We start from the raw sequence: 72,089 nt of genomic DNA, 5'->3' as shown, positions 1-72,089 counted from the left end.
TCCACCGCACAGAGAAACAAAGCAGACGGAGGTATGGCATTTCCAGATTTCTACCACTACTTTAAGGCGACCACTAACAACATGGTTTGATCTCCAAGCATTAGTATCCAAGGAGAAATTTAGAAGAAAATATAGTAGCTCCACATAGGCTGAAGGGCATAGTATACACCAAATTACCAATTAAGCAATGCGATCCTAAATTATTATTATTATTATTATATAAATGGCATAATCACATAACGGGTATTAGGGGTATATCCTGTATAAGACATGACTAAATGGTAATTTCATTGGATATGCACTGTGAATTAATGCTTGTATATCTTCTTTTTTTTTTTATCCACTTTTTCTCCCATTTTTCTATATTTTCTCCCATCCCAATTTCGTATCATCCAATCCAACCCTCCCCTGTCACGAACGCTGTTTCTTGCCTCCCACAAGCCGGCTGCAATGTGGACTAAGTCATACATAGCACGAGTCCCCTCCGGTACTTGAGGTAACAGCAGTCGCATCTTTTCACCTGCGCAGCTCGATCTCTCAGTGGCGAGGAGTAACGCGTGGGAGGCTCACGCTGCCCCCGACACTTCCTGATTCTACTGCGCAGGCGCACCAACCAACTTGTAGGAGTCGCTTGTTCACAACGTTCGATCCCCACCCTTCAGTTTTCCCTCCCCGTAATACGGCCAATGTGTATTACTGCGGACGACCAGCTAAACTGAAAACAATGTGGAGAGCTGGATTCGAACACGCGAATCCTAGCGTCTCCACACTGGTGGCGAGTGCCTTGCCCACTACACCACCTAGCCGCCTTAATGCTTGTATATCTTATCGTGTGTTGTCATGTTTGTTTATATGTCTGTTTAAAAAAATAATAAAAAAAAAATACAAAAAAAAATCTAGAAAAAAAAAAAATACTGTTCTGCCTCTGTTCTGTTCAACAGAGCAATGAGGTTGGTGGCAGTTACCATATGGAAAAAGAAGGATTGCAGCGAAGCCTAGCTCTTCTGAAGGACAGTGGTGTGACATTGGATTGCATTGTCACAGACCGTCACCCCCAGATTCAGAAGTTCCTGAGAGATCAGGGCATCAATCACTTCTATGATGTCTGGCATCTAGCAAAGGGTATGACACATTCAATCTCGTATGCTGTTGTTATCCTGTTCTGTTTAAATATGCATGATATCAAAGGTCTAAAATTAAGCTGTGTAAACAATGTATAGCTTGGTAAGTAAATCAATTATGTAATAGACTGGATGATGACTTATGTTCTGCAAAATCCTATTACAAGGGTTGTCTAAGAAGGTGGACCAAGTGGCCAAGGACAAGGACTGTCTGGTGGTGAAGAAGTGGAGGCAAGCCATAACAAACCACCTCTACTGGACTGCATCTTCATCGCAGACAGGCCCTGAGAAAGTGGCAAAGTGGACGTCACTGTTCAACCACATGCATGATGTCCATACACATAAAGACCCACTGTTTAAAAAGTGTCTTCATGCGGACCATCTCTCAAGAGATAAGAGCAAGTGGTTGAAGCCTCGTATGTACACACTATGGTTATGTGTCAGAAGTTGATATTGTCAAAAGACCTATGTATGTCTGTCCATCTTTCATGATGAGTATATATTTAACATGTTTTTTTCTGAATGCAATTTCTTTTTACCTTTAGAATCAAAGGCTGCCTTCAGACTTGAAAAAGTGCTTCTAAACAAGAGAATCCTGAAGGATGTCGCTAAACTCAGTCCACACCACCAAACGTCTCCATTGGAGTCTTATCACAGTGTCATCTTACGGTTCGCACCAAAGAACGTTGTGTTTCCATTTCTAGGAATGCTTTGCAGGTAATTTAGATTGTGTAGATGACTAATTATGAACACCTGATGTGTAATCACTCATTATGTAGAAAATAGATTACCTACTAGATCTATTAAAAATATATTGCTTATATATATTTTTGTTCTTTCAGACTCTACCTATCTGCAATGCATTTCAATGAAAATGCCAAACGCCCACAAGCTACAAGTTCCACCGGAGAGCCTGCCTTCAAGTTAAATTTTCCCAAGGCAAAGAAGGGGGGCTACACTCTGAAACCCATAAGGGCTGCGGCAACATTCAGTGAGTAAAACATGCAATTTCTTGGAATGTTAACTTATTCTTGGGCACTTGGGTTTAGATTTTTCCATTTCTATTTCGAGGTCGATTCCATGCCGTATGAGTAAAATTAAAACATTTGGTTATTACTCTGGATATAAAATTAACAGACAAAACAGAGGCACTGGCTATTGGGGGTAACATTTCTCAACAGGCCATATCCCTCTTCCCTTTTAAATGGCCATGTACTGGTATTTATACACATTTGACTAATTGTATAAAGCCAAGTACACAAGGCTTATCAATATGATATTTATATATGATAAAGTGGGCTTGTATAGAGCGTATAGGGTTATAAAGGCACTGCATATTTATTTTCATCTTATTAGTTTATCTTATTTCCCATTTGATTGTCATTTTCTGCATAAACTATATTATTGAAAGACTAAAACAGCAACGATAACAATAAAGTTATAAGAATACAAATACATTTAAATAACATTTATAACATGACATGGCATTTTTTATTTACAGACTATGTGAACGAGCTCATGGAGTTCTTGTTTGACAGCGTCATCCTTGAACCGGAGCGTTACATGGAGCAGGTGCTTGAGATTCCCATCCCTGAACATCTGTCTGCGCATTTTGACAGGCCTTCGATGGAGGATGCCATTGCGGGATATGAGTCACGCTTTAATGAAGGGGCGGTCTGAAGCCAGACCAGGCTACTGGTCCAATGAACCGGCTCCCTCATAGTCAGTAATGTTCTTTATTTATCTCGAACATTTCAACCATAAAACAATGAGTACTGTATACACTATTACCAACCCATACTTATATTCATTATACACACTCATACCAACCAAGACTCATTATACAGTAGTAACACAAAGGTTTTAGAGTTTTTTTTAATGTTTTTATTTTCTTTAGTCAAGGGGCGGCGGTCTGAAGCCAGTGTATACCCCCTCCTCGTCTGGGTATTCTGCATGGATGCGAAGGACCACACAAGAGGGAATGACGACCCTCACGTGGCGGCCCAGAAAACCCCAGCACCAGCTGACAAAGCTTCGATAAGCTACATATCTGAAACGACTAAAGAAGAAAAAGAAGTATTTTATTTATGAAAAGGTCCATGAAAAGGAGCGCTGCAGTAGGGATACAAGGACAGTGTCATCTGAAAACTTAACCAGATGCCTTTGGTCATCAAGCGATCTGCAGCTGTCCGTGTACATAATGAATAGAGATTTAATCTTTCACTAGATTACAAAAAATGTGAATCCCTACCCACCTTCAAAACCGCTCTCAAAGAGCACCTACGGGAGGCTGCAATTCTAAACTGGCCACCGTAAATGTCCAAATCCTTGTATGAAAGGTGCTATACAACTAAAGTGTATTATTATTATTATTATTATTATTATTATTATTATTATCAGCGTTGGGATATTTTGCATTCCACTGATATAGGTCTGTTTGAATTCCCTGTGGAATTAAGGTGATACCCGGCCGTGCCAGCTAAGTCTATAAAATAAATTGAGACGCATGCTTTGGGCTCCAATCACTATTGCCCAATGATGTGTCTGTCTAACCCCAAGATTTTTATATATACGGTATATATTCAATAAATTTGAATATCGTGGAAAAGTTATTTTATTTCAGTAATTCGAGCAAAACTCGGTTATAGATTCATTACATACAAAGTGAAATATTTCAAGCCTTTATTTGTTTTAATTTGGATGATTATGGCTTAAAGCCCAAAATTCAATATCTTGAGAGTTTGAAGAGAAATGTAATATAGAAATGTCGGCCTTCTGAAAAGTATGTTCACTCAGTACTTGGGTGGGGCTCCTTTTGCACAAATTACTGCAAAATATATAGACTTTTACACTGTTCTAATTTATTGAGCTGTGTGTGTATATAAACACATGGTGGCGCTGCACCCCACATCATTGTTTAGGGAAAGCCCCGGCTCATTTACTCCCTACATTGAAACAACTGCATTTTGTTATACGAGCAAATGATGTGGACTTCAATTCACCCTGTCCTGTAAACTGTACATCCTATGTGCATTACACAACGGCTACCTCCATCACCTTATCATAAGCTCTCAGTTAACCGATGTAAAGCTTTCTAAATAGTCATAGGCTGATTTTCAATGACCTAACCTTAGTAAATAGCATTTGTACTATTTTGTGGTAAATATTTTGCTAACTAGATATTTTTACTTGTTGTAACATTAGCATGTAGAGTAATGTATATAGCTAGCTAAGCTAGTGGTGTATGGAAGATGCTGTTGGAATTTGTGAGCTTGTCTCAGAGTTCAGAGGCAACTGGGCAATGCGTCTTGAAGCCACAACACTGGGTCCTTCATGTGGACTATTCTCGTGAACACTGTAAACACTACCCCATTTAATAATTAAAAGTGTTTGGCAAGTCAGTGCTATTTACTCCTCTTATAGTAGTGGATTTATTCCTCCCAGTATTAGTATGTGTTTATGGAAGCCAACGTATATACTTGAATTGTCACTATTTGCACAACTGCCTTTGTTCATTTACAATTACACAATTGTATGATGTACAAGTAATATTCGCTGGTATTATAATGTAAAATAAATTGTGTTTTGTGCTGTACAACACAGTGACATTCCTTCATGCACAACACAGTATTCAAATACATTATACAGCTGTACTGTTATTACATTATACATACTTGTTTACGCCCCGGATTGGCAGACACCCATAATCTGCCCTGTAAATGTTGTTTGCCATTTGCAGCGAATATCGGTTTAGGCAGACCGGTTCCAAACCTGGGTGGTCTACCATGCACAACGGGGGTTCCGGTGCTTGGTCACATCTTCTCCTGACCTATATAAAACAACACAGTTAGTCCATTTATTCACCCTAAACCCTGTCCTCATCCTTCAAGGTCAATCTAAAGAATGTGACATTAGCCAGATGCATGTTTTCTGTAACTGTTAGCCAGTTTATGTTACTCATAAACAGTACTGTATATTTTGTAGATCTGGTATGTCATGAATGTCTAGATGCAACAGTACTGTCTACCTGTATGTCATTTATGTTATGATGAATTGAAAATGGGGGACCCTGATGTAAACAAGACGAAAGTCTTTCTCTGGTCTGCATCCCCTTATGTAATTGAGCTGTACTGTACTGTACCCATTCTGCAATCTAAAGTTTTCAATCAATCAATACCTGAGGTATTTCCAGGCAACAAAGATTCTCCACCGCGGTAGGCATTCGAGCACAGTTGCCACAGACACACCTGCAGTGCATAAACGAAAGTGCATATACTGTAAAGTGAACAGATTCAACACAATTCCTACTGTACTTGTAAGACGTGGATGCAATATATAACATTATGCTTCTCTTTTCGTTGGGCATGCTACCTAATTTACCCAAAGAAAACTAACGTTATACCTCGCTATAACGTCATAAATAACTACTAACTAACGTTACTGTTACTGACTGTTGTTAGACAGTATACATTACCCACCACTCAGAAACAACTTGAAGCCCTCGTCGTTCAATCTCGTCCTCCTCCTCCTCGGAGTCGCAGTCGGGGTCACTCTCCGGATCAAAAATATATGCGTGCGCCATGTTTGTTTACGAGTTCACTTTCGCACGCGTATGGGCGGAGCTACAGGTGGGGGTCTCTCTCTCTCTCCCTGTCACTCAAATCGCATTCAGAGTATGGGCGTGGCCAAGCCTCAAAACGGCTTAAAATTTTTAGGTAGACAAATGCTGCTTTTGAGTACTCGATTAGAAAGGAAAAAAAAATATTTTTTTTAAATAAACCTTACACATGTGTTCCATAAACTCACAGGAATTGTGTAAAAGTGCCCAAATAGTGAAAGAAATAGTAAAATAGTTCCCCTTTAACATATCTAATACACATGTCATCATTGTAAATACATCACATATAAAGACATAACACAATCTGCCACAATCTTGATGTAACTAAGAGATTCTCTGAAAATATAAAAATATTTTCATGCATGCATTACTAGAGTAGGACACCATGACTCAACGAGGCCTTCTGGTAGCAGGTGGTCATAAGAATATTTGAAAATGTGTTTAAATAGAGGCCTTGCACTGGATGTTTGTGTAGTTCTTTAACATGGCTGCCTGTAACACAGCGGCCATTGTTTTGAACATGGCAATGGAAGGGATGGTTGCTATGTGCAAATTAAAACAATGGCTGCTATGTGTAGATATTTTATAATAATAATAATAATAATAATAACTTTATTTGTATAGCACTTTTCATACAAGGGATTGCAGTTCAAAGTGCTTTACATTTGAGAAATATATCAACAGGAAAGCCAGCGGAACAATAATATGCTTTTCCAATGTTTCACATCTCAACCAAAAATAAAGGGCACATAAAAGGCTCTATAAATACATATTCATATTAACGTCATCATGGCCGGTGAAAAGATAGCCAAGTGTACAGCGAATCAAGTTCCTCTCGTTTCTCTGCAAAACACACTGAAGCCCTGTTCACACCTGCACCGGACTCCTGACAATCTGCACATTAATCGGAGGGGCTGTGTGTGCGAACGCAGAGTTTACCCTCCCAGCACCCAAGTAATAAAATTCACACTGTATTGAATACCATTGATCCTAATTAATTTTCACCTTTATTTTAACTAGGATAAAGTTCAGATTGCCCTCATCCGCAGCAATGTCAGGTATAACAAGAAATATTTAAATTAAATATTTAAATGATAATCTTCATACACAGGAGGAGATATTGTCTCTTTCTGCGTCCTGCCCTGCTCACCTAGGAGCCACCCCTCCTAAGCCACATGCAGTATTTCCTAGTGAGTCCTGTTGCAAAGCTTGAATAGTTTCAAAACTTAAAAATGCATTGTTGCATCTATATATAGCACATATTTGATAGAATTTCAATAAAAAATAAACCAAAAATAAAATACAATTACCACCAGCCAGATAAGGGCCCTTGGGCCGCCCTATGCATGTCTGTTTACAGGCAGCCATGTTAGAGACAACTATTGTTGGAAGAGAGGACTAGAGAGCAAGGCTCTATTTAAACCATGAAACTGGTGTTTGAAGATGAGTGTCAGAAGTTCTTCTGATGCAGATCAAATTACTTGTATAAAGTATAGTATTTTGGTTTGCAGAAAAAGTATGCAGTCTTCAAAAGTTTTAACAAAAATTGCCACTTTTTGGGGCGCCTGTTAAGAGGTTAACCTGCCACTAAGCTCGTTCAGCACCTTCTTGAGATCACATGTACAAAAAATAGAAGGAAATGAATAAAGGGAAGATGATTAAACAGAAGGTTTTGTAGATACAGTACTGAATTCTGCCATCCGGACACATGCAATTTGAAATATCTATGGATCGGGCCAAATCTACTCTAATGCCAGAGTTCAATTTTAATTTAGTATCACCAGGCGTGCATGAAGAACCGAGAATGAAATCTACTGTATGTACAGTTCCATTCTTATAATGGATATGGCTCCGCCATTTTGGATTGGATTGCAGCAGGGATTGTTGCTAAATGTTCACAGAAGGTACACAAACTAACTGCGCTCTAATCTATGCCAATAACGTTCAGTTTTGTGGCAGATAATCCAGAGAAATAAAAAAATATAATCAGGAAGTCATTTGCTTGCAGGAAGCTGGAATCAGCTGGGAAAGGTAGTTTTTCAAAATTTCAACACTCATTGAGCTCTGGATGCCCTCTCCTCATATGACTACAACAGGCAACGAGCCGCTAATTAAAAATGTCTGCAATTCCATAGACATTCCATAAACTAAAATCTCACTAATAACACTTTAACCTATTGGTGTCATGCATGAGTGTAGCTGCAGCCATGTTATCCAAAACTTCTGTGTGTTTTTCTTTTCTTTTTAAAGGTATGGTGAAATTGATGTTTTAGTAACATTGATGAGCATTCTGAAAGCAATTCTTAAAAAGATTCACTTTTAACAAACAATCTTAAATTGTATTTAACACTGTAAAGTATTTAGTTTCGTTTTTTAGTTTTCTGTTTATTTGCTTGCATGTCATTTTAGCCATCTTAATTGTTAGTTTAATTGTGTATTGTGTGTTGAGTACTGACTTTTAATAATTCTGTTTTGCAATAATTGTTTTTGTATGTTTTTTTGTGTGGACCCGAAGACTAGCTGGTTGCCAATGGTAAACAAATGTATTGAATACGCTGGTGTTTCTTTAAGCCTCCAGAAGTACTGAAGCTCTTCTCACATTGGTCACAGTAGTAAGGCTTCTCTCCTGTATGAATACGCTGGTGTCTCTTTAAGTGTCCAGAGGTACTGAAGCTCTTCTCACACTGGTCACAGTTATAGGGCTTCTCTCCTGTATGAATGCGCTGGTGTTTCTTTAAGCCTCCAGCGGTACTGAAGCTCTTCTTACACTGGTCACAGTTATAGGGCTTCTCTCCTGTATGAATACGCTTGTGTCTCTTTAAGTTTCCAGAGGTACTGAAGCTCTTCTCACATTGGTCACAGTGGTAAGGCTTCTCTCCTGTATGAATGCGCTGGTGTGTCTTTAAGCTTCCAGCGGTATTGAAGCTCTTCTCACACTGGTCACAGTTATAGGGCTTCTCTCCTGTATGAATACGCTGGTGTCTCTTTACATCTGCAGAGGTACTGAAGCTCTTCTCACACTGGTCACAGTTATAGGGCTTCTCTCCTGTATGACTGCGCTGGTGTATTAGAAAAGTGGACTTCTTGCTGAAGCTCTTTCCACACTGGTCACACGAGGGAGGCCTTGACTCGTTCATATCTCTGCTTGTTGTTGGGGAGCAATGCCGAAATTGTACCTGAAGAGAAAATGACACCAATGAAGAGTTCAGATTGTGTGTGTTTATTTGTATTCATTAAGTTTGTATTTCTCTGGGGCGCTCTAGTAGCACACCATGTATCGCGCTACGTCGCGAAGCGGCCGACCCGGGTTCGCCTCCCGGACCCGGCGTCCCTTGCCGAATGTCTTCCCCCCGCTCTGTCTCCCGTTCTTCCTCTCTCTCTCTTTCTCTCTACAGGACTGCCCGGTAGTACAAACAAATAAAAGATCTACCAAAAACATATTTAAAAATATATATATATACATTGTATTTCTCTAGTTCTAAAAAAGTTGTATGCTCCAAATTTAGTTGTTGATGTGATTTAAAAGTGAATCTGCTCCAAGGGCGGTTATTGAAAACTGGCCAACATGAATAAAATACTGAGATAAATGCAAACAGGCAGTTGCCTGCAATATGACATTGTGGTTGTATCTGTCCTTGTAACAATATCAATGTTGTTCCTAGTTTGTGTTGTTCTGGGGAGCAATTAAGAGTACACAGACCACTAGTAAAGACAATCCAGTCTGAAATTATATTTTCAATGGAATGGATATTATATTAGCAATCTCAATTACATGTCAATTAATCCATGTATTGTTCAGCCAAAGAGTAGCCTATTGATCATTCGTTTGTAATATGTTTATCAGATCAAGAATTAAGATCACGTTTTGCTTGTTTCTTTCAACAGTCTTATAGTATCCAGCATATTGCCACCCTATACACTTTCAGTCTGCCCAGTGTTGCACCCCTGCATATAGTCAGAGAATATTATCAGATATTTGGCCAATCTTGGAATAAATTCCTTACCAAGAAATGTCTTCACCAATTTGTTTGTAAAGGTGTCTAATAACACACACAAATATTTAAATTCAACTCCCGTAGGAAAACCTGTGACAGCTGCTGAATGTTGGAGCACCCGGAACCTTATCTGTGAAAAATTTAAAATGTTTATTTTTGCCTTAACACAATGGCCGCCAAGAACAAGTTAACTCGTTATAGCCCGCCAATCGTTGGCCGCCAACAACGAGTATACTCGTTATTATGATCGTTATTTCTTTTATTCGCTATTTCCATTCATAATTCATCATGCTATGGTGTAGGACTGTGTTGCACTCTGTCTGCGACCGCAACGGTGCGATACCGCGCCTAACGCCTTGCGGCTGGGCCGCTAATGCACTCCATTTGAAATGTGGTTCGTTTTCTTGGCCGAGCTGCAGCGTGCAGGCGGGGTATAAACACTGGAGTGTTTAGACCCCGCCTGCACGCTCCACCGCCCGCCCGTTCATTTTCTTTAGTGGCAAACGTGGGACAGACTACCACAACCAGTATTTGGAATGGCTATCAGATAATTGGATTATTCTTTTTGCAGTACATCATAGACAAGGTAAGGACTATAATTATCAATCTTGCGTTGATCCGATAATTTCTTTCCTGCGATCGCAGCCTGTGTGTGTGTGTGTGCGTGCCGTTGGCTGCGATAAACGCACAGAGGGCCGGTTTTCCCCATACCCCTTTCGTGCATGCATGATGAAACATAATACCGATAATCTAGCGTTGATTTCAGGATGATTCAATAATCAGGCGAGAAATGGCAACGTGTTTAGTGGATTTCACTAAAGGGCTGTTTGACGGAGTTCCCTGGGATTACACAGGATCACTCTACAACTATACTCATATTCACCACGGTATAAAACGGAAATGTATGGATGAAAAAATAATCAGTTTTTTACATGTTGACCGGAAGAAACCCACTGACAATCGACGGCGTTAATAGATCCATAGCTATAATATAAGATATAGGTTTAGCTCTACAAACAAGGTGAGCGATTACATGGGGTTAATGGGTGGCATGGAAGCACCTTGTGAGGTGTCAAACTAGGGGTTTGCCATTTGCAACCCTCTCCTGTGTGGATCATGGACAGACACAATAGAAGGAAGCTGGCTGCTATCCTGGAGAATCCCTCCCACCCCCTCTACGACGAGCTAGTCAAGATGAGAAGCACATTCAGTCACAGACTCATACGCCCCCGACACTCAACTAACCGCCTCAGGCAGTCCTTCATACCAGCGGCCAGGGGGCAGGGACTGCTGCCAGACATCCAACTACTAGTAGGGATGGGAATCGAGAACCGGTTCCTAATTGTCAGATTCTTGGAATCGCATCGTGACTATCGATTCCTCTTATCGATGCCATGTTTTTCCGACAGTTGCGCATTTTAAAACAATGACGTAATGCGGTGGAGAACTCATGCTGTATGTTTCAGTTTGTTTCATTTGTCAACACAGCATGCCTGTTGTGAAGGGCCAGATTAAAAGCTGAGAATCTACATTTATTGTTTTATATACCTTGTATATTATTTATATATACACGTTATATCCCTTTAAGCCTGCGTTTGAATCCCAGTAATATTCACTTTCCTCATTGGATAACGTTCTCGGCGCCAGACGGCGAGCCCCTAAAGTCAGGTTCAAAGGCGAGTCCAGGCATGTTGGAACATGCCTGGAGACGGCGCATTGATTCGAGACGAGAACTGAGGTTCGGCACTAGAAAGCCACTTAAGTATATATATCGCGGCAGGTGCGAACAGTAGCTGTTCATCAAGTTTAGTGTGATTCTAATGTAGTGAGAAGCAGTTAGTCTAACAGAGCGTTGAGAACCACGTGCGAAGTGAATAGTAAAAGTGTCAGATTTAATGCAGTAACGTCAAGTTCGACTTAGCTTAATGTGAAGTAAAGAGTCGTTAATTATTGTGTATCGTGCCAACAGCAGTTCGTTCGTGTTATATTCTTCGCCATACAAGCGCGACCTTAATTCTCACATCTGTACAATTTGCTGCATAATAATAAATACCCTCAATGATATTTCTTTGTCACCGTGCCGTGTTATTATGAGTGTCTGCCATAATTAGTTGTACTGTCTGGCAAGTAATACTAAGTACATAATTAGCAGTGGTTTAATCTATCACAATCTTTAATACAGTCAGGGTTTTGTAACCCCTCAGTTACAATTGGTCCTTCGAGCCGGAGGGTATCAGTAATCTTAATATCATATTAATATTGATATGGCCAGCGGCGGACACTCTCCAGACGGCTCTCCCAAACTAGAGCGCCCTAGGCGCAAACGTCAGCCCCCTCCACAACTGGAGGACTACGCTTTCGTTTTACCTCCTAGCTTATCTAAAAAGACGCTAAGCACGGATAAAACTGATAGCTTAAGCATGCCCAATCCTATCGACTTGTCGGCCCCACCAGTAGAGACCCCAGTGGGTTCAAACGAAACTGACTTAGCTCACGGGGGGGAACAAGCGGGACATGACGTGACTATACCCCAAGACAGCGCCACCGGGATAGACCCCGGAGCGCCCAAGGATAAAGAAAGCGCCACCGGGATAGACCCCGGAACGCAAGAGACCCAAGAGCGCGCACCCGAGATAGACCTCGGCGCGCACCCAAGAGAAGAGTACCGCGCTCAAGAGATGGACCTCGGGGCGCGGGAGAAATCAAGAAGCAGCGCTCAAGAGATGGACCTCGGAGCGCGCCAAGAGAACAGGTCCCCACCAAGTCCTGTCAGCGCCCGATCACCTCCATCAGTGTCATCCCCCAGCGAGGCTGACCAGCGACTAGCACAAGCCTTGATCGCCACACTAACTGCATCAACCGAAAGAGACCGTCTCCAAGCACAGACACTTAGTGAGCACGAACACTCTGCAGTGGAACGAGAGCGCCTCCAAGCGCAACAACAGAGTGCACGCGAACAGTCTGCAGTGGAGCGCGAACATCTCCAAGCGCAACAACAGAGTGAGCACGAACGCATCAGACTGGAAGAAAGGCGCCTCCAGGTTGAAGAGAACATTCAGCGAGACCGCACCAACGCGCAACGCGATGCACAGCGCGCCGCCGCCAATGCACAGCGCGAAGCGGAGCGAGACCGTCTGCAGGCGCAGATGATAGAACAATTGATCCAGAGGGCGACCCCCCCCTCCTCCACACGGAGCTCCCGGAGATCATCACGACACGAGTCGAGGGCACCTTCCCCTACCCGACAAATCTATACGGGACCCAGCCAACGGGAAGAACCTGCCTACGTCGCCGAGAAACTAACTAGAAGACTCCAGGACCTAGCGGAGGACGAGGGAGGACAGCAAGCCCACCAGCACGAACCTACTTTGAACCAGGAGGCCCAGCACAGCCCCGACCTCAGCCCACGAGTCACTGCGTTACAAACCCCCGACCCAACCCATGGGTGAGTTTAATACACAGTCAGCACCGAGGAGCAGCACCTGGGGGCCCGGCCTCTGGTACCCACCCAGCACTAACCCACGACCACCCGTACGGGGAGACTCGCCCAGGAGGCCTCTCCCCCTACGCGCATCGGTGTCCCAGCCATCCATGGCATCTTACCTTGGAACACCCACGTTCCCAGACTTTACGCGTGAGGACAGAGCACAGTATACGGAACTACGCATGTGTTTAGAGACTATAATGTCCGATGTACACGACGAGTCTTATAAATATGCCATCCTCCTCAAGCATCTTAAAGTGCCCAGAGCGCATAACATAGCGCTGGCATATTCGAACTCAAGAACCCCCTACTCAGATGCTCTGGTGGCCCTCGACGCGCGCTATGGACGCATATGGGATTACGTGATCCAAGAAATACGAGATATCGACCGCCTCCCCCCAGCCAAAGACAATAGAGCACTAGATGACCTCTCTATCAAGGTACAATCCCTTGTGGGGATGCTGGGGTCACAAAAGGAGAAGGGGAGATATGAACTATATGCAAATTCCAACATGGAGCGGATACTGGAGAAGCTCCCTCCAGCCCGTCAAGAGTGTTTTCGGCGGCAGAAAGACCACCGTGACCCCCACGGCCCAGAACCATCCCTCCTAGACCTGGCTGATTTCCTCGCCAGGGAGGTCAGCAGTCTACGATTAGACACATTCGTGTGGAGTGGCTCTAACCCTAAAGATGGACCGAGGAGGTTCAATGACAACCGCCGGTCTGTGACCGTTATGCACCAGGCCGAGTCAGTGCCGCCGCACAAGAACCACAACACCCCCCCCGCGAAGGGAAAGTGGAAGATTGCCTGCCAGTATTGTGAACATGAACATTGGCTGTCTCAATGTGACACCTTTAAGAAGCTGACTGCTGACGAAGTGAGTCAGTGGATCAAAGCGAACCGCCGCTGCTTCCGCTGCGCGCGCAGCCACATGGCAGCTGAGTGCCGCCTGAAGAAAAGATGCAGCAAGTGCGACGGCGCCCACCTGGATGTCCTACACGACAGCAACAAGAGGAGACCCGTACCACAAAGCAGCTCGAGAGTAAATGTCATGTATATAGACCCTGCGAAGAGCGGGAGCTCCCGAGTGCTCTTGAAGGTGGTCCGAGTGCTCCTAAGCTACGAGGACAAGGTCTTGGACACTTACGCCGTCCTCGACGATGGGTCTGAAAAGACTCTCCTCCTCGCTTCCGCCGCAGCCCAGTTGGGCCTGCGGGGTACCGAAGAAACAATGACAATCCGTACTATTCGGCGAGACCTAAAGACCATAAAGGGCGAAAACGTCTCATTCACAATAGCAGCGGTCGAGCAGCCCGAGAAGCGGTACAGCATCACTAATGCCTTCACAAGCCATGACATAGGTCTGTCACGTTATACCTACCCCATCCCACAGCTGATGAAGAAATACGTGCACCTACGCCAACTGCCTATACCGTTCATCGACGGCGCCACCCCGACCCTGCTCATAGGCTCCGACCACGCAGACCTCATCGTCCCAACGGACCAGGTCCACATCGGACCCAGAGGCTGCCCAGCCGCGGTCAAGACCCGCCTGGGTTGGACGCTACAAGGCCCCCTCTCCGGGTCTTCCAACCGACCGACAGCCACCCGCTGCCTCTACACGAGGGTAAGCGACGACGACACCACCCTCTTGCAGCACGTCGAGAGACTATGGACATTAAACTCGATGCCCTTCAAGAACGAACGGAAACTAGTTCGTTCCAAGGAAGACAAGTATGCCATAGCTCTCCTCGAGCAGAAGACAAAGAGGGTCGAGGTCAACGGAGTGATGAGATACGCAACTCCACTCTTGAGGCGAGAGGGGATGCCCACCCTCCACGCATCAAAAGAAGCGACACAACGCTATCTACTGAATACCGAGCGGCGTCTAGCTAAAGACCCCCCTCAAGCCACTATATACCGCGCTGAGATCGACAAACTGATCACAGCGGGACATATAAAGAAAATCGACAATCAAAAGGCAGACCAGACGATTGAATCCTGGTACGTGCCCCACCACAAGGTCCACCACAACGGCAAGAACCGCATTGTATTCAACTGCAGTTACCAGATCGGACTACAGAACCTGAATAAATTGCTCTTACCCGGCCCGACACTCGGCCCCTCCCTCCTTGGCGTACTACTACGTTTCCGCCAAGACAAAGTGGCCATCAGCGGCGACATCAAAGGGATGTTCCTGCAGGTGCGACTGATGGAGGAGGACAAGCCCCTGCTGCAGTTCCTGTGGAGAGAGAGGATCGACGATGAACAACCCTCCATCTATCAATGGGAGGTCCTCCCCTTCGGCACCACATGCAGCCCATGCTGTGCCACGTTCGCACTACAAAAGCACGTGACCGAAGACCCTGGAGCTGACGAGGAGGTCAGACAAAGCGTAGAGAGGAGTTTCTACGTGGACAACTGCCTACAAAGCGTATCAACGCCAGAAGAAGCCGAAGCCATCCTACTTAAGCTCCGAGCCTCCCTGATCAAAGGCGGCTTAGACCTTAGGCAGTGGGCCAGCAGTGACCCTCAAGTACTTCGCAGCCTCTCCCCAGAGACAAAGGCAGCAAGCAGCGAGACCTGGATGGCGACCACCCCAGGTGAAGCACAGGAAATGACATTGGGCCTCGTCTGGCGCTTCAAAACAGACTCGCTCCATTATAAACACACCCCTGACCCAGTAGCAGGGAAGGTCGACCCCTCTACCGACCACTCGACGGAGCGTATACAGAACACTCGCAAGCCAATACGACCCGCTGGGGTGTATCCTACCTTACACCACTCGGGCGAAGATGCTTGTGCGAGAACTGTGGGACAAGGAGCAGGGCTGGGACGACCCCATACCCGACCACCTGGCTTCCACCTGGAGAGAGTGGGAGGGAGAACTCAACTCACTCCAAAATGTGAACATTCGCCGGAGCTACTTCCCACCCACAGTGCGGCTGGAGACGTGTCAGATGGACCTGCACGTCTTCAGTGACGCCTCAGAAGTAGCTTACGGTTCGGTGGCTTACTTGAGAGCCCGAGAGGAGGGAGGAGAAGTACACACAGCCTTCGTCCTGGCTCGCTCAAGGATAGCCCCCCGCAAGCAACAATCTATCCCGCGTCTAGAGCTCTGCGCAGCTCTGGTAGGCGCGCAACTCGCCACGCTGATACAACGTGAACTCACCATAACGGTGCGAAAGACAATCCTGTGGTCAGACTCCATGACTGTGCTCACATGGATCCAGTCCGATTCTTGTCGATACAAAGTCTTCGTCGGAGTCCGAGTCACCGAGATTCAAGACTTGGTAGGATCAGCGTGCTGGAGGTACGTTGACACCAAGCAGAACCCAGCAGATGTCATCACACGGGGGATGTCCCTAGCCGACCTCACACGTCCCAACATTTACAGTGACGGTCCTGAGTTCCTCAAGCTCCCGGAGGAGTGGCCTACCCCCACACCACGGGAGGCTAGTCAAGAGGAGGCAGAGATCAAGAAGTCTATGTTCTGCGGGCTGACGCACGCCCCAGCTCCAATGGACCCTAACATAGACAACTGCTTAACCCTTGAGAGTGCTCAGAAAAAGACATTCTTGTGGCACCACCCTGAGGTTCCCCCCACCACAGACATTGACGCATCGAACTACGCAGAGGCAGCACTCCTTCTGCTAAAGAGAGCCCAAAGAGACTCATTTCCAGATGAGCTAGACTGCCTGCAAGGGAAAAAGCCAATCCCCTCAGACAGCCGACTGCTCACTTTGGCCCCCGAGCTCGACACCCAGGACCTCATCAGGGTGGGTGGTCGTCTGAGACGGGCCCCGGACTTGACGGATGATGTCAAGCATCCTATCGTCCTCAACAGCCGACACAAGGTAACCGAGCTGATCATACAGAAGTACGACGAGGATGTGCACCACGCGGGGGCAGAGAGTCTTCGCTGAGACCCGACGACGTTACTGGATACTGCAAGGGAGAGAAGCAGTACGTCGCTTCCAACGGACTTGTTTAAACTGTCGCAAGTGGCGAGCACAGCCCAGTATACCTATGATGGCCGACCTGCCTCCCTGCCGCCTCCGACTCGGCGAGAAGGCCTTCCACTCCACAGGCAAGGACTGCTTCGGCCCTTTCTACGTCAAGAAAGGAAGAGGGACAGAGAAGAGGTGGGGCATTGTGTACAAGTGTATGACCACACGAGCTGTTCATATAGAAATCCTCCAGACCATGAGTACGGATTCATTCCTCATGTCCTTCCGGAGATTTCAAGCCCGAAGAGGAAGCCCGTCTGTGTTGTTGTCCGATCAAGGGACAAACTTCAAAGGCGGAGAAAGAGAATTGAGAGAGAGTTTCCAGGCCATGGGTGAAGAACTTAAGACCCGCCTCGCTCCCTCTCAGATCAAATTCCAGTTCAACCCCCCGAACGCCCCTCATTTCGGGGGAGCCTGGGAAAGAGAAGTCCGTTCTATAAAGACTGCTCTGTACACCGTGCTTGGGGCCCAGACCGTGGCGGAAGAAGTCCTCACGACAGTCCTCACGGAGATCGAGGGCGTCTTGAACTCGAAGCCCCTCGGTTACGTCTCAAGTGATGTAGCAGACTTCGACCCAGTCACCCCAAACTATCTCTTGATGGGGCGGCTGGACCCTGCCCTTCCACAGGCGGTGTACAGACCTGAGGAAGTGAACGGCCGAAGAATGTGGAGATACAGTCAGGTATTGGCTGACCAGTTTTGGACCAGTTTCCTCCTCCACTATCTACCGTCCCTCCAAGCCCGTCAGAAGTGGGTAAAGGACCGGGACAACCTGAAGGTGGACAGTCGTTATGATCATAGACCAGTCACTACCCCGAGCTACGTGGCCGGCCGGCCGCGTAAGCAAAGTGATTACTGGTGCCGATGGGAAGGTCAGAGCGGCAGAAGTCGTAGTCCAAGGGCGGACTTACACCCGACCCGTGGCGAAGCTGATAGAGTTGCCGGAGCTCCCTGACTTGCCTGATGACGACCATGACCCACTGACTTTGTAGATTGCCCTACTCCTCACAACAAGTATTGAGCCGTTGACTGGACTATTAATCTGTCTCCCTTAACTAATTAGGTGCGGACTAATTAGGAGGCGGCTGTTGTGAAGGGCCAGATTAAAAGCTGAGAATCTACATTTATTGTTTTATATACCTTGTATATTATTTATATATACACGTTATATCCCTTTAAGCCTGCGTTTGAATCCCAGTAATATTCACTTTCCTCATTGGATAACGTTCTCGGCGCCAGACGGCGAGCCACTAAAGTCAGGTTCAAAGGCGAGTCCAGGCATGTTGGAACATGCCTGGAGACGGCGCATTTATTCGAGACGAGAACTGAGGTTCGGCACTAGAAAGCCACTTAAGTATATATATCGCGGCAGGTGCGAACAGTAGCTGTTCATCAAGTTCAGTGTGATTCTAATGTAGTGAGAAGCAGTTCGTCTAACAGAGCGTTGAGAACCACGTGCGAAGTGAATAGTAAAAGTGTCAGATTTAATGCAGTAACGTCAAGTTCGACTTAGCTTAATGTGAAGTAAAGAGTCGTTAATTATTGTGTATCGTGCCAACAGCAGTTCGTTCGTGTGCAGCATTACCCAGCAGTTCGTTCGTTTAGCTAGTGGAACCTTAGCCAGTGTGCGTGGACTAAATACATTGGTGCCAGTACACGAGGAGGGCCTAGTCGGAGAACCTACTGGACATGTGCATATTGGAACCGACAGCGGCGATTGCAGAACCAGTATTGGTTGGATTATAGTGATTGTGGAACGTACTACCCTTGGAGAAGAGCATCGTTAATACCCACTGTCGTTTGGATTTAACCACCGTGAGGATCTACTTCGGGCTGGCTTCGTGGACCGAGGCTAGCTGGCTATCATCATTGCTATCGTGCAATTGGATTACAGTTATTGCTTTGTTGCTGAGCATTTGGATTACAAGGACTGGATTCTGTACGTGAACCCCCTTCTTCTTCAATTGAACAGACTGAGTATCCGAACATTCTTCTTCCCTCCAGAGCTTACATCTCTGGGAGGAAACCCCTTGTCTCCAGCGGTACCAGCGTTTCCCCCTATAATTGCCATCCTACGCCAGGCGGCGTTAGCCTAGTACCCCATCGTAGGAATTATTCTATTCCCACTGACTTTTGCTACTGACTGACTGATGCATATTCTTCGCCATACAAGCGCGACCTTAATTCTCACATCTGTACAATTTGCTGCATAATAATAAATACCCTCAATGATATTTCTTTGTCACCGTGCCGTGTTATTATGAGTGTCTGCCATAATTAGTTGTACTGTCTGGCAAGTAATACTAAGTACATAATTAGCAGTGGTTTAATCTATCACAATCTTTAATACAGTCAGGGTTTTGTAACCCCTCAGTTACAATGCCCTTAAAGTGTTTTTGATGTTCTACAGGCGAGTGCTGCATCTCCTCAACCCTGTTACCAAAGGTAAAATCCAATGTTATTATTATAACGTTAGCGCCACACATGCAGCCATAGCAGATTATTTGATTCCTTGACTAGGAAAACCTAAATGAAAAACGAATGCTTTCACTGTATAAATTAGGGATGTGCATGACTGACCAAAATCATTTTAAAATAGTCTACTGTTGTTAAGACCAAATATTCGAATATTCGACCCCCCCCCCCCCCCCCCCCCCCCCGCCAAAAAAAAGAAAAAGTCCTTAAAAAATGTTTTTTTTCTGTTTGTTTAAATTCAGTTAAAATGTTCAGTTTCAATTAAATTCAGTTATTCTTTAGAATGGATCATTAAAAGTTCAGATAATCCTTCAGAACGTTGATCGGCTCAGCTGACCGACAATAAATCAAAATGCCACCATTCACCATCGTAGCCTATAATAACACAGCATTGCATTGGCCTATCAACCGGTTTTAATAAACAAACAGAAAAAGTAGCATGTTCAAGTTCAAGTTCAAGTTCAAGTTCTTTAATAGTTGTCATACAGAAGTACAGAATACTTTCATACAAAATGCTTCTTACTGTTACGCTCCAGAGACTGTGCTAGACAAGATAGTATCAAATAACATAATATAGCATGTAATTTAGAAGAAGAAAATGAGGTCACAGTGTTCGGTATAGACATATGTACAATGTTCTGAGTTACCATATAATATACAATACTATGCAGTGTACTAATGTACAGTACTATCTAGTGCAAAGCAGAAATGGGATGAGGTACAATTTAGGTACAATTTACAGTAAGGTGTACGAGTTGTAGTGCAATCCTTCATCAATAAATATAAAGTGTGGGGAGTGGGTGCTACAGTGTGTTTGTTTAAAGTGGGTGTGTGCTATAAGTGTGTGGAGTGGGTGCTACAGTGTGTTTGTTTAAAGTGAGTGTGTGCGTGTGGATGTGTGTGCTATGTGCGTTTGGTGGTTGTTGTTGTGTAGTGTTCATTCATTGTTCGTTTAGCAGCCTGATGGCCTGGGGATAGAAGCTTCTTCTGAGTCTTTCTGTGCTCGCCTTGAGACTCCGGTATCGCTTGCCTGACCGCAGCAGTTCAAAGAGGCAGTTGTTCGGGTGACTGGAGTCTTTAATGATTCTCTTAGCCTTGCCCTTGCAACGCTTGTTGTAAATGTTCTGGAGGGTGGGGAGCCCCCCTCCAATTGTGCGTTCGGCTGAACGTGTCACTCTTTGTAGTCTGCTTCGGTCTTGTGCAGTGCTATTCCCAAACCAGGAGGTGATGTTGCCGGTCAAGATGCTCTCTATTGTACATGAGTAGAAGTTCTTAAGGATCTTCTGACTGACTTGGAACTTCCTTAGGCGCCTGAGGAAGTAGAGGCGTTGTCGTGCCTTCTTCACAACACTGTCAATGTGTGTGGTCCATGTCAAGTCCTCGGATATGTAGGCTCCGAGGTACTTAAAGCTGTTGACTCTCTCAACCGGTGCCCCGTCGATGCTGAGGGGGCTGTAGTCCTTGACCCCCGACCTCCTGAAGTCCACAATCATCTCCTTTGTTTTGCTGACGTTCAGGGAGAGGCTGTTTTCCTGGCACCATCCCGCCAGGACCTTGACCTCTTCCAGGTAGGCCCTCTCGTCGTTGGCAGAGATCAGGCCCACCACCACTGTGTCGTCAGCAAATTTGATGATTGTATTGCTACTCCGCTGAGCCACACAGTCGTGTGTGTACAGGGAGTAGAGGAGGGGGCTCAGAACACAGCCCTGGGGGGCCCCTATGTTGAGGGTGATGGATGAGGAGGTGCAGTTGCCTGCTCTCACCACCTGGGGTCTGCCAGTCAGGATGTGCATCTTTTGGATCAATTAGGCTATGAAAATTAGGCTGCCTCTAAATATAAAAATGAATTAAATAAGAATGGTTTGCTTCAATAAAAAAAATGAAAAAGAAAGAAGAAATTTCGACTCTGACATGGAAAATCGAATGTGGACTGGCACGACTATTCGAAAATTTGAATATTCGAATATAAACATTCTCCCATTTCATCCATTTTAGATGACAATCAGACTGAGGCTTTGATTGATTGATTGATTGATTGAAAATTGTATTAACAGATTGCAGAATGGGTACAGTACAGTACAACTCAATACACACAATTGTTAAGGGGGTGCAGACCAGAGAAAGACTTTCGTCTTGTTTACATCATTGTCCCCCATTTTCAATTCATCATAAAGGCTGCAGCTAGTGCTAGTGTTTCTCACGCACCTAAAATGTAAAGGTAAAATGACTCAGGAAAAGGTGAACGAGTGTCACCGAGCAGTCACTAAATTTGTGGTTTGTAGCCCGAAGGATGGGAGACTGAAGCTGTGTGTTGAAAGAGAACTCTGAACTCGTTTATACTGCATAATTCTTTTTTTATATATATAATTTTTTATATATTTTTTTACTAGTTCATAGTCTAGAATTATTCTGCACTAAGCCAATTTTATATTTTATTTTTTTATTTATGACTGAATGTAACTGAACTTGTGAAGCTAGTCTTAAGCGAAATGTTTTTAAAACACAAAGGACACCTCTTTCCTATCGTAGTAAGATAGACGATGAGCTACAACCTTATTTTCACCTAAACGAGCCGTCCTCGGAGCTGTACATTTAATAAATATTGATCTCTATGTGCAGTCGGCAGTGAGGCAAGTGCACAGCCAGGAACCTTCTAAAAAGTGCAACACCGAAAAGAGACACTACAAAGATTCAATAACTTCACTGTCATACAATATGGTCTGATATTAACATTCAGTATTCAATATTGTCTGATTCAATATTAACATTCAGTATTCAAGTAGAACAGCTAGCTAGCTGTTGTGGACACTCACCTTTCCACAGCAAAACGGTAGGCAAGGCACCTTGGTTGCGAAATGCAGGTTTCAGTCTATGTGTTGTAGGATACAGTCTATCTATCCTGTCTCAAGATGCACAATGAGATTTGAGAGAATTGTTGAATATATATAGAACACAAATGTTCTAGAATGTTCTATTATGACATCATACTGTGACATCACAAAATGTTCTAGAATGGTCTATTATGACATCATACTGTGACATCATAAATGTTCTAGAATGTTTGATTATGACATCATACTCAGTGTGCAAACCATACCATGGTCTTCAGGGGAGCTCATTATATTTGGGGGGGGGGGGGGGTCAGCAGCGCTGCGTGTGCCTCACAGGGAGAACTTTACTGTGACGCTTGCAATGCTGACATAGGCTATAGGTATGAGTAACGTTACAGAACCACACAGTCCACACCACACAGGTCTGCATGCATGCATGATGAAGACGCACATATGAAATCATACCTGTCAACCCTCCCGTTTTTCCAGGGAATCTCCTGTATTTCAACCTTCTCTCCCGCCGTCCTCCCGTTAAAATATTTTCCCGTATTTTTCCAGCTTCTTCTTCTTCTTCTTCTTCTTCTTCTTCTTCTTCTTCTTCTTCTTCTTCTTCTTCTTCTTCTTCTTCTTCTTCTTCTTCTTCTTCTTCTTCTTCTTCTTCTTCTTCTTCTTCTTCTTCTTCTTCTTCTTCTTCTTCTTCTTCTTCTTCTTCTTCTTCTTCTTCTTCTTCTTCTTCTTCTTCTTCTTCTTCTTCTTCTTCTTCTTCTTCTTCTTCTTCTTCTTCTTCTGAGTTTTGTTGGCACTAAGGTTTTGGTGTGTGGAGAAAGCTGTCGGCAAAGTGGGGTTGTTCCCGGAGAGCTCACTCTCGGCCGTGGTGCTCTCCCTCAACATGCGAGTAGGGTGAGACAATACCATTCTTTAGTCCAAATAATACCCTACTTTATACTATATTATTGTCATTAGTTTAATGTAAAGTCAGTCTTACATTGGCACTGCTTTAACGTTGCATTTACCCATAATCCATTGCTGTATTAGACCCATGTGCCAGTATAACTTTTGTAAAGTAATGAAGCGCAAATGTAAAGTTAATCAATACACAATGAAACAATATCTTTATCTATATCTTTATCTATATCAAGGACCACAATGGAAATAAGTCTTGACTTTTTTGTGTAGCATCCTTGACGTTTTTCTGGAATCTTGTATTTTTTTTAAATGTCTAATACAATCAAATAAAATATCACATGTCAAAACTACTTTAATAAAACAAGATTTCCGTTTTTCATTTCTACTCAATCATCCAAAACAAGACAGCAATTATACTTCTGCATGCACCGGGAGAATTGAGCTCATAGCACAGATTTGGAGTTGATAGAATGGACATTGCTGTTCTTAGGAAATGTTGCACATGGTGGAAATAATGGAAATTAACATTTCTAACATTAACATTTAGTGTATGTTTAAAGTTGGCACAACGACTAAATTGGGATGGGAAGAAAAACAGAGAAAGAGAGATACAAAAAAAATAAAAATAAAGAATAGCATGCATGTCACCATCTATTGAACCAACTGTGAATTAGTGCGCAAATCATGAATCATACATCAAAATAGCCTAATTTTACGCATTATACACGATGATGACGATACCGAAAATTACAGAAGCATGAGAAATGCATGGCAAAAATAGCATTTATTGTCAGTATTTTAGAGACCCCCCAAAAATTCACAAATCATGTTTTCAGGGGAGCTGATGTCTCATGTCATGATCTGAACTTTCTGGACAGTCCTCTGCCGCCCCCGGGCGGTCTGTTTGCGGTGCTACAGGCCGCCGCCCTTTGTATGGGTCTCTATGTACATGTACATATTCTGTCCAATCTGTTATCTATCATGTTCCCTGTACATTTGCTAGCGGTCCTGTGTTCTTCCCAGTATGTTCAGATGTCCTAGTCTAGCCCTGTCTTCCCTGTGTTATGTTACAATGTTTATTCCTGCCTGTTAGTTTAGTGTCTAGTCTCCTTCCCTTATATTCATGTGTCCTAGCCTGTCAGCCCCCAGCTGTTCCTTGTCAAGTATAATTAGTTTCTATATATATTCATGCCGCCACCTGTCTTCCAGTGTCACGTCATTGCACTTGCCTCGTCAAGGCCGACTGCACATAATCAATATTATTATTATTAAATGTACAGCTCCGAGGCCGGCTCGCCTCGTTTAGGTGAAAATAAGGTTGTAGCTCATTGTCTATTTACTACGATAGGAAAGAGGTGTCCTTTGTGTTTTAAAAACGTTACCTAAATCTCCCGATTCCGATACCATAAAGCGAGTCTTCATCACAAATCATATTCTCAAAATAATCTGACGGGCAGATATTATTGCTGGCGGACCTATTTCGGCCTGCGGGCCGCCTATTGCTGACCACTGAACTAGGATATCTGTATAACGTGCGTTTAGACAACACTATTTGGGACAGACCACACAGGCTATTTCCATATTATTAGGCTATTACTTCACATAAAATATCATGTCTAAATGAAAGGCACAAAACTAAAAATGTATGTATCATAACGTTACCCTGGTATAATCTGTATGCATATTTATGTATTTTATTCATAACGTTATACATATTCGTTAACGTTAGATTGTGCATGGCTTTTACATTGAAAAATATATTTGTCACGTGGTTCCGTTCTCCATTCTTCACATCAAAAACGAAAAATGAACTATCAAAACATACACAGACATTATTTACTTCTTTTTTTCATTGGATTCTGACACCAAAATACGAAAAACAGCTCCATATTTCAGTTTTCCCCCGTTTTTCCAATTTTGGTTTAAACGGAAATAGGAAAAGACCCCGTATTTCCTTTTTTTTTCGTTTTTCCGTTTGAAACGAAAAACGAACTATCAAAACGTACACGGACCAAACCGCACTCCTCCACGGTGCAATTTAGTCCCGGGGAGAGTTTTACAGCATGTCTGCACGCAGGGGCGGACCTAGCACATTTGGCGCCCTAGGCGATCTTAACCACTGCGCCCCCCCCCCCCCCCCAAAAATCAAAACATCTTAACCCTTTCACTGCCACGCTACCAAACGGTTAACCCTTTTCACTGCGACAATACGACCGTCGGTTGTGTGATAGTAAAGGGTTAACCCTCTGTCGTGTGGCAGTGAAAGGGTTAACAGTTATACAGTAAAGTACTGCACCTTTATTTTTTACAAGCAAGAACAAGAGCTAAGAATAAATGTAAAGTGCACACTAAAGAATTAAAACAAATAAACAACTTAGCTAACACACAATAATAATAACAATAACAAACAATAAAAGAATGTGCAAATTTGCTTTCAAAGAAAATTAAGAAGAAATGTAAAGTGCACACTAAAGAATTAAAACAAACAACTTAGCTAACAATCAATAATAATAACAATAACAAACAATAAAATAACGTGCACATTTGCTTTAAAAGAAAATTATGTATTGTAAAATATGTTACACATATATAATCAAAATATAATATGCTAAATAAACAAACAAATTAAAAATATATATAAATTCACTTTGTCTGAAGAACTATTTACATTCCACTCCCTATCATCACACTTCAAGGTTAGCCTGTAGCGTTCCATTTACAGTGCAATCCTTCTGGCCTTCCTGCAAAGTCATCAATCACATCATCATATGAAATCTGACCACCAACCTCATGGTTAATACTGATTACAGCCAGACCACTGAGGCGTTCTTGAGCCATGGTTGACCTCAGGTATGTTTTCAAGAGTTTTAATTTGCTACTGGTAGCGTTGCACTGATCCACAGAGCAATACACAAGTTGGGATATATTTCTGTGAGCTGCTTTGTGTGTATGAATTTCAACAACTCAAGAGTTGTCATGCTCTTTGATGGCAAGTCAGGTACATTTTCCAACTCCTGAGCCAGCTCCTTCTCATCCAAATCCGATTTCCCCCCATGGTTTAAGGTGTGTACAAGTGCCTCTGCTTGCTTCATCAGCTCTTGGTGTGGCAGGTCTTGGAAGTTGTAAATAATGTCATACCTTTTACCTTGGCACGTTTCTCTTCTTCTTCTTTTCTTCTCTTTTTATACTGCGACCCGGATGGCTTTTGTCTCTTCATAGTTCTCTAACAGTCTTTCTTTCCTCAACGCTCAATTCTTTTTTTTATCCACTTTTTCTCCCAATTTTTCTATTTTTCTCCCATCCCAATTTAGCCGTGCCAATTCTCCCCTCCCCTCTTGAACGTTGCTCGCATGTGCCCCCCACTGGCCGATTGTAGGGAGGATAAAAGCCTGTCACATGTCCCCTCCGATACATGTGGAGGCAGCCTGTCACATCTTTTCACCTGCCAGCGCGGACTCTCATTTTGGCAAGGAGTAACGTGTAGGAGGCTCACACTGCCCCCGCCATTTTCCTGTCTCTGCTGTGCAGGCGCCCCAACCGACCTGTAGGAGTCGCTGTTTACAACGTCCAGATTACCACCCATCGACTACCCACCCGCTAACTCTGCCAATTGAGTTAGTATGACGGCCGGCCCAAGCCGGAGGCAACGCAGACAGCCGGATTCGAACCCGGTGTATCTTGCATTGGTGACGAGCGCAATGTCCGCTGCGCCACCCAGCCGCCCTCGACGCTAAATTCTATAAACACTTGACCGATACCCATCAATGCACAGCGCTCTAGCATGTTCTGACTGTGAACACCTAAAGCTGAGGCTCAGACCGACCGACCGTTTTAGATTTTTGGCTCATTTTCCCTTATGTTAGATTTTTTTTCGAATGTAAAAATAATGGTTGCAGATATAGAGGGGGGGGCGCCAAAACTGGGGCAAGCAAAAAAAAGAAGAATATAAAAAAAAATTACAAATATATTTTTTTTAAATATTTTGGCGCCCCCCTCTGGGTGGCGCCCTAGGCAACCGCCTATATCGCATGTAGAAAGCTCCGCCCCTGCTCGTGATGATGACCGGAGTCGGAGTGGTGGACGTCCCGTGGTGATAGCCGGGAGGAATGCGATCCTCTCTACGCCTCTCCCCATACATCAAATGGATCCGTCATCAGCTCTATTCTATTTTCAATCTTTAAATATTTTCTTATGTACCCCAGTTTCTATTGCATGTGCATATTTGTGTTTCATTACACGTATATGTACATTTACAAACTGTTTCGCCTGTTTTATACAGTAGCAACACTACTATCACCGACATCTAAGAAGGGAGATCCCCCCTTGAACGGCCCTTCTAAGGTTTCTCCCCTCCACATTGCCTGTGGTGCTTTTTTCCTATTGCTAGGTTTTTAGTGAGTTTTTCCTTACCTTCGCATGGGGTATGTCTTGGAGTGTTGCATTTATTTAACATTTTCTTTTGGATTTCATGGTGTTTTTTGTTTTGTTCTTGATTTATTGTGATGTTTCTTCTTGACTTGTTTAAAGAAGACGTGTCCGGCCCATGGGGACATTAACGTGTGTTGTCAGGCCTTACAAATAAATTGGATTTTATTTGATTTATGTCTGCAAATACCTGCATATAATCCCTTTTACATATATTTATATACTATATCTGTACATATCCCATATGTAGTTCACGCATAATACATGTTTCAGGACCTCAGAGACCTATACTAACTTCAACTCAATTCAATTCAATTAAAAAAATGTTATTAGTCCTGCAAGGGGCCATTTAGAGCATGGATACGGAAAACAGCTGCACTTCTACACATTCAAGACAAAACAGGGGACAAGAGACATACATGACACTACCAAAGCACAAGAGACATGACACTGCCAGAACGGGATCCCTACATTGTTGATCTGTCAAGTCCAATAATAAATTCAGTCAGTACAATTTTCTTTTCTTTTTTTTTTACTTAATCAAGGGGTCAAAAAAAAGGTGCATGACATGTTAGTAAACTGACCATTCCTTGTACTGTGGCCATTCACCAGTCGAATGGCCTCTGGAACAAACCCAAACTTCCTTCTGTTTGTTTTGCGCTTTCCTGAGGGCAGCAGGTCAACACACACATGAAGGACATGTGTGGAGTCACTAATTATCTTATGTGCTTTCTTGAGCACTTGGGCTGTTAAACTGCACTAGGGATCTGTGTGTTCTGGCGATAATCTTTGAGCTAAGGTTGACAACACCTTGCAGTTTGTTCTTGTTTCTTTGACAGATGGATGTGAACCAGCATACAAATTAAAAGGTTAGAATACTTTCAATAAAGGAAGAATAAAATGTTGCCAGAATTCTCTGGTCGACTCCAAAGGAGGTTAGTTTACAAAGACAGTACAGGCGCTGATGAGCCATTTTTATTATAACATCTGCATTGTCGTTAAATTTGAGTTTGTCATCGCTCGTTGAAAGGCATAGTAAAAGTATAAGAAAAGAGAGGTATAATATGTTACCTTTAAAGATCAAATTATCTATTTAACATGTGAGAGGATGTTATTACATACATGTACATGTGTGGGTGTGTATATGTTTGTATGTGTGTGTGTGTGTGTGTGTGTGTGTGTGGGTGCCTGTGTGTGTGTGTGTGTTAGACATCAAAGAGGTCAGTGAAATCATTCTGACACAGAGACAATGAGGAGCCAGATGACCAGACACTAAACCCAGGATAGAGCTGTTCAGAGAAGCTGCAGTAGAAGGTGTGGAGGTGTGTCCGTCTGTCAGAGGAGACTCTAGAAGGTGTGGAGGTGTGTCCGTCTGTCAGAGGAGACTCTAGAAGGTGTGGAGGTGTGTCCGTCTGTCAGAGGAGACTCTAGAAGGTGTGGAGGTGTGTCCGTCTGTCAGAGGAGACTCTAGAAGGTGTGGAGGTGTGTCCGTCTGTCAGAGGAGACACAAATCTGGTGGAGACACACACACACCTCATTACTAGTTATCACCATACACACACGCACACCTAAACACACACACACACACCTAAACACACACACCTAAACACACACACACACCTAAACACACACATACACACACGCACACCTAAACACACACATACACACACCTAAACACACACACCTAAACACACACACACACTCACTCACTCACTCACTCACTCACTCACTCACTCACTCACGTTGCCTCGGTCCAGATTTAATCTTCAGCAGAGTCCAGACTGTAGAAACAAGAACAGATAGTAAGTAGCTAAGTTTCCATCCACTTGTCAATTGAATTTAAAGCCAATTATTTGAAGTTTGCAAAAACATTAATGTGAATTATGCCGGTGAAAGTGTGTTTCCATCCAACAAATTTGATGTGAAAAGAAACCTGTGTGTAATGTCACATGCTGTAAAAACACACTTTTGCCAAAATATTGTTACATTGAATATATTTCCTACATTTTAAGCGTTAAATTTTTACACAAAATTAGCAAATAAACCACACAGTGCACACAAATGTTTGTCCAGTTAGCCAAATCACATATGAAAAGGAATCAAGTTTATCAAGAACTAATTAATATGGGTTAATACAGAAGATGCATAACATGAGATGCATAATGGAGATGTATAATGGGAGATGTATAACGGATATGTATAACGTGAGATATATAACATGAGATGCATAACAGGAGATGTATAACGGAGATGCATAATGGAGATGTATAACGGCAGATGTATAACGTGATATATATAACGTGATATGTATAACAGGAGATATATAACGTGAGATATATAACGTGATATCTATAACAGGAGATATATAACAGAGATGCATAATGGCGATGTATAACAGGAGATGTATAACGTGAGATATATAACGTGATATGTATAACAGGAGATGTATAAACGTGAGATATATAACGTGATATGTATAACAGGAGATATTTAACGTGAGATATATAACGTGATATGTATAACAGGAGATATATAACAGAGATGCATAATGGAGATGTATAACGGGAGATATATAACGGAGATGTATAACGTGAGATATATAACGTGATATGTATAACAGAGATGTATAACAGGAGATATATAACGGAGTTGCATAATGGAGATGTATAACGGGAGATGTATAACGGTAGATTTTGTATATATAGCCTTTGTTCGCCATCTCCTTCTCTAGTTGTTGGTTTTAATTCTAATATCTAAAGCAGAAACACATGGTGGATAACCTTTTACTGATAAAGAGAAAATCCGGTAAGGTTGAGTGCAAAAACCTTTTGCCGATATTCATGAAATTGTATGGAGATTTACCGTTTCCATCATACGTTTTTCATTCGATAACACTTTATTTGCATAAAAACATGTGGATGAAATTTAGTTAGTGATTGATCTATTATGTTATTGATCTGTTATTCTATTGATATATAATTTTATTGATGTTATTTTAATGATATATTAGTTTCATGTTATATCAATACTATATACAGTAATATACACTATATAAATATTATTTAAAGGGATATTTCAGTTTCATAGAATATGTCTGTCTATAATTGAGTAAATGTTCTTAGTTACTTTTCACCCTTGATAGGTAAGAACTATTACTCAAGTACTGTACTTAACCGCTTCCGCTTAACACATTGGTGGCCAGACTCCAGATTTCTCTGGTTTTCATAGTTTTTTCTTTTATTCAATTTTCTTATTCATTACAGGTTCACGGCAGGCACATGCACACATAGAGGCTAAGGGGTGCCTGAGCACCTGCCTTTTTGAGCCTCATCAAAAAAGTGCCCTTTTTGAAAAAAAAAATTATAGTTTTTTTTTTTTTTTTTTTATCGTTAAGCTATAGACTGCCCTTCCAACTGAAAAATGTCAGGATAGAATAAAAATATTAGGTAAAGAGAGAGAGATGCCCCATATTCCATTGCAGTTTGCACGGCCTCCTCAGCGTGCCTCTCCGCGGACCTATATATTTTATGCATAGCGTGGGTGGTGATGATGATGATGATGATAGAAACCGCTGTTGAATGCTGGTATTTCACTCATTGAGGGACACGAAGAAGTTCTCTGGTTTTCATAGTTTTTTCTTTTATTCAATTTTCTTATTCATTACAGGTTCACGGCAGGCACATGCACACATAGAGGCTAAGGGGTGCCTGAGCACCTGCCTTTTTGAGCCTCATCAAAAAAGTGCCCTTTTTGAAAAAAAAAATTATAATTTTTTTTTTTTTTTTATCGTTAAGCTATAGACTGCCCTTCCAACTGAAAAATGTCAGGATAGAATAAAAATATTAGGTAAAGAGAGAGAGATGCCCCATATTCCATTGCAGTTTGCACGGCCTCCTCAGCGTGCCTCTCCGCGGACCTATATATTTTATGCATAGCGTGGGTGGTGATGATGATGATGATGATAGAAACCGCTGTTGAATGCTGGTATTTCACTCATTGAGGGACACGAAGAAGTCAAGTCCGATGGGATTTGGGAATCTCAAATACAAATCGGGATTGGAATAAAAAATGCATTTATATTAAACAATACAGAATATACAGCACGTCTTGGGGTCTGTAGGGTAAGCACTTATTCCCTCCCCCCTGAACATTTATGGAGATGTATGGGCTTTTTAAGTCAGTGATAAAAGTGTCTTTCAAGGATAAGTGAGCTCCTGCACTGATTATTATAGTTCAATATTCAATATTTGATCACCATAACCCCCCAAAAAGCATAAAAAGGGGGCCCCCGCCCGAAAAGGGCCCTTAAAAATCGTGCTCGCTCGCTACGCGCGCTCGGTTAATATATACACACAAGTGTGGTGCCCTTTTCAGCCTTTGAGCACCTGCCCCTCTAAAGTCCTGTGCACGTCCCTGGTTCACGGACCTCTGTGTTACCATAGGAAATCATTCTGAGATCCCCAAAGTGCAATACCGGCCACATCCTGCTAGGTGGCAGTATCGCCCACCCTTTGAAACCTTATTTCACACTGTGTGTTACATTGTATATGGTCCGGACAGAGAATGTAGACCAAGCCAAGTGAATCGCTTCATCCGACCACTTCGAAACGCATCAAGCACATTCTATCCATAAGTTGTGCCAAATTATGTCCGGGACCAGATGGACATCAATACTGGAAATCACGATCAGACAATTGGAATATTCTTTTTAATCAGTGTGTGTGGTGTTCAAAACGAATGCCGTTACTGGCGATTAAAGCATCAAAAAACGACCCCCCCCCCCTTTCATGAATTCATGATGAGACATAATACCTATTATATACCTTTGATTTGGAAATAGTAGCGTGTACAGGCGAGCAACGTGAACGCTTTTAGCTAAATTCACATATCGCTCCATAGCGCAATTACCATAAATTAGCCAGGATCACTCTGAAACTACAATATTCACCACGGTATAACACGCAAACGTATACATGAAAAACGTATTATTTTCACATGTTGCATTTCTTTTTCAAATGTAGCCTAGAGTAAAGACCCTAACTCTATCAAAACAGCAGTCAAAGTGTATATTTTCAGCACTACGTTTGTTTACCAATGATTTGAAGTGTTATTAGTAGGGCTGGGATTTAATCGCATCATGATTTTTCTTTATTGTGTAATGCTACCTTTCAAAGGAGACTAGACTCATGCATGTGCTATACGTATAAAGTATAATAAATTGCAAATAACTTTTTTCTTCACTCGTATACCAAAATCCATTTGAATTGAACATTTTTGCTTTTCGCATCAAATATTGATATGCGATTAAAATGTGATTAATTTAGATTAATTAACTATAAAGTCTGGAAGTAATTAGATTAAACATTTTTATTGAGTCATATTCGCTAAATATGAGTTTATAAATATATTTGCGCATCCCGGCGGAAACTGGATGAATTAGACATGAGGAAGTAAGATGTCATGAAAGCGTTGTAGTCCTATGAGAGAAGAGACCCAGAGCATCGACATTTGATAAAACTACACTACCCAGCTCACGCCAGCCTCTGTCAAAGCTGTTGAACATTTCTGACGTCATTTTGCGATTATATCTCACGGGTCGAACAAACCTGAATGTTATTGCCATAAAATAGAACTTAGTTTGTTTCTTTACCTTTCTGTGAACGTCTAAACAACATTTATTTTCATTAAAAAACGTTACTTACAGTAGATTTCATTCACGGTCTTTGGTACTAAATCCAGATTGAACTCTGCCATTGGAAAGTGGAGATTTGGCCCGATCCATAGATGGATGACTTGGCCATAATAAGGTCAATTATAGTCCTGATATTCTATATTCTATATTCAATTTGCATGTGTCTGGATGGCAAAATGCTGTACTGTATCTACAAAACCCCCTGTAAATCATCTGCACTTTATTAATTTGCTTAGATCTTTTGTACACGTAATCTCAAGAAGGTGCTGAATGAGCTCAGTGGATTTGTCACGTCTGGTCCATGTTAACATGGTGTTATTCACTGTCAAAAATATTTTTTTAAATTATTTAAAAAAAATATATTCTCCTTTGGTTCATTACAATTTACTCAAGCATAGTAAGGGACACACTATTTACCTGATAATATGGGGCGTAACAGGTTAAGTAACAAATGCCAAGTACTTTTATTTAGATTTTTTGCTTTGCTACATTTTAAATATAAATGATATATTTTACTTCACAACATTTGAAAGTATATGTTACTCTTACTTAACTACATTGATGTAAAAATGGTAGCAGACATTTTGCCACTTATAAAAACTAAACCTCATCTATGAGCAGGCTATTCTCAAACATCAGCCTATGAGTAATGAATTACAGTAGGCTATTCTCAATCCTCAGTCTATGAGTAATGAATTACAGTAGGCTGTTTTCAAACCTCAGTCTATGAGTAATGCATTACAGCAGGCTATTCTCAAACCTCAGTCTATTACTCTGTCATCCCACGCACCGTCTGAGAACCCTCACGCTTGTCTAACTACTCTCCCTTTTTGATATTAAACACCCTTGAAACCTGTCCAGTTGTGCTTTCTCTCTGCGCTAAAGTCTCACAGTCAAACCATAACAAAAGTATTAAGAGCAAAGTACTGCTCTGGGCTTTCTTATTATTCACTGTGCCTAAAACGAATAAAACTTTAAGTTTGTATCTTATCATCCTGGATCTAGAGGCTGTATGTATCTTATCATCCTGGATCTAGAGGCTGTATGTATCTTATCATCCTGGATCTAGAGGCTGTATGTATCTTATTATCCTGGATATAGAGGCTGTATGTATCTTATTATTCTGGATCTAGAGGCTGTATGTATCTTATCATCCTGGATCTAGAGGCTGTATGTATCTTATTATCCTGGATATAGAGGCTGTATGTATCTTATCATCCTGGATCTAGAGGCTGTATGTATCTTATCATCCTGGATCTAGAGGCTGTATGTATCTTATTATCCTGGATATAGAGGCTGTATGTATCTTGTTATCCTGGATCTAGAGGCTGTATGTATCTTATCATCCTGGATATAGAGGCTGTATGTATCTTGTTATCCTGGATCTAGAGGCTGTATGTATCTTATTATCCTGGATCTAGAGGCTGTATGTATCTTATTATCCTGGAGATAGAGGCTGTATGTATCTTATCATCCTGGATCTAGAGGCTGTATGTATCTTATTATCCTGGATCTAGAGGCTGTATGTATCTTATTATCCTGGATCTAGAGGCTGTATGTATCTTATTATCCTGGATCTAGAGGCTGTATGTATCTTGTTATCCTGGATCTAGAGGCTGTATGTATCTTATTATCCTGGATCTAGAAGGCCAAGAGTGGAGGAGCGACTATCGCTCGTGGCCAGACGGCTCCCCAGCACCGTCCCTCAGGGCCAGCTGCCCATGGGGGCAAACGGCATCCTGCGCGCGGCGGGCAATGCTAGTGACTTTCCCCTGTGCCCCCCCCCCCCCCCCCCCCAAATATGATTTTGTTCATTAAATAAAGGGTCCCTCCCGGAGAGGGACTATTTTGTTAACAAAACGTGTGTTGATTCACTGTATTTTGCATTTAACATGGAAAACCCCGTTGAGTGCCAGCATCCACTTCAATGATAGCGTTAAAAACGCATAATCTATGTTTTAAATTATGGCTATGTGTCTAATCTGCCAGTTGCTTATCAATGACTTGTTTGCAGTTAATATTGTCGAAACGGATTGTTTTTTTTTAATCGGTTCATATCCTTTTTATAGCATTTTGAAAAGCCCTCGTTTTCAAGGAAAATATAAAGATTCCGTGATAAAAGGCATTTACTGGAATATTCTAGAATACACAAACGTTGTAATTTTTCGGCCTATTTATGAATAGTTTTCAAATAAACGCTAGATTATCGATAGTATGTGTACTTATGCATGCTATAGAGGCGGGCTGAAAAATATATTCTCTCGTTTCCTCATCAGCGATCACAGCCACACACACGCATAGGGCAAACGCTTATATCTCCGTGAAAACAGGTCTGATTATCCTAAGACTGGTAAAATAGATTCCTTACCTGAGATCAGATGTTATCCAAAAAGATTATTCCAATTCCTGATCGCCATTCCAAATATCGATCACGCTTATTGATTACAGTGTTGCGTCCTGTAAATACATAATCCACGGGTTTTCCAGGCCGGCGAGCACAATCGATCCTTCAGATGCCTTGAGGGGAAAATAAAATGAGGAAACTGACCACTCCCCCTGCATCAGTCAGAACTGATGGGGTGCAGTTACACAGGGAGAGACGATAGGGGGCGGTATCTTCCCAATTGAGCTTAGAGAGACTTTGCAGCACTAACCTGAGGCTCGAGCCAATACAAAAAATACGGCAAACAAACGACATTTCACGTCGTCGGCACTCAATGGGGGGTCTGATAAGACGACAATTGTCGTGGCTGGCACTCATTAGTGTTAAGGGTAAAGATATGAATTTCGGATGACATGGCTGTCATCATACCTCAATGACCGCTCCTACCAAGTGTCATGGAGAAGGACCCTGTCGGCCACCCGCCCCCTGCGGACGGGTGTCCCCCAGGGCTCGGTTTTAGGACCCCTTCTCTTCTCCCTCTACACTAAATCACTGGGTAACATTATCACGTCTCATGGCTTCTCCTACCATTGTTATGCCGACGATACTCAACTCTTCCTCTCCTTCCCTCCCTCAGATATCCACGTCTCTGAGCGGATCTCGGCCTGTCTGTCCGACATCTCCGCCTGGATGACGACCAACCACCTCAAACTGAACCTAAGCTAAACAGAATTGCTCCACCTGCCGGCCAAATCCTCCCCCCTAACCGACCTTTCAATCACAGTCGAGAATGCAGCTGTGACTGCGTCCCCGACCGCCAAGAACCTTGGTGTTGTCCTCGACGACCAGTTGAACTTCTCTGCTCACATCGCAGCGACGACCAGAACCTGCCAATTCCTCCTGAGCAACGTCAGAAGGATCCGCCCCTTCCTGACAAAAGAAGCCACCCAACTCCTCGTCCAATCAACAGTCATCTCCCGCCTCGACTACTGCAACGCACTGCTCGCTGGCCCCCCGACCACTGCCACTAAGCCTCTTCAACTCATTCAGAATGCAGCGGCCCGCCTGATCTCAAACCTACCGAAGTCGGCCCATGTCACCCCACTTCTTAGGGACCTGCACTGGCTCCCCATTGCTGCACGAATCCGCTTCAAGGCCCTCGACCTAGCATACCATGCGGCAAAGGGAACCGCTCCCGCCTACCTCCGGTCAATGGTCTCTAACTACACACCCTCAAGACCCCTACGCTCTGCATCTTCTGGCCGCCTCAGACCTACTCCTATCCAAGCTCCGGGAGGGTCATCAAAGAGAAGTCGCCTATTCTCAGTCCTTGCCCCACAATGGTGGAATGAACTACCCACCCCAGTTAGGACAGCCGAATCACGTCCAATCTTTCGCCGTCGACTAAAGACGCACTTCTTCAACCATTATCTGAATTACAAAAAAATATATATCTAACCCTAACTAACCGTACTGTCATGCACTTGTCCTAATAAACTAACCTACACTGTAACACTCAACACTTTGATGAACATTGTTGCTCAGCTGATAGATTGATTGATTGATTGAAAAGTTTATTAACAGATTACAGAATGGGTACAGTACAGTACAGCTCAATACATACAATTGTTAAGAGGATGCAGACCTGAGAAAGACTTTCGTCTTGTTTCCATCAGGGTCCTCCATTTTCAATTCATCATATAACACACACGACATACAGATAGACAGTACTGCTACATCTATACATTTATGACATACCAGATTTTCAAATACAGTACTGTTTGTGATACTAAAAAAATCCAGAAAAAGAGTGTATATACATTTGACATAGAAACTGTGCATTGGGGGAGGTTGGGTAGGTGGGGTGGGGCTGTACATTGGAGGTGGGGGGGGGGGGTTGGATAGGGGGGGGACACTGTACATTGGAATACTGACCTACATTTGACATAGAAACTGTACATTGGAGGAGGTTGGGTAGGTGGGGTGGGGTTGGGTGGGGCTGTACATTGGAGGTGGGGGGGGGGGGGGGGGGTTGGGTACATTGGAATACTGACAAAGCCATGCTTGGTCTTTATTGTACAATTGGGTTAGGACATTTGTAGGGGCCAGTTTTGAATTGCAGTCTCCCGTAGGTGTTCTTTGAGAGTGTTTTTGAAGGTGGGTAGTGATTTACATTCCTTTACAGCTTTGGGTAGGGCGTTCCACATTGTTATGGCATAATTGCGAAACGTGTTTAGTCCCTTGTTTGAGCCGAATCTGGGTTTTACATGATTTGTGGAGCTCCCTCTGGTGTTGTGATCGTGGTATTCACTGACCTTTGGGAAGTATTTTGACATGTACATGGGTACCTTGGTCGTGTAGTGTATCTTGTAGACCAGGCCCATTGCAAGTTGCTGTACTCTGTCGTCTACTCTAAGCCATCCTAGGTTGGCAAAGTGTGCAGGGGTGAGGTGGGTTCTAGGAGTCAGGTCAAGCAGTAGTCTGACTAGTTTGTTTTGAGATGTTTGTAATTTGGTTTTTAGTGCCTTTGAGGTGCTTTGGTACCATGAGGTGCAAGCATAGTCGTAGTACCCTTGAATGAGTGCTCCTGCCAGAGTCTTCAGGGTATTCTTGTTTACCAGGGAGGAGATCCGGTACAAGAATCGAGTTCGTTGATTGACTTTTTTTATTACATTGGATGCCATTTTGTCACAGGAAAGATTAGCCTCTAGGATGGAACCCAGGTAGGTAATTTCATCTTTCCTTGTGACAATATTGTCACCCACTGTAACTGAGAAGCCGTCGGTCTTGCTGAGTTTGTTATTTGAACCGAAGAGAATAGACTCTATTTTGCCCATGTGTAATGATAGTTTGTTGTCGGCGAGCCATATCCAGATTTTGCCTAGTTCCGAGCTGAGGGTTTTTTCAACCTGTAACTTGTTCTTGTCAGAGACCAGCAGGGCTGAGTCGTCCGCAAACAGGAACAAGTTGCAGTCACAAGCTGACGACATGTCATTTGCATAAATTAGGAACAGTAGTGGTCCTAGTATGCTTCCTTGTGGAACACCACAGTTCACTGTGAGGGGGGGGGGGGGGGTAGGGTACCGTTTACCTCCACCATCTGTTCTCTCCCCTCCAGGTAGGATTGTATCCAGCTCAAATCAAAACCAATTGCTTTTAGCTTGTCAATCAGAATGGTGTGATTGACTATGTCGAAGGCCTTTTGTAGGTCTAGCATGACCATGCCGCAGTATTTGCCCGCGTCCACCTCTTGCTTGATGTGGTCGTTCAAATAGAGAAGGCATGTGTCAGTGGAGTGGGATGTTCTGAAGCCAGATTGGAATTCGTAGATTAGATTTTTATCCGTAAGGTACTTTTCGACCTGTTCGTATACTATTTTTTAGAGTTGTGCCCTTCCTGATGGCTTGTCGTACAGAACTTGTAAGTCGATTTGGATAAAAGCGTCTCAGCTAAATGACTCAATGTAAATGTAAATGTAAATGGGTGGCAAGTTTTTCGCACATGAGCCAGAGCCGTGTATAAAACCCGTATTTTACACAAACGAGGTTATCGGCTGTGGCTGGCGTGCAGGATGTAAAGATATTACCCTAACAGGTAGCTTTGTAGCTTTGTAGCGCGCTGCAACTGGTGTCACGGCTCTGCTTTGTTATTGCATCTTATCTGGGGTGAGGGGTTCAGAGGGGTGGACAAATAACCCCCCCCCCCCCCCCCTTCGGATATAGTTATATCCTTTGCGAAACTGATTGGCCAGGAGGTTGTACCTTCTACCTGTCAGTCTCCCTGTCGGGCTGAGAGAGAAAGCGCGTCACAGGGAGGGGGAGGGGGGGGGGGGGGGCATTTCCCTGTTTCCCACACCATATTAGGATGGGTGGGTCACAGGATTTCCTCGGCCATAGAAGATGTCACTAGGCGTGTTTTCTTATTGGCCATGAGACATATCCGTGAGTTTCAGGGCCTGTGCTGCAGACCGCTGTCATTGTCAAAGTTGGATGATGCATTGCAATCGAGACTGTTTGTCTTCTTCTCTGCTCTCTATCAAAAGTGTATATTGGGCCGTTGGTCACTTGGTCCAATTATTACATGAATCTTTTTCAATTGTTTTTACTCACGTAGAGCGTGATGCCGGTAACGCGTTACTAAGTAACGCGTTATTGTAATCTGATTACTTTTCCCCGAAAATAGTAATCTAACGCGTTAATCTTTAAAAGCCAGTAATCTGATTGCAGTTACTTGTCCAAGTGGCTGTGCGTTACTATTTCGTTACTATCTCATCATAAATTCATAATGCAGGCGGAATGCAGTATTTTATTTCGTTTTCGACAGTCAAAAATACATTTTGAGCTGTTTTTCTTATTTGGAATTGGGAGTGACGTGGTGTGGCAGTGAAAGGGTTACACAAGAATGTGTCCCGCGGCGTGACTGGACTCTCTGTCTGTGAGTGACTCTGCTTTGGCCCAATCACATTCCCCATCCACAGTCTGCGAATCAGAGGCAGAGTAGGGCGGGTCTTCACAGCACGTCATGTGACATATGCGCCAATCGTGTGACAGCAGGGCTCCGTTGTTATGTTCGTCTGAGAATTCCACCCCAAAACGCTTGTCTAAACGAAGTGAAACCTCAAGAAGACTTTTGCGGTTTCTGTTCAGACTTCCACCCCAAAACGCTCGTTTAAACATAGCCTCAGTCAAAATACTGTCTACCGCTAAAAACAGCACATCCAATTGCATTGAAAGCATCTGGAATCACAACACTAGCCGACGCTTCGACTAGGTACAGGAGGACTCGGAGGCCAGCCAAACAGCAAAAGAGAGAGATTGTTTCTTTCCCTATTGATTAATGTATATTTGATGGTGGCAGAGCAAAAGCTCTTATTTGCCAGATTTACAGTTAATTTACATGTTAAAGAGAGACTGATTGTATGTTTATAGAGAGACATTTATAAAAACAATTTAATAGTTACAGTTGATATAATTGAATAGTTCAGCCTGCATTTGTTAGATGTGAATGGATACACTGGTTTTGTACAACCACTGGCTGGCTGCTCTAATGCTGTGAGCATCATAGACTGTTGCTTTACCATACTTGATGGTACAGAAGCTGAAGCATAGTTTAACAATTTACGTTATGTGCAGAGAAACAAGTAAAAAACTATTTATGCACTTTCAATAAAGCGTTTAAAAAAAACTGTTGGGGGAACGACGACGACTTCGTAACCTAGTTACTTTCAAAGTAACTAAGTTACTCTGATAATCAAGTAATCAGTAAAGTAACTTGGATTACTTTTTAAAGGAGTAATCAGTAATCAGTAATCGGATTACTTTTACAAGTAATCTGTGGCATCACTGCGTAGAGGTCTCTCTGGGAAAACCGCTGTCTTCCCCTCTTACATAAAGAGCAGAATTGACGTTTTTTTTTATTCCCAGTCTCGTCATGTGAGACCCGTGTCTGTGTCTTTGTAGACCGGCTTCCTGCTGCTCGTCCCAGACAGCAAGGGGGAAACATTGTGTGGTGCTTTCTTGTTAGAAATTCGCCATCACTGTTCTCTGGTTCTTTGTGAGCATACACACTGTTTTATGAAATCAGCGTGTGGTCTTACGAGACCGATTAGCACTGGCCCAGGGTGTTTTTCAATGTTTGAATCCGCTTTGTGGGCCGGCGCGCCTTGGTTGACCAAACATCATAACAACAGCGTTTTTTTATGCGGTTGGCTGGGAAGGAGACTTGTCTCTACCGAGCGCCAGTACACTAGGTTAGACTCACGTCACAGGGGTTGATGTCATGAATGTGTGTGTCATATAGATGCCACTACGAGTTGCCCTTAACAGTGGCGTGCATTGGTCCATACTGTGTTGTACCTTTTGCACAATGTTAGGGGGTTGGTCCTTCTCCATTTGTTTTCACCCCTCCCTGCCTGCTAAACCGGGATGGTAGGGGGCTGTCGGGGAGTCTGCTTCTGTCAACTCCTCTATGCATCCCTGTGTAGGTCCCGGTCCGCCAGGCACAGGTCAGGCCTTGCCCTCAATGACCTGTTGGCCTGGGTTAACCCTTTTTAAACCTGAAATGCTTGAACTGCATTGTATAGCCTGTGTATACGTGCAGTTATGTTTCTGGGGTTTCTTAGTGGGTTAAGGGAGAAACCACCTCCTGTTAATAAACATAGGGGGGTGGTTGTCTCCCCGCCCCGGTGTGTTGGTAGCAGAGTCGACTCTCGGGTTGAGGCCGGGCCTGACCCCGTCTGCCCGAGAGTATGCCCCTGCATCTTTCATGACGTCTGCCAATTGTGTAAAACTCTTTCTCTAAACCTCGACCCCGCAGGATTAATAAATTGGCAGGGTCGGGGTTCGTGGAGATTGTGACATGGTGCACAGCATACCGAACACCCTTTCCGCCGGGATACTGTTCTTACAGTAAGCCCCTTAGGTGCCTGTCTAGTCCGCAGTGCTCCGGGCGCAGGTCGAGTTCTGCTCTTGGGACCTGTCGGCCTGGATTGAGGGATCAACCTCCTTGGAGGGTTGTCTCCCCAGCGCGCCGGCTGGCCCCACGATATTGTGGGGGGGAGCCTCCTTGGGAGCGCTTCGGAGTGGCGTGCCAAGGGGAGAAGGGCCTTCACCTGATTTAGGCCCTGTCCGATACGCTGGCGATGTGGGGGGTGGTGTCACCAGTGACCGTCTGGTGGGATTTCGATGCCGCGGCCTCGTTGACCTCACCAGGCCCCTTTTTTCAGGGGGTCCTAGCCCCCGGGATGTGGCCTGGGGCTGGGACCTCCTCTGCGCCCGCTGCTACGGCCTTGCCACGGGGTTTGTTTTTTTAACCCCGACCTCGCGTTGTTGGGGGCTGTGACCGTTTTTTTTTGCTTCGCGTCTGTTCCCTGGTGGCGTGTGGGATGCGCGTCCGAGTAGTCGCGGACCCTTCTAAACAAAAGTAAGTCCCACGGTCTGCTCACCCTGTGCGTTTGAGGCGCTAAACCCTCTTTGCACAGTCTGGTCCGATCTCCCTCCCGTCCCTCGCTAGGGGGGGCCCGGATCCTCCCCGGTATTCTGATGGTTGTAGGGGACCTCAGCGGGTACATCTGTCGAGCTTTTCGCTCTGCTCAGCTCTTGTGTTCCAATAGAGCAGAGCGTAAAGCCATAATGAAATATAACGAAGGTTATCCTATAACCCTAGTTATATGAATTATGGCGAGCGCTCTGCTCTGACTCACTGAGGGCCCCACGGTCTTCCGTTTCGGTGGTGAAAGACTAGGGAAGGAGCCGATAGTGTGGCCATGACCCCGCTTATAGGAGCGGATGTGGGAGTGGTCAGGCAGGTGAGTAGGTGTGTACATGTGGTGAAAGTTTTTCATGATAGTATATGATTAAAGGGATAGTTCCAATAGAGCAGAGCGCTCGCCATAATTCATATAACCCTAGTTATATGAATTATGGCGAGCGCTCTCCTACATGCCACAAAAGCTAACCCTAACTTATTCATTTACGTAAACCGTTCCAACTGTAGTTTGTTAGCTGGCCTGCTGACATGACTCAATAAAAGGTTAGATTCAGAATAAACTATTCATTATGACAACGTTGTTTTGCACTTAATTTGACCAGAACAGTCTCCGCTCTGTGGAAATGACTTTTTATTCACCCTCCACTGATCGTTTTAAAATTAGAAACCACACTGTTCAATGTTTTGGTCCAGAACTCCAGTACAACAGTACCTGGGTCAGACAAGAGATAACAACAGTTTACATACATGAGTTTGTCCAGTCCAACAGCGAGCAGTTTCTCTCTTGAATCTCCTGGGTTATTGGAGCTCAGATCCAGCTCTCTCAGGTGGGAGGGGTTGGAACCGAGAGCTGTGGCTAGAGCAGCACAGCCTTCCCTAGTAACACGACATCGGTACAGCCTGTAGAGAGTTCAGCATTATTAATACTATACATATAATAAATATATTACAATTGAGCCATTTTGTTACTTTTTTATTTTGTAAAATGTGGCATGAATATTAAGTTCATGAATATTAACACTTTGGTTACCACTTGTTAACGTGGTAAAACCCTGTTGAATGCCGCCACCCACTTCAATGATAGCGTTGTGAACGCATAATCTCTGTCTTAAATTATGGCTATGTGTCTAATCTGCCCGTCGTTTATCAATGACTTGTTTGCAGTCAACATTGTCGAGACGGATTGTTTTAATCGGTTAATTTCCGTTTTATAGCATTTTGAAAATATATAGATTCCGTGATAAACGCCCTTTACTGGAATATTCTGGCATACACAAAAAAAGTTTTTCATTTTTCTGCCTATTTATGAATCGTTTTCAAATAAACGCTAGATTATCGATAGTATATGTGTACTTATGCACGCTATAAAAGAGATCTGAAAAATATATTCTCTCATTTCCTGATCAGCGAGCACACACTCACAGCCACACGCACACATATGGGACACATTGATATATAGGTGACAACAGATCCGATTATCCCAAGACTGGTCAAATAGATTCCTTACCTCATATCAGATGTTCTCCAAAAAGATTATTCCAATTCCTGATCGCCATTCCAAATATCGATCGTGTTTATTGATTCAGCGTTGGGTACTGTACATATGTATTCCACGTGTTTTCCGGCTCGGCGAATCACTTGGGTCTCTTCAGATGCCTCGCCGGAGAGTAACATGAGGAGGCTCCACCAATGGGGTGCAGTTACACAGGGAGAGACGATAGGGGGCGGTATTTTCCCAATTGAGCTCAGAGAGAGTCTGCAACACTAGCGTGAGGTTCGATTGATGAAATATGAATTCAAATCGCAAATAAATAAAAAATACAACAAACAAACGCTATATAGCGTTGGTGGCACTCAACTTGCGGCATGAACTAATGACAAAACGCGTCCCTGGCACTCAAAGTGTTAAGAAGGATTTATCAACAACCATAGAACAAGATGAAATTGTGTGAATAAAAAATGTATTACACCAGTGCACACAGTGAGAGGAAGCATTGTTTTCACTCCTGTCTGTGATTCTGTCTGTGTATCTGTTATACCAGCCATACAGTAGCTCCTACAGTTCTGATCCAGTTTGGGTGAAATGTCACACATTGTATAGGCCACCAATTCTCAAATATGTTTAAAATCAATCAACGACAAGTATTATATTTTAATTAATTTCCATCATTGTCAATTGAAATCAATATTAAGGGTAAACATAAACGCACAAGGGTGATGCTACACAAAGCCTCAGCTAGACTCTGGTAATCAGCTTTCTGGCAACAGTTTACAATATGGAAATGACAGAGTGAACCTTGTAATGTAGTTGATACACCTAGCTTTGGGTTTTAAAATCACTTAATTTCATATATATACATTTATTTTCTTTTTACAATTCTACATTTTGTTAAATTTCTTTCAGTAAAATGTGTCTCAATGACCAGAGTTTCTCCAGTGTACAGTGTGGACTCTTCAGTCCAACAGAGAGCAGCTTCACTCCTGAATCCTGCAGGTCGTTGCCACTCAGGACCAGCTCTCTCAGACTGGAGGAGGTAGAGCTGAGAACTGAGGCCAGAGCTTCACAGGATCTCTCTGAGAGTTTACAGTAGTTCAGCCTGAATGAAGATGGATGGGAAGGAAACCAGAATGAACCCAGCATGCAGGAAATATTTCATTATTTATACAGGTAAAAAGTAGTCAGTAGTCATTAAACTAACCCTGACACTCAGTAGAGCAACTGATTTACAGAGTTTCCTGTCCTGCAGCAGAAATAAAATATATAGAATGTAAATAGAAAATAGAACAAAGATGATGATAAAAAAAAAAAAAATTAATTGTCTTGGAAAAGAAAGGATGAGAAAGTACATGAATATTAAGAAGGATTTATTTACAACCATAGAACAAGATGAGGTTGTGTGAATTATGAATTAATTACACCAGTAATTAGCATTGTTTTCACTCCTGTCTGTGATTCTGTCTGTGTATCTGTCTGTACCAGCCATAGCTCCTACTGTTCTGATCCAGTTTGGGTGAAATGTTGCACATATACTGTAGGCCAACAATTCTCAAATATGTTTAAAATCAATCAACGACAAGTATTTTAATTTAATTAATTTCCATCATTGTCCATCCAATATTAACACTTTCAGAGCCAGCCATTTAACATTGAAACCCCGGTTGAGTGCCGCCACCCACTTCAATGATAGCGCTCTCATATTTGCGAACGCATAAACTATATCTTAAATTATGGCTGTGTCTAATCTGGCCGTCGCTTATCAATGACTTGTTTGCAGTCAACATTGTCAAAACGGATTGTTTTTTAATCTGTTCATTTCCGTTTTATACCATTTTGAAAAACGCTCGTTTTTTGAAAGTTTCAGGAAAATATAAAGATTCTGTGATAAACGCCCTTTACTGGAATATTCTGGAATACACAAAAAACGTTGTAATTTTTTGGCCTATTTATGAATCGTTTTCAAATAAACGCTAGATTATCGATAGTATATGTGTATACACGCTAGAGACGCAAGCTGAAAATCGATTATCTTATTTCCTCATCAGCGATCGCGCACACACAGACAGACCACACATAGGGCAAAAACTTATATCTCAGCGAATACAACTCTGATTATCCCAAGACTGGTAAAATAGATTCCTTACCTCAGATCAGATGTTCTCCAAAACGATGATTCCAATTCCTGATTGCCATTCCAAATATCGATCACGCTTATCAATTGATTATTGGCTGCTGTAATTACATATTCCAGGCTGATTCCCGTCCCGCGAGCAGATCCCTCTTGAGCAGACAGCTTGCCAGCTCAAGGAGCCAGCTGGCTCCGCCTCTACATATCGACTGATCCCAGGTCAGTCGCCTGCAGTTACACAGGATAGACGATAGGGGGCGCTTTTTCCAAATATGAGCTGCTACAGGGGCTGCTGTACCAACGGGAGACTCGGTTGATGAAATATGAATTCAGATCGCTAATTAAAAAATAAAACGATATTTGTCGTGATGGGCATTCAGGCGTTGGGCTGATAAAACGTCATATCACGTCATGGGCACTGAAAGTGTTGAGGGTAAACATAAACGCACAAGGGTGATGCTACACAAAGCCTCAGCTCTGGTAATCAGCTCTCTGGCAACAGTTTACAATATGGAAATGACAGAGTGACCTTGTAATGTAGTTGATACACCTATAAGCTTTGGGTTTTAAAATCACTTCATTTCATATATTTAAATATACATTTATTTTCTTTTTCTTTTTACAATTCTACATTTTGTTAAATTTCTTTGAGTAAAATATGTCTCAATATAATACTGACCGGAGTTTCTCCAGTGTACAGTGTGGACTCTTCAGTCCAACAGAGAGCAGCTTCACTCCTGAATCCTGCAGGTCGTTGTTACTCAGGTTCAGCACTCTCAGACTGGAGGAGGTAGAGCTGAGAACTGAGGCCAGAGCTTCACAGGATCTCTCTGAGAGTTCACAGTCGTTCAGCCTGAATGAACCCAGCATGCAGGAAATATTTATTTATTTATTTATTTATACAGGTAAAAAGTAGTCAGTAGTCATTAAACTAACCCTAACCCTACTCAGTAGTACAACTGATTTACAGAGTTTCCTGTCCTGCAGCAGAAAGAAAATATATAGAATGTAAATATAAAATAGAACGAAGATGAAAATTGTCTTGGAAAAGAAAAGATTTATTAACACTTTGAGCGCCACGCCTGGTTTTCCTTTTTACCGGCTGAATGCCACCATCGGCGCCAATGTTAACGTTAATATCGCCTAATCTATGTTTTAAATTATGGCTATGTGTCTAATCTGCCCATCGCATTATCAAAGACTATTTTCCAGTCAGTGCTGTCAAGGCAGATTGTTTTTTTATCGCGTCGTTTCCGTTTCAGAGCAGTTAGAAAAGCCCCCGTTTTGATATAAAAAACAGCTCATTCTGGAGCATTCTATGAAAATCGTCTTTTAGTGGAATAGTCCACAACGTTGATATTCGTCTGCCTTTTTATGAATCGTTTTCAAATAAACGCTAGATGATCAATATTATACGTGCACGCAAGCACATTACGGCCGCGCACGGATAATCGCCTCGTTGATTTCCTCTAGGACTTTTACAGTGAAACCGAAAGAAGACATTTCACAAAACAGCCTATATCTTCATCAAACTTACTCTGATTATCCTAACACTGATAACATAGAGTCCTTACCTGACATCAGATGGTATCCAACTGGTATATTCCAATTCCTGATCACCATTCGAAAAAATCGATACATGTATGGATCCAACGCGATACTGTAGAACTCCATGATCAGCGGGGATCTGAGGTTCCAGAATGAACTGTGGTAACCCCGGCTGGATCAGTGAACTGGAAAATGTGGAGTACCGGATTTTTTTCCCCATTCATTTTCATTGAGTCCATTCCAAAATCACTTATGTCATCTGGGAGACGACAGGGGGCGCTTTTTTCCACAGTGATCGCCGGCGCCGCTCGGCTATACTCGGGTAGGCTCGGGTGATGCAATAATTTTTCAGATCGCTAAAAAAATAAAAAATAAAAAATTCCGAGAAATCTTGTGAGTGGCTTTCAACCACCTATAAAAAACACGAGAAATCTTGTGAGTGGCACGGAAAGTGTTAACAACCATAGAACAAGATGAGGTTGTGTGAATTATAGGAATTAATTACACCAGTGCACACAGTGAGAGGAAGCTGTTACGATTCCTGGAACGTTTCGTTGGCATGACGGTGATCGAGGTGAGTAGAACCCAGACTGCAGACTTAACACGAGGAGAGGTAGTGGAGGATGAGATAGACGAGGCACGAGTCGTGGATGAAAGTAATAAGCCTTTTACTGAACGTGGCAAACAATACAAAAACGGACTCACGGGGAATACGGAGAAACATAAGGTTGACAGCGTAATGACCCAGCAATGGCTTCTGGGCAGACAAGACATAAATACTCAAACTAATTAGAGACATGAGGGTAATTGGTGATTAGACACAGCTGAGGTAAAACAGAACTAACACAAGGCTGAAAGAAACACACTGGGGAATAAACTAGAATCAATATACAAATACAGAGACCACACAAGACTAAAACAGGGGAAACAGTACAGACAACAACAACCACAATTGCAACAAACACAGACTGGTGAAAATAACATGAAACAGATGAATGGCCAGATTACAATGCTGCAACACCTGCATCAGGCCAATGGGTGGCAGTAGCGTATTGTTTATAAATGGTGCTGAAAGTCCGATGGCCGGTCCAGTAGGACCGGGGGGGTGACAGGAAGCATTGTTTTCACTCCTGTCTGTGGTTCTGTCTGTGTGTCTGTCTGTACCAGCCATAGTTCCTACAGTTCTGATCCAGTTTGGATGAAATGTCACACATATTGTATAGGCCAGTGGTTCCCAAACTTTTTTGGCCACGCACCCCCTGTCACCTGCCGACCTAGCTCGTGCACCCCCCAATGCAAACATAAAAAATAATAAATAAATAAGTCCCGAGACTCCGTGCTGCTGCTGACTTTAAATCAAATAGGTGTCTGTGGGCAGTCGGCCCGACATTAATAAACAGCAGTGTGTTATAATCACATGTTTATGAGCTAACGAATTCCGTTATATTGGACATTTGTATTAATTATATCAAGCGAATAACTGAGAAATTTGGCAGAGAGAGACGGCAACATTATCGTGAAATATAAACGTTGCGTGATGACTATTATATCTCTGCCTCCCAGTCTCAACGAAGAACATACCAGTAGTATGCAACTGCAGAGCCGCAGAGCCAGCGGCGCTCTCATCCCAACAGCTGAATTGCCAATGGCTGAATTGGAGTATTGCACTGTGCGCGCACAACTGTCTGCTCTGCGGCTGCATGCTTCTCGCAAATATAGCTCTCGCTGCCAAACCAAATGAATCTCGACATCGCTTCACCAATAGTCGTTATCAGAACACTACACAGATATCATAATTATAGAACACACATCGTTGTCATTATTACCCTGTTTTCTTGGTGGAGGGCCAGGCTGTTGTGTCTGTGCTCCAGCTGTCATCATCACTCTCTGTCTCCACTCTAACGCTTCTCCAATTCCTCCTGTCCTCTTTCATTACTTTTATTGACTTTAGATTCACCTGACAGTTTCCCTGTTTTTAGCCAGCTCTGCATGTTGTAAGTGCCACAATCCCGCGCTGGTCCCGCGCTTTTGGCAGGAAGTTATTAAGTGCACTGGCTCGCGCTCCTACTGTCATTGGCCCGCTGTTAGCCCGCATATTAGGAGATGAGGAGACAGACTCCAGGCAGAGCTGAGCGCATCAGCACAGACGAAGCGCACCTCGCCCGAGACATTGTTTATTATTATTATTAAAACGTTTCTTGAATTTCATGATTTACACAGTGAAAATCCCCATTTGAAATAATTTATATTAGTTATATATTTATTAGTAAAATAACGCCATTAGCCTTTTCATGTCACGCACCACCTAGAGGTAGCTTGCGCACCACAAGGGGTGCGCGCACCACAGTTTGGGAACCACTGGCTATAGGCCAACAATTCTCAAATATGTTTAAAATCAATCAACGACAAGTATTTTAATTTAATTAATTTCCACCATTGTCCATTGAAATCAAGGGTAAACATAAACGCACAAGGGTGATGCTACACAAAGCCTCAGCTCTGGTAATCAGCTCTCTGGCAACAGTTTACAATATGGAAATGCCAGAGTGAACCTTGTAATGTAGTAGCCCCTTACGTGACTGCGATCTGCAAGCCAGGGGCTTTTCGTATCCGCAGTCACTCTCAGCTACGCCGCGACCAGGCAAAAAAAAAGTACCAAGCGCTGATCGGGAGCTGGGGGTGGGTCAAAAATATATCAGATATGAATTTCAAAGATACCCAGCGTACAATATGGGTTTAACACAGCTTTACAGTGGGGTCTGGAAGCTCTGAGTTGCTAATAAACAGTTTAAATCATTGTTACAAAATGAGTGGTACTTACAGAGCGAGCCATGTATTTCCGCCATTGGTGTCATCGCGCATGCGCACCAGGCATTTGGCTTAATTTGTAAAATATGTCTCAATATAATACTGACCAGAGAGTCTCCAGTGTACAGTGTGGACTCTTCAGTCCAACAGAGAGCAGCTTCACTCCTGAATCCTGCAGGTCGTTGCCGCTCAGGTCCAGCTCTCTCAGACTGGAGGAGGTAGAGCTGAGAACTGAGGCCAGAGCTTCACAGGATCTCTCTGAGAGTTCACAGCTGGTCAGCCTGAATGAAGATGGATGGGAAGGAAACCAGAATGAACCCAGCATGCAGGAAATATTTATTTATACAGGTAAAAAGTAGTCAGTAGTCATTAAACTAACCCTAACACTCAGTAGAGCAACTGATTTACAGAGTTTCCTCTCCTGCAGCAGAAAGAAAATATATAGAATAAAAATAGAAAATAGAGCGAAGATGGGGAAAAAAAGAAGAAAAAAAACATTGTCTTGGAAAAGAAAGGATGAGAAAGTACATGAATATTAACACATTAACTGCCACGGAGTTTGCCCGTCTCATACCACTCTCTGCCACCACTCTAAGCCTATGGAGATGTTTACCTTCTTTACAGGGCTATAACTTTTTAAATTGTATTGCTAAATTGACATTACTATGGCCCATTCAACATCGATTATCTATCGTTCAGGATGTAGGAACATTATACTTTTTCATTCATAGATTCATACGAAAATACCGTCTAGAATATAAATATGTTTTTATCGTTTTCTGCAGTAATTCCTAGAACGTGAGTTATAGGCATAAACGCAGATTATCAACTGCCGTTTGTTGCCAATACACGCTATATTAAAAATGTCAACTGTACATGATCCTAAACGTTATGACTGATCATGCACGGATGAACGGGGGGGGGGGGGGGGCCTTTATAATTCCGTGATCGTCAGTAAATGCTTTATGTAGTATGGGTGATATATTGATCAGAGCAGTTTGCATTAATAATAATAAACAATCACGCTGAAAATGCCGTCAGCGTCCTCTTACCATTTGCCGATGAGACTGGAGGAAAAAGATCCCACTTATTTGACGTGGATCGCCTAGATCCATTTCCGGTTTGTATAATAATAAACGCCCAAATCATATCGATTATTGAGTTATGGCAGCGATCCATATGTACGATGTGTGTCTAGAGTCCCGCAACAATAATGTGAGTGGCGGACGCATTTCCCCGGTACACGGAGATCACCAGAGATCCATTTCCGGTTGTAACTCGCTCCGATCACCACCAGGCGGCAGTATTGAAGCGTTGCAGAGTTGTGCAGGCTCCCACTGTATCAGCCAAGGCTGGGTGAGGGCATTCTGAATACCATGGCGAAAAAATGAAATATGATCTCAATAACGTCGTACGCCGTGGAATTAACATGACCTTGAAACACGTTGTACGATGTTTTTGGTGCAGGATGTGTTAAGAAGGATTTATCAACAACCATAGAACAAGATGAGGTTGTCTGAATTATGAATTAATTACACCAGTGCACACAGTGAGAGGAAGCATTGTTTTCACTCCTGTCTGTGATTCTGTCTGTGTGTCTATCTGTACCAGCCATAGTTCATATAATGTAGGCCAACAATTCTCAAATATGTTTCAAATCAGTCAACGACAAGTATTTTAATTTAATTAATTTCCACCATTGTCAATTGAAATCAATATTAACACTATCAGTGCCGACCTTGTTTACCTTTTACCCCGTTGAATGCCATCATCCACTTCAATGTTAGCGTTAAAAACGCCTAATCTATGTTTTAAATTATGGCTATGTGTCTAATCTGCCCGTCGCTTATCAATGACTTGTTTGCAATCAACATTGTCGAAATGGATTGTTTTTTTTTTTTTTAAATCGGTCATATCCTTTTTATAGCATTTCAAAAAGCTATCGTTCTCTCGAAAATGTTTGGAAAATTGAAAGATTCCCCCCATAAACGGCATTTATTGGAATATTCTCGAATACACTAGACACGTTGTCATTTGTCGGCCTATTTATGAATAGTTTTCAAATAAACGCTAGATTATCGATAGTATATGTGTACGTATGCACGCTATAGACGCAAGCTGAAAAATCTATTCTCTCGTTCCCGCAAGATCACACACGCACACACATACATAGGGACACTGTGTTATCTCAGTGAATACAGCTCCGATTACCCCAAGACTGGTAACATAGACTCCTTACCTTAGATCAGATGTTCTCCAAAAAGATTATTCCAATTCCTGATCGCCATTCCAAATATCTATCGTGTTGATTGATTGATTATTGGCTGCTGTAAATATATAATCCAGGCTGCTTTCCGTCCCGCGATCAGATCCCTCTTGATCAGACTGCTCGCCAGCACAAGGAGCCAGTTGGCTCCACCTCTACAGATCTACAGATCCCAGGTCAGTCTCATCGACTGACCTGCAGTTACACAGGGATAGACGATAGGGGGCGCTTTTTTCCAATCTGAGCTCCTGGAGGGGCTGTTGCACCAACGGGAGACTCTGTTGATGAAATATGAATTCAGATCGCTAATAAAAAATTAATACGACATTTGTCGTCGTCTGCACCCAATGGGGGGTCTGATAAGACGACAATACACGTCGCCGGCACTGAAAGTGTTAAGGGTAAACATAAACGCACAAGGGTGATGCTACACAAAGCCTCAGCTAGACTCTGGTAATCAGCTCTCTGGCAACAGTTTACAACAGGGGTCAGCAACCTTTTTGACATGGAGTGCCTGTTTGAAATATAGTTGTAATTAGTGTGCCTCAACAATATTCCATGCATCGTAAAACATTTTTCTCATAATCAGGTCTTTTTAATGATAATTTTTACATTATTACATCATTATTGTTATTGTTATTATTAACAATATTCTTATGATGGTTGTATCAACCCTAAATCTGAGTTGGGGGGGGGGGGAATGCAATGCAGACAAACAGCTGCATACAGTGCGACCATTTCACTCACATTTGCCCATTAATTTTTGGACACATCACACACCATCGGTGTGTGTACTGTACGTGTGCTGTCATAGCTCCACCTACAGGCCTAATGGAGAACACCAGGAGAACACCAGGATGTGAATGGAGGGTGAATGTGAGGTATATCGTGTAAATAAGTTTTGATTGATCGCAAGACTACGCTGTAAGAAAATAAATAATAATAAGTTACCAGAACTTAAAAATATTGAGTTCAGTTACTGTGCATTAAGGTTTTCAGTTTTCAATCCGGAAAAATAAGTACACAACCACATTATTTCAACCTAATAAAACTATGTTTATTGTCATTGTTTTAAGAACACAAGTTGACTTGGTAATACTCACATTTTGAGTAAAAAAAATTGCTTTTAACATGTGCAATGTTCAATGAAATAGAAAAATAAATAATAAAATGTGTTGATTAATCCCACTGGTCACAATGGTGACCGTAATAATGTTTTTGTTATAAGGCTCTGCAAATGTTACTGAATGATGTAGCAATGTATTTCCAGCTAAATTGAAATAATAAACAAATAAAGGGTCTCAATTAAATATGTGGTAGTAAAAATAACCTGTGGGAGGATTTCAACAAGATAAATGCGACAACAGTGCAAAATATGTCACTATAATATTTCAAAGCAAAAAAATAAATAATAATAAATTATAATATATTTTTTTATTTTTTATTTATTTTTTAATGCTGCCCCCTGTGCCTATGAAAATGCCCCCGCATGCCTATGCAGGCATGCATGCCTAGGGTTGCCTACCCCTGGTTTACAATATGGAAATGACAGAGTGAACCTTGTAATGTAGTTGATACACCTAGCTTTGGGTTTTAAATCACTAAATTTCATATATACAAATATACATTTATTTTCTTTTTCTTTTTACAATTCTACATTGTTAAATTTCTTTGAGTAAAATGTGTCTCAATATAATACTGACCGGAGGGTCTCCAGTGTACAGTGTGGACTCTTCAGTCCAACAGAGAGCAGCTCCACTCCTGAATTCTGCAGGTCGTTGACACTCAGGTCCAGCTCTCTCAGACTGGAGGAGGTAGAGCTGAGAACTGAGGCCAGAGCTTCACAGGATCTCTCTGAGAATTCACAGCGCCACAGCCTGAATGAAGATGGATGGGAAGGAAACCAGAATGAACCCAACATGCAGGAAATATTTCATTATTTATACAGGTAAAAAAGTAGTCAGTAGTCATTAAACTACCTAACCCTAACACTCAGTAGAGCAACTGATTTACAGAGTTTCCTGTCCTGCAGCAGAAAGAAAATATATAGTCAAGTCAAGTCAAGAGTTTTATTTGTCACGGCATACAAGTATACAATGAAATGCGGGTGGTCTTGCCCGCAACGATGTGCAATACAGTAGTAACAACATATAATAGAATCCAATAAAACAACATTGTGCAATAAACAGTAACATAGTAGGGCATATCGGTATTTGTACATAAGTTATTTACAGAGCATGGAGGACATGCTAGGCACTGTGTCTTTCTGTACATTGCTATTTTATACAGTCTCAGGTTATACTATACTATTTTTAAAGTGACCTTTCCTTAGTGGCCATAAGTGTGGGCGTGTGCAGCATGAGTGTGTGCTTGCTCATGTTAAAGTGGCTGCTAGTGTGTGAGCGTGTACAGTGTGTGTATCGTGTGTGTGCTCATGTGTGCTTGAGTGTGGAGAGATCAGTGTTCAAGGCTCTGATGGCCTGGGGGAAGAAGCTGAGCCGAAGCCTCTCTGTCCTAGTAGCTGGGGTTCGCAGGCGTCTGCCTGACCTCAGCAGGCAGAACAGGCTGTTGTTGGGGTGGTGTGGGTCTTTCATTATTCTGCAGGCTCTGGATTTGCACCTCTTGTTGTATAGAAGCTGCAGGGGTGGTAGTGCAATACCCGTGGTACGCTCGGCTGAGCGCACCACTCTCTGTAGGGCCTTCTTGTCCTGTGCCGTGCTGTTTCCATACAGGCAGTGATGTTTCCAGTCAAGATGCTCTCTACAGCTCCGGAGTAGAAGGGACTGGAGTATCTTCCCAGATACTCTGAACTTCCTTAACTGTCTCAGGTGGTAGAGGCGCTGCTTCGCCTTTTTTACGACTGAGTCTATTGTGTGTTGACCATGTCAGATCCTCTGAGATGTGGACCCCCAGATACTTAAAGCTGCTCACCCTGTCCACGGTAGCCCCGTTTATCCCTCAGTGTGTGTGTGTCTCCTGCTGTCCTCTCCTATAATCCACGATCAGCTCCTTGGTTTTACCAATGTTCAGGAGCAGGCTGTTGTCCTGGCACAGCGTTCCAGTACCTCAACTTCCTCCCGGTAGGCCTTCTCGTCGTTGTCCGAGATCAGCCCCACCACCACTGTGTCGTCCGCAAACTTCACTATGGAGTTGGAGCTGAACTTGGCCACACAGTCGTGTGTGTATAGTGAGTACAGCAAGGGGCTTAGAACACAGCCCTGGGGGGACCCGATGCTCAGGGTGATGGTCAGGGCCGCCTGGGAGAAATCCGAGGCCCTGTGCAAGATTTAAACGCAAGCCCCCCCCCCCCCCCCCCCACCCCCCCCCTAAAAGGTACAAAAAAATTATATTAATTTTTTTTTTTTTCATACAGTCAACATATTCTTAAATAATAGCGCTGCCCGAGGCTGGGCATGATACAGTCAACATATAGCAAGAGAGAGAGAGAGAGAGAGCGAGAGAGCGAGAGAGAGCAAGAGAGAGCTCCCGTTCTACAGTCAATATACAGTGTTATTGCTGCACAGACCCGCAATGCCCCTGACCAGAGGAGAGACAAATATAATAGTTAGTAAAAGCACTATATAAGCTCAGAACACAGCTCAGAACACAACACAGCTTAGAGCACAGCTCAGAACACAGAACACATCTCAGACACAGCTCAGAACGCAGCACAGAACACAGCTCAGAACACAGCTCAGAACACAGCTCAGAACACAGCTCAGAACACAGGACACCTCAGAACACAGAACACATGCAGAACACAGCTCAGCACACACAGCTCAGAAACACAGCTCAGAACTCAGAACACAGCTCAGAACACATCTCAGAACACAGAACACATGCAGAACACAGCTCAGCACACAGCTCAGAACACAGCTCAGAACACAGGACACCTCAGAACACAGCTTCATCTAACGAGGCGTCGCAAGGTTTAACTGAGGCTAACGTTAACATGATGGCACACACACAGTGGCACACCCTCCACCAGAGCAAGGCCAGAGAGAGGAGAGAGAGAGAGAGAGAGGAGAGAGAGAGAGAGAGAGAGATGAGTCTGTGGTCCAGACAGACAGAGAGAGAGAGACAGAGAGAGAGAGAGAGAGAGAGAGAGAGAGAGAGAGAGAGAGAGAGAGAGAGAGAGAGAGAGAGAGGGAGAGAGAGAGAGAGATGAGTCTGTGGTCCAGACAGACAGAGAGAGAGAGAGAGAGAGAGAAGCAAGACAGCTAAGATGAGCCCCTAAAGGATATTCAACTTTTAATGGAAGAACAAAACAGAAGGAAAAGATAACTTCACAAAGGCAACATGAATATACATAGATCCAAAAGGACAAAGATCAACACTTAAATCCAAAGAGAAGAGGGTCTATACAGAGAAAACAAAGTAGCAAGGAGCCAACGGCCGACATCAGCTAAAGAGGCTAACTGCAAATAGAGTGGCCAGGTACTGACGCTAGCTCGGCAGAACGTTAGCCACGATAGCTAGCCGGCCGAGAGAGAGAGAGAGAGAGAGAGAGAGAGAGAGAGAGAGAGAGAGAGAGAGAGAGAGAGAGAGAGAGAGAGAGAGATCTCCACGGCGGGAATAGAATAGAGTGCATTAAAAACTCACCAAACGTCCAAGAGGAAGGAGACAACCGTGGAGTTGACGAAGTTCATCTGCCTAACGACCGTCCTCTTCATCTTGGCATAACCTCCAATGCTGCACACGCTCTCTCTAGGTTAGCTAACGCTAGTTAGCCTTTAGCTAAGCTACTAGCCGACATTGCTATCCCGACTGAACCACACGTTAGCACTCGATATTATAACGTAGCTAAAGCTAACTAGCTGTCCCTGCCTTTAGCTAAGCCGACATGGCTAGCCTGACTGAACTTTCTAACATACAACAACTTTCATCTTCAGTCCATCTGCCGAACGACCGTCCTCTTCGTCTTGGCTGGCATAACCTCCAATGCTGCACGCGCGAAATAGTCAGACGCAGCTGACGCACGCCGGCCGACTGTACACATGTAACCCCTCCCTTCGTTGAAACCAATAGTATATCTGCTGCAGAGCCTCAGAGCTCCAATAGTGTATCTGCAGAGCCGCAGAGCCAGGAACAAGTCAGACACGTCTACAAACGTGTCTAATGTGAAATATATAAGCATATAAGCAAAACTAGATTTTAGGTCTGTGATGAAAAAGGGCCTCGCGGGAAGGGGGGCCTCGCAAAAAAATAAAAAATAAAAAATAATAATAAAAATTATATTTTTTTGTGCGAGGCCCTATATAGCGTGCATACGTACACATACTATCGATAATCTAGCGTTTTATTTGAAAACGATTCATAAATAGGCCGAAAAATTACAACGTTCTAGAATATTCCAGTACAGGGCGTTTATCACGGAATCTTTTTATTTTCCTTGAAAACAAGGGCTTTTCAAAATGCTATAAAACGGAAATTAACCGATAAAAAAAACAATCCGCTTCGACAATGTTGACTGGAAAACGAGTAATTGATAAGCGACGGGCAGATTAGACACATAGCCATAATTTAAAACATAGATTAGGCGTTATTAACGCTAAAATCGAAGTGGATGCTGGGCATTCAAGCACTAAATCGTGCGCCACCTGCTGGCACTGAAAGTGTTAACACTTTCAGAGCCCAAGCTTAATCTTGATTTACCGCTTGAATGCCCACCATCCACTTCAATGTTAGCGTTAATAACGCCTAATCTATGTTTTAAATTATGGCTATGTGTCTAATCTGCCCGTTGCTTATCAATGACTCGTTTTCCAGTCAACATTGTCGAAGCGGATTGTTTTTTTTTCGTTTTTTCGTTTTATAGCATTTTGAAAAGCCCTCGTTTTCAAGGGAAATATAAATATTCCATGATAATCGCCCTTTTCTGGAATATTCTAGAATACACAAAAACGTTGTAATTTTTCTGCCTATTTATGAATCGTTTTCAAATAAACGCTAGATTATCGATAGTATATGTGTACGTATGCATGCTATATAGGCGATCTGAAAAATCGATTCTCTGATTTCCTCAAAGCGATCGCCCACACACACACACACACACACACACACACACATAGGGCGAACGCTGAGATCTCAGCGAATACAACTCTGATTATCCCAAGACTTGTAAAACAGATTCCTTACCTCAGATCAGATGTTCTCCAAAAAGATCATTCCAATTCCTGTTCGCCATTCCAAAAATCTATCGCTTTTATTGATCCAACACTACATACTGTACATATGTATTCCACGCTGTTCTGAGGCTCCACAATGAATCCGATCGGCTCGGGTTACATGCCTGAGAAGTAAAATGTGGATTCCGGATTTTTCTTTTCTCATCCATTTTCATTGAGTCCATTCCAAAAGGGTGCATTACCATCTGGGAGACGATAGGGGGCGTTTTTTTCACATCTGAGCTCCTACAGGGGCTGCATACCAACGGGAGACTCGGTTGATGAAATATTAATTCAGATCGCTAATAAAAAATTTAAACGCGAATTGTCATCGTGGGCATTCAGGCATTGGGCTGATAAAACGTCTTATCACGTTTTGGGCATTGAAAGTGTTAAGGGTAAACCTAAACGCACAAGGGTGGTGCTACACAAAGCCTCAGCTACACTGCAAAAAAAAAGTTTTCACGGGAAATGCACTGTATTATTTTACAGATTACTTTTGTTTTTTCTACTTTAAGTGTAAATACCATAACAATACAGTAAATAACATTTGATACAATATTAACCATTAAATAAAGGTTGTAATCTGTGAATTGATTTAATAAGAAATTCTCTTTTTTTACAGGATTATTCCATTGCTTAATTGTCTTGAATGTTCAATTACATGTAAAACACCTAGAATATACATCCTTTTACTGTATGTGAAAATAAGGCAACTTTCTGTTTTTTGCTCTTAAACTTTAAATGTAATGTTAAATAATATTAAAAAAAAGAAAATAATATTAAAAAAAAACAGTAAAAACCTCCAGTTATTCTACAGGTAAATTTTCTTAATACATGTATTTGCTTAATTGTGTTGAATGTTAAATTACATTGAATTATATGTAAAACACATAAGATACTCATCATTTTACTGTATGTGAAAATAAGGCAACTTTCAGTATTTAAAAATATATATTTTTAATACAGATATTTGCTATATATTCTCTGTATTTTTACAGCCCAACTGCTATATAAAAACTCTAAATTACATTCAAATGACCCTATTTGAAATCCCTTTAAAAGTATCTCGTCAGCAATAGGCTTTTACTTTCCCATCTATTTACAGTAAATTCCTATTAAATATTGGTTTTATACTGTACAAAAAAGTAAGATCATGTGATAATAGCTTACAAAAAGTTAACAAACTTTACTTTATATAGACATTTGATAGTAATTACTAGAAAGGGTTGTCATAGAAATCCTAAAAAGTTGTCCATGTGTGGCCTTCAGTGGCGTGAGCTGCAGAAAAATAGAATGAACATGAAAAATAGTCTTGGGAAAGAAAGGATGAGAACGTACATGAATATTAAGAAGGATTTATCAACAACCATAGAACAAGATGAGGTTGTGTGAATTATGAATTAATTACACCAGTGCACACAGTAGAGGAAGCATTGTGTTCACTCCGGTCTGTGATTCTGTCTGTGTATCTGTCTGTACCAGCCATAGTTCCTACAGTTCTGATCCAGTTTGGATGAAATGTCGCACATAATGTAGGCCAACAATTCTCAAATATGTTTCAAATCAATCAACAACAAGTATTTTATTTGAATAAATTTCCATCATTGTCCATTGAAATCAATATTAAGGGTAAACATAAACGCACAAGGGTGATGCTACACAAAGCCTCAGCTCTGGTAATCAGCTCTCTGGCAACAGTTTACAATATGGAAATTACAGAGTGAACCTTGTAATGTAGTTGATACACCTATACGCTTTGGGTTTTAAAATCACTTAAATTTCATATATACAAATATACATTATTTTCTTTTTCTTTTTACAATTCTACATTTTGTTAAATTTCTTTGAGTAAAATGTGTCTCAATATAATACTGACCAGAGTTTCTCCAGTGTACAGTGTGGACTCTTCAGTCCAACAGAGAGCAGCTTCACTCCTGAATCCTGCAGGTTGTTGCCACTCAGGTCCAGCTCTCTCAGACTGGAGGAGGTAGAGCTGAGAACTGAGGCCAGAGCTTCACAGGATCTCTCTGAGAGTTCACAGCGCTCCAGCCTGAATGAAGATGGATGGGAAGGAAACCAGAATGAACCCAGCATGCAGGAAATATTTCATTATTTATACAGGTAAAAAATTGTCAGTAGTCATTAAACTAACCCTAACATTCAGTAGAGCAACTGATTTACAGAGTTTCCTGTCCTGCAGCAGAAAGAAAATATATAGAATGTAAATAGAAAATAGATTTATTAACAACCATAGAACAAGATGAGGTTGTGTGAATTATGAATTAATGACACCAGTGCACACAGTGAGAGGAAGCATTGTTTTCACTCCTGTCTGTGATTCTGTCTGTGTATCTGTCTGTACCAGCCATAGCTCCTACAGTTCTTATCCAGTTTGGGTGAAATGTTGCACATATAATGTAGGCCAACAATTCTCAAATATATTTAAAATCGATCAATGACAAGTATTTTATTTGAATACATTTCCATCATTGTCCATTGAAATCAATATTAAGGGTAAACATAAACGCACAAGGGTGATGCTACACTAAGCTGTCTGTACCAGCCATAGCTCCTACAGTTCTGATCCAGTTTGGATGAAACTTAAGAAACGCACAATTCTCTAATATCTTTCAAATCCGTCAACGACAAGTATTTTATTTGAATACATATCCACCCCTGTCCATTCATACCTCTGGGCACCAGATGCCCTGCCATAAACACGTACAGCAAGCAAATTAAACAGGACATTCCCAGACTCAAATGCAACATTCCCTTTTTTAAACAAAACATCATGCACACAAAGAGCTATAGGACAACTCCATTCTCATCCGACCAGCTGATAAAGGTGGAGCTGTAGTTGTCCTTCACACTACACTGACTACCAAGCAGAAGCCATGTGACAGCTGATACCAGTACATGGCATGTATAGGTCGGTAGTACTGGGAAATTGAGCAACAGACCCAGTACATCCACTCGCAATATCATCAAACCGGTTATTGATGATGCTCTCAAATAAGACAAGAAAAACCTTTATTAGCCCCTGTAGGGAAATGCAGGTGTCAAAGCAGTAACATCAATGAGAATAAGACAAAGGAGAGGTACAGGTGGGAATAAGAAACTAAATACAAATAAAAGATATAGTAATAAGATCAAGTAAACACAGGGCTGCTTCCTCTTAAAATATCTTGAGTGAGTGACTAGGTGAAGCATATGAATACTCAATAATAATCAATGAATAATATAAATATGTGTGTATGTACAGCCTACCTTGGTATAAATATACAGACCTAACACTATCCTAAGTCTACCCTGGTACAAATATGCATAACTCCATACTATCCCAGGTCTACAAATCTCTATCCTATGACTGCTTTGGTATAAATATATAGAACATAACTCTATTCTAAGTCTGCCTCAGTTCAAATGTGTATACCTCTAACCTAAGCCTGGTACAAATATAACTAACTATCCTTGGTCTATTACTGCACAATATTATATATAACTAACCTAAGTCTATCCTGTGCAAATATACAGTTATATATATCGCATAGCTCTGCTCTGCGTCATACTGGAAATCCACTTCCATATCAGTTCTAACACTGAATACATCTTCACATGCACCTTTACATACCACCATCTGTCTGGCCACACCCCCATCCGCTCCCTACATAAGCAGGGGTGTGGCCATACCATCAGCTCCTTCTTCAGTTTTCACCACGTCGAGTGCCTGCAAGTACCACACTTTGAAGATTGATGGATTTTTGAAGAAGAGAATAGGAGATGAAGGAGCTACATTGACATTATATCTTTGTTTTCTCTCTCACTATTTTCGAGGAAATACAGCGATAATGTCTTCGCCACTGGGGTGTCTAGAAGATGATGATCATTCTGACCTCCACCGGCTTTTTCGTATTAGGGGCTCGCGTCGCTGGCCTAATCCCCACCTGCAGTCCTCCAAGCTGCAGCTGGACAGGTATTACCTCCGTTTCTGCAGCTGGACTGTGCAGGAGAGGCGACGGCTGTTGTGAGAGCTAGCTACCTCTCTGGGTGAGTGATGGTTTTGATACGCGAGCGCCAGTTGTGTTGCTATGAGGGGATTAGCTACATGATTTACGAAAGCCGGCCCCAGACTGGTACCCTTTTTTCTGGCTCTTAGACGGCGGAGAGAGGGTCCTGGTTTGACGCCCACGGTAGTCAAACTAGTGGGACCGTGACCAAGATCTGTGGTTAAAACCCCCGGATCTTTGGACGAACGGATTTCTCTCTGTCACGTGCATAGCCCCATCTTTCAAAATGAAAGTTACCCTAGCATGAGGAAAGTGGGTTTGGTGTTTCGTTATCGGAATTTCTCCACGCCCAAATCGGCTGCAGCCCATGGGGAATTGTGCCGACACCGCTGTATATCTGCACCGTTCTGAAAACTGTGTTAACTTCTTTTTCTCTTCTCTCTTAGGATGAGGAGGGGGACAGACGGCGGCTGTCTGAAGTGTTGGCCTTATTGTGTTCTCTCGTTGTGCAGTTCGGTGATAGCTGCTTAGCTTGCGTTCTAGCTGGGTGAGCTACCTGTTAGCCAGTTAGCTGTTAGCTGCACGCTAGCTCTGCACACTCGCTAGGCTAGGAACGTTAGCTTGATGCTACCAGTTGGCCTGGAGTTGGCTGTTAGCTTACGCTACACCGTTGAACATTAGCCGTGAGAATAGCAGGCCATAACACTCTGACTACGACGTCATCTTTGACAGAGGATGTAGTCGACCCTGCACTAATGATCGGCTGTTGGAGGGGGGCGTTTCGCCGGAAGAGCTTCTTTGTCCCGCCAGTGAGGGCCTTCGTCAACGTAAGGAGACCAGCCTGTTGCGGTCCTCTCAGCCTGCGTTCATTGGTGCAGGTAAGGGTCCGTTGGACACTTAACGCCTCTTTCTTCCTTTCCCTTCTGAATGTTTTGTAATAACGATGTTTTTTTCCAAAACGTATGTTGCTTCACTACATTGGGGATGCGACATGTGTTGTGTGTGAATTGTCTTGTCGCTGGTATAGCTTTCTCTCTACCTAGAAAATGTTTTGTTGTTTTTTACGTGAGTAAAAATGAACTGGTTTGGTTGTGATGAGAAATTGTGTGTTCATGTAACGTTAGACAACGTAGTTGAGCTCACAACTAGCTGGGTTGATAACCCTGCAAAGCTATGCTTAGTGACATGTGATCGAGGGGTGAGTCCTTCTCTCAGCCTGTGATGACAATAAACAGGTGGCGTGTTCACATATTAACAGGACGGTACCTGTTCAACCGAGTTGTATCAGGGGTAAGGTGGTGAGGGATGATCCCCCCGGTTCCCCCCCTGCCCCCCTCCTCTCAAACCAGTTTCCTGGTCCCACGCCATATTGGACCACGGAAATTCCCCCGCCATAGAGTACGTCACTGGGCGCGTTTCTATTGGTAAGACTTCCGTGGGTTATTCAGGCTCCATGTTGTGGACCTCTGTTACAGGGAGTTTCAGAGCCTCCTCCTCAGGGAGTTTCAGAGCCTCCTGTGAGTTCAGACCCTCCCTCCCAGTGAGGGAGCCTCCTCAGAGTTTCAGAGCCTCCTCCTCAGATTGTCAAGGTGAGTAGAACTTAAAAAGAAGTTCTGCTCTGTTGTATGTGTATTGAGCTTGGTGGGTGATGCAACGCAGTAGAGACGATTTGTTCTTCTGCTCTGCTCCCTACTAGTAGTGTGTGTATTGGGTCAGAGCCTCCTCCTCAGGGAGTTTCAGAGTCTCCTCCTCAGGGAGTTCAGAGCCTCCTCGGTGAGTTCAGAGCCTCCCTCTCAGTGAGGGAGCCTCCTCAGAGTTCCAGAGCCTCCTCCTCGGAGAGTCCTAGTCCAATTGTTACATAGCTCAATGTTGCAATATGTCTTTTCAATCTATTGCTCACGTGGGAAGTCTCTCTGGGGGTTCCCTGTCCCCTCCTTTATGGAGCAGGTTGACGGGGTATTGTTTAGGGAGTTCCCTGACTCCTGGGCCCTCATGCATCAACGTGTTCTACGCACAGATCTGTGCGTAACCCGTGCGTACGATCATTTCTAAGCAAAGAGTGGGATTCATCAATTTCGATTTGAACTTGACTTCGTGCGTACATCTACGCACATTTCAGACCTGGCGTACCTAGCTCCCAGTGGTAGAATATATTATTACAACAAGGAAATGAGCTTCTGTGCATAATAACACTGGATGTTCTGTATGAACCGTAGTTCATTATAGTTCATTGTAAGATAGCAACAGTAGTGTAATTATGGTCAAAACCCTATAAATAGCATTTGGAATAATAGATCTTTCTCTCAGAATGAATGCAGCATGTCATATATGTTACGATGAATTGAAAATGGGGGACCCTGATGTAAACAAGACGAAAGTCTTTCTCTGGTCTGCATCCCCTTAACAATTGTATGTATTGAGCTGTACTGTACTGTACCCATTCTGCAATCTGTTAATAAAGTTTTCATTCATTCATTCATTCATGGTTTATATAGCGTTATCGGAATATACGGGGTGTAGGCTACTGACTGACTGCGCTCCGCGTAGCTTGATTGATTGATTGATTGAAAAGTTTATTAACAGATTGCAGAATGGGTACAGTACAGTACAGCTCAGTACATACAATTGTTAATTGGGGATGCAGACCAACTTTCGTCTTGTTTACATCAGGGTCCCCCATTTTCAATTCATCATAAATCATAAAGCTCAACTCGTTATTATTTTGCGCACAGACCGCCGAAACACGGGAACGTTTTGATTATATTTAAAAGGCTTTACGTTAAACGAAACAAGTGGAATTTCGAAGCTGTAAGCAGAATAAGTCATATGAATATAGTGTTCTTCCCCCTTTTTACTGTACAAGAAAGAATAGAAAACGCATTGCAATGACACCATGCAGATAGTGGACAGACTATATGATGGGATTCAAGTTCATGTATTGAAAGGCAGGATACATCATACATGCAGTGAGATTCATTGTTCTATGCTCTCGTATTATATTGTTTATATAGGCTACCCAATACTGACATCAAAATAGATTGTAGTATGCCTCTAGAAATCATATGCAGCAGGTAGAAAATTGACGGGAGATCCATCGCGATTTGGAATAGAATTGAGGAGAACTTTAATCCGTGGGTATTAATCAAACAACACGGGAAAAGGCAGTCATATTCCAGCGCGGTCTTTATTAGCCGACAACAAAATAGATGCCTCTAAAAATCATATAGCCAATCGAACACAACTAATAAAGGCATTCATACAGCACGGTTATAATGACACACAACCAGCGCCAAACAGTGGTCAACGAACGGTCTTTATTAGTATTTTGAGCTGTCCAGGCAGAATTGCAGCAATGGTTTTAGGGAGCCGTTGATATCTGACATCACCGTTTACAAGTCCGCCTTTTATTTATCCCATAAATCATAATACGCGATAGTGTCTTCTTGGTTCGACAGCAGTGAATTCTCCGTGGAGTTTCTCGGAGTCCCGCTCGGGTCGGTCCATTATTTCACATCCCATGGGGGGTGTTTCCTCATTTTCATGACCATATATGGATAATCATGCACGAGCATTGACGGTAGAACAAAGTGGTATTCATCAACACGGAGGACCATAGAGCCTGCGTACGCACGTGTGATGAATGCCGACTTCCCTGTGCGTACGCTAGTTCTACATTCCGTGCTTACGTGTGGAAGTAGGTCAAGTTCAAAGTCCACGTTGATGCATGAGGGCCCTGGTCTGTTGAGTCATGGGTTTCCCCCCGTCATAGGATACGTCGCTCCCCGTCCCCTCTTTTATGGAGCATGGTTGACGGAGTGTTGTTTTCCCTCAGCTGCGTCGTATGGGACCCATGTCCGTATTTTCTTCTGTGAAAAAAACTGCTTCTTGTTGTTCTCCCAGGCAGCTTGGAGGAACGGTATCTGGTTTCTTGTTAGAATGTCCATTGATATGTTTTGGGTCTCAACGTGTACATAGTGCTGGCCCTGGGTGCTTCTGATAGGAACCAAGCATGGGCTTGCGCGCCTTGGTTGCTCATCATTGAAACAGCGTTTTTATGGGGCAACTGGGATGGAGTTTGTCTCTTCCGAGCGCCAGTGTACTAGGCTTGTCTCGACGAATTCTCGTTCATATCTGGGGGATGTTAACGGAATAGATCAAAGCATAGGTAGAGGGGTCTCACTCCCTTGGGGTGGGCCACCGAGCGCGGTACGTAAGGGACCGTCTGGGTGGCGCCCTCTATAATGTTTTGGATCGACACGCGTACCTACCCCCCTCCTAGGGTTGGGGATGGCGGCGTGATTAGGGCACGGAACTGATTCTGGTCACGCCAGTCCAGGTCAGTTAACCCGTTGTCTGCCGGGGCGCAGATCTGCTGTTCTGCTACCCTGAGGGACTTGTGCTTTTTTCGGGGGGGAAAATGCCGGGTCGGCCCGAGTGTTGCAGGGTTTGACGTTATGGAGATGTTCGTGGTTGTGTTACTACGTGTTACCCCTCACTGTTGCTTGGTCCATGTTGTGTTGTACCTTGCGCTGCGCTAAGGGAGCCTGGTCCTTCTCCATTCTTTTTCGCCTCTCTCTTCTCCTGCTTAAGCAGGGCTGGGAGGGGGCTGTTGAGGTGATTCTTATAGAAGTCCTCTGGCATCCCTGTGTTCGTCGACCCGTTGGCCTGGGTTAACCCCTTTTTGAAAACTGAAACACTTGTACTGTGGTATAGCCAGTGTATACCCGCAGTTGTGTTTTGGAGTTTTTTCTTGGGGGGGTTATAGGAACAACCACCTCATGTTAGAACCAAGGGGGTGGTTGGTTCCCTGGTGTGTTGGTAGCGGAGTCAACTCTCGGGGTAGGCCGGGTTTGGCCCCGTCTACCTGTGAGTGTGCCCCCGCACTTTTCATGACATCTGCCAATCATGTCAGCCTTCTCTGCCTCGGGTGTCGAGGGGTTTTTGTGGAGGCTGTGACATGGTGCACAACAATGCCAGCATACGCCCCTTCCGCCGGGGTGCTGTTTCAGCAGACCCCTTTGGCGCCTGTCTAGTCCGCAGTGCTCCAGGCTCAGGTCGAGTGGCCTGTTGCCTGGATTGAGGGATCGACCTCTTTTTGGGGGTCATCCCCCCGGTGCGCTGCCTCTGTGGGTGTAGCCTCTTGAGTGGGGAGACTGCCTGGGAATACCAGGTTCAGTAAGCTAGGCGGCATGCTATAGGGGGGAAGGGCCTGCTCTTGGATGGGCCCTGTCCGAATACGCTGGCGATGTGGCGGGCGGTGTCACTAGTGACCGCCTGGTGAGGTCTCAATGCTGTGGCGTCATTGGTCTCTCCAGGCCCCCTTTTTCCGGGGGGGTCCAGTCCCTTCCTGAGTCTGGGTCCTCCTTCGCGCTCCGCTGCTACGGTCTTGCCACGGGGTTGGGCTTTTGCTCTTGACCCCGTGATGTTAGGGGTGGTAACGGGGGTTTGTTCCTTTCCGTTTGTTCCCTAGTGGCATGCGGGTTGCGCGTTTGTGTAGTCGTGGGTAAGCCCCACGGTCTGCTCACCCTGTGCGTTGAGTTGCTGAAGTCTCCTCTTCACGCAGTCGGATCCGACACCCTCCCGTCCTCCGCTAGGGGGGTCTGGAGGCTCGGGTCCTCCACGGTTCTGATGGTCGTGGGGGGCCTCAGCGGGTGCATTTGTCGAGCTCTCGCTCTGCTTAGCTCCTGGATTCCAGTATGATGCAGAGCAGAGCTATGCGATATATAACGTACGGTTATGTATATAACCATAGTTATATGAGCATAGTGACGCTCTGCGTCGGACTCGCTGAAGACCCAGTGGTCTTGCCTTTGTGGTGAAAGACTTGGGAAGGAGCTGATGGTATGGCCACACCCCTGCTTATGTAGGGAGCGGATGGGGGTGTGGCCAGACAGATGATGGTATGTAAAGGTGCATGTGAAGATTTATTCAGTGTTAGAACTGATATGGAAGTGGATTTCCAGTATGACGCAGAGCGTCACTATGCTCATATAACTATGGTTATATACATAACCGTACGTACTCCATACTAAGTCAACCCCAATTTAGTATTTACTCCCAAAAATCCTTGTTCTACCTATATAGATGGAGTTGAGTGGGGATAGGGGGAGGGGTTGATATTACTGGTCACACCTCAGCCTCCGGAGAAGAGGTCTTGAGAAATTCACTGTATAATAAGTTACTAAACTCCAACCCACACATTAGACCAAAACAAAAAATAAAAAAAAGTACAATACCAAACAGGGCTTTTTTCCTAGAGGTCGCTATTTAACATTACATTACAGAGCATCTTCAGAGAATTTTTTTTCAGAAATTACTTTCAGAATTGAATCAAGGGAATATTACCTAGACATTATCTAGCACACGAATAGATAGTATCTAGACAGAACACTAAATGATCTAGATATTACAGAACACTTACAGAGCTGTTAATTATCTAGATATTATCTAGACAGAACAATTCATTATCTAAATATGACAGAACACTTACAGAGCTGTTAATTATCTAGACAGAATACTTACAGAGCTGTACTGCAGGCTTTGACCATTGGCAGCAGTCCCAGAAGACCCTCCTCTGATGCAGAATATTTCCTCAGGTCAAACTCATCCAGTTTCTTTTCTGATGTCAGGCAGAAATGGCCACTTTTATTCAGCAGACAGATCATTTACAAAAATCAATCACCACTAGAGTCTCTCCACCTACTGTACATCAGGATAAATTCATTTAGAATTAATATTTAATTTACCAGTTTTAATGGGTCCAGATGCTTTGGAGGTTGATCCTGTCTCATCCCTGACTGCTGGAGAACAAATAAGACAAAATAAGTAAGAACACATCTACACACAGAACAGAGAAGACAGCTGGAACACATCTACACAGAACAGAGAAGACAGCTGGAACACATCTACACAGAACAGAGAAGACAGCTGGAACACATCTATACAGAACAGAGAAGACAGCTGGAACACATCTACACAGAACAGAGAAGACAGCTGGAACACATCTACACAGAACAGAGAATACAGCTGGAACACATCTACACAGAACAGAGAGGACAGCTGGAACTCATCTACATAGAACAGAGAAGACAGCTGGAACACATCTACACAGAACAGAGAGGACAGCTGGAACTCATCTAGACAGGCTGACAAGAATACCTGTTTGTAGATCTGCCACCAGATCATTCCTGCCAACCAGCTTCAGTATCTCCTCTGTAGTCTTCAGAGCTTCATCAGGACCATAGGTGTGCACCATCACCTCAATCATATCCAGTCTGATAGCGTTCACTAGCCGGCATGTTGGGATGGGAATGTAGCCATGTCCTTTATCCTTCAAATAAAACCTGAACTTCTTCAGCTCCTCCTCCTTTAAGTCATTCAGAATGGTGATGAGTTGATGTGACACCATTGTTGATCACTGGAGAAACAGAGCAGAGCTTGTAAATGTTCTCATCTTGAGACCCAAACTGAGTCAATTCAGTATTGAGAGCTTGGATCCAAGCTCTTTCATTCATTCTAGTTTGTTGTGTCAATTTCAAAGCTATTTTCTATCAACAATGCAGTCATTAGAAGTGTGCATGTTTGTTTGAATTATGACCAAGATGCATAATCTTAATTAATGAATTGGGCAATAAAGAATTAGAATCTGAATATATACTATGAGTAAAGTATAGTAAACAGTATACACAGGTGCAGTATACACAAGGTACCATAACTGGCATGATATATACGTCATACGTCATGATATACGTTGTTATACATTGTAGTCTGTGGTGGTAAGAGTCAGACACACTTAGTAGGGTCTATAGATAAATACATTGGTAGCACTTTATAATAACACCCTGTTATAATACATTTATAATGTATTTGTAGATGATGAACTAATCATGAACAAACCATTTATATACATTCATAAATGATATTAAATCATTTATAATTATATTTGTATAACATTTACAAAGTATTTATAACGCATTAGTGGATAATGAACTAATCATGAACAAACCATTTATATACATTCATAAATGATTATTAAATCATTTATAACTATATTTGTATAACATTTACAGATTAGTTCTACATTATTTATAACTCATTATCAACATTGTTTGTACTTGTTGTTTAATGTGTAGTAACACATTTGTAGATGCTTTGAAAATGGATATGAAAAAACGACTATACTGTATCTCTTTATTTTTCATGTTCAACAAATGATTTGTTAAGACATTCATAAAACATCTATAAATCATTTGCAGATGCTATTGTGTGCCCTAATCTGAAGTGAAGCCTATTCATCATTAACAAATGTCTAATACAGTACATTTTTGTTTACTTTTTCATCACATGTTACAAATGTTGTAAACAGCTTTCGGATACACCCTTCTTTGTGACATCAAACAGTGACAGAATTAGGACTAAAGATAAATGCAATTTTATTAACATATAAAATACATGTGCATGACATATAGTGTAACATGGGGGGGCACTAGGACCCAGGAGTACCCTGGCCGCGTCTATGCTTTTACGACGTTATTATTATATCACTTATCTCAGCACCCCCACTGCTGACTGACTTCCCGCGGCCCTGCATCTGGCTGTTCCTGAGGAACTCCTCTCCACCTGGACCAGGCATGCGTTGCTCATGGGACGACTGGTTGCACTATGTTTTAATGACGCTGCGTGCGTGCGCTCCCGCGCATGCGCATAGATGTTCCCTCGCATAGCACAGACTAAAGA

The 72,089-nt window shown here is 43.0% G+C and overlaps 2 protein-coding genes and 1 long non-coding RNA gene across 4 annotated transcripts in view; 1 reads left to right on the top strand and 2 right to left on the bottom strand.

The window, feature by feature from the left end:
• The window catches only part of LOC311235441 (uncharacterized protein), a gene marked incomplete at its 3' end in the record, with an annotated part of 3,408 nt that extends 607 nt beyond the window's left edge, over positions 1-2,801 (top strand). The window contains exons 3-7 of the mRNA XM_084322904.1: positions 942-1,122; positions 1,289-1,537; positions 1,667-1,838; positions 1,964-2,112; positions 2,623-2,801. Of these exons, the coding sequence (XP_084179030.1) occupies positions 942-1,122; positions 1,289-1,537; positions 1,667-1,838; positions 1,964-2,112; positions 2,623-2,801 (930 nt within the window). The remainder of the gene's footprint in view (positions 1-941; positions 1,123-1,288; positions 1,538-1,666; positions 1,839-1,963; positions 2,113-2,622) is intronic.
• A 222-nt stretch (positions 2,802-3,023) lies between these two features.
• LOC311236096 lies at positions 3,024-5,723 on the bottom strand. The gene is made up of 4 exons (XR_014620196.1): positions 5,600-5,723; positions 5,299-5,368; positions 4,796-4,950; positions 3,024-3,180 (listed from the first exon to the last, which is right to left on the bottom strand). It is a non-coding gene; the product is annotated as an uncharacterized lncRNA (long non-coding RNA).
• A 22,685-nt stretch (positions 5,724-28,408) lies between these two features.
• Positions 28,409-70,764, bottom strand: LOC311236093 (uncharacterized protein). Of its 2 annotated transcripts, none has more exons than XM_084323692.1 (11): positions 70,512-70,764; positions 70,100-70,153; positions 69,876-69,972; positions 61,223-61,396; positions 54,880-55,053; positions 51,018-51,191; positions 47,234-47,407; positions 45,352-45,525; positions 43,676-43,828; positions 29,605-29,647; positions 28,409-29,378 (listed from the first exon to the last, which is right to left on the bottom strand). In XM_084323692.1, exons 1-10 carry the CDS (start codon positions 70,759-70,761, stop codon positions 29,626-29,628), a joined length of 1,446 nt encoding a protein of 481 aa, XP_084179818.1. In that variant the 5' UTR covers positions 70,762-70,764; the 3' UTR covers positions 28,409-29,378; positions 29,605-29,625. The 2 variants fall into 2 exon arrangements, with proteins under 2 accessions (XP_084179818.1, XP_084179817.1); XM_084323691.1 differs by having other exon boundaries at positions 29,609-29,647.
• Positions 70,765-72,089: the final 1,325 nt, after the last annotated feature.

Source organism: Notolepis coatsorum (assembly GCF_963971535.1).
Source record: "Notolepis coatsorum genome assembly, chromosome: 10".
Classification (NCBI taxonomy): domain Eukaryota; kingdom Metazoa; phylum Chordata; class Actinopteri; order Aulopiformes; family Paralepididae; genus Notolepis; species Notolepis coatsorum.
This window is presented reverse-complemented; position numbering and strand designations above follow the sequence as displayed.

Excerpts from the sequence above, each read along its gene's own strand:
- LOC311236093 (XM_084323692.1), bottom strand. The coding sequence starts at position 70,761 with ATGGTGTCACATCAACTCATCACCATTCTGAATGACTTAAAGGAGGAG. Across the intron at positions 70,154-70,511 it reads GGTGGCAGATCTACAAACAG|CAGTCAGGGATGAGACAGGA; the intron begins GTATTCTTGTCA and ends TTTGTTCTCCAG. Across the intron at positions 51,192-54,879 it reads TGTACACTGGAGACCCTCCG|GCTGACCAGCTGTGAACTCT; the intron begins GTCAGTATTATA and ends ATCTTCATTCAG.